Below are 72089 nucleotides of genomic sequence, written 5' to 3' on the forward strand. Positions count from 1 at the left end.
GTGCGGCAAATACCGTGTTGGCTCAATACTAATTGACTGCATGTGCATAAAGTAACAACTGTCTCAAAAATATAAAGGTGTTTTTGCTCCTATTGATAACAACTTGGTTCCTATGCAGGCTGAGGTTATAAAATCAAATTAATGATACACACAGACATACATACACACATAAAATACTGAAATGGCTGAGTGTGATTATGAGGGGAAATGACTTACTGACAAGCACTGGAGACTGGGGATTACAAAATTATGATTTGATATTAATTATAATTAATAAAATAGGTTTCCTATATATAAACACTCTGGATATGTGGGTCAGAAGAAAAGAAAATTTCCAAAACATTCATAAAACAAATTAGCAGGTATCAGCAATTCTTGCCAGCTGAATGAAGTATGTAAGTGCTAACCTTGGGTTTGAGAGAAATAATTTTACTCAAGCAACGTTTATGTTGTCTGCTTCTCCCAGCCCACACAAAACCCTGCAGTTCAGTTCAAAATCAAGAGATGGCTTTGCTGCTCCAGTTAGAGAAGATGTCCTGGACTGGTACCATGGAGAGAGATGGCACTTTCTAATATCATGCTACCATAGCACGTTGTGGCAGTTCATTGCATTGGTCTGAAATTCTGTTTGCAAAAAACATGGCTATGTAACAGAGAAACAAAAATGCTGTCCAACTTCTTTTCCCTTGGAATTTTCATTAGTGTCTTGTCATTTTCGGTTAACTTGGGACAATTTTAATTGGAACATCAATGGATTTCTCAATGTCATTTTTGTGACCTAAACTTTAAGAACAGGAAAAAATAGTTCTGGGATCCCATGTCATGTCAAATATATGATAGTGGTGACCACTTCCTCCCCTCCCCCCAAAAAATGAATTATAGACAATATATGAGCATCTCCAGCACTTGTACTTCTTTTTGCTGTTCTCCTACAAAGCAAATATCAACCCACTGGTGTCTGGGCAGCAACAAAGTTTTTAAAGCTATTCCTGTCAGTAACAGGGGCCATGCAGTCTGAACAACAGCAACAACAACCAAAGTTCAAAGATGTGGACAATCATTTAGAAGTTTTGCCAGGGAAACTTGTAATGGTTTGTAATCAATGTTGGAAAGGAGCCATGTAAAAATCATTCCTAGCTCACCCTGTGGCTTTGATGACACCGCATAAATTTGGGCAGATCACATGATCCCAGAGCAAACAAAGACTCATTCTGAATGTTCATCTTATTGCATTGCAGTGGTACTTCTGTGCCTATGATGATGACCAATGCTAGTGAAGAATCATGGTTACATACATTATTGAAGCCTCCAAAACAAGCATAATATCTAAGGAGGGGATGAGTAAATTGAGTATACCTGATTGATTTGTGATGAATAGCAACAATATAGATTACTTTCAAGGTTCTGTAACTGGAATGAGTCCAAAGTTACATAGAAATATTATGAACTTGAGTTTAATAGAAGGTCACTGGCAGTTGTCATACGGCACCACAGAAATACCAGGAAAGGACCATCACTATTTCTGTAAAATGTTCTAGAGCAAACAAAATGCACCAGGAAAATATATGCTCTACTTTTCCATAAATTCTCAACTTGTAGCTAATGCACTTCTTATATGAAAAAACAACTATAAACCCTATGCAAAAAATTTTTTTACTTTTTAAAAACAACCTAAGTGTACAGAAATAATTATAGAAAATAATTATTGAAAATTAATTATTTTGAAAATAATTAATTGAAAATAATTTACAATGACTTAAATTCTTGTTCCAGTTTAAAGGTATCTTTTGTTGGCAGGGGGGGAAGCCATGAACTGAATATCCTTTGCCCACTGAAATTTCATTTTCAGAATATTCCTGTGGGCATCTCAGATTAATTTGCACAATAAAAAGCTGACAGTAAATTGTAAAATAATATTTGACCTCTGAGGAAAAGTGGATTTGGTGTTCTGATTATAGTATGCTATTGTCTCACTAAAAGGTTATCATAGTTACTGGAATAGCTAAAGGGAAAGCTGAAATTACAGAATGGTAGTAAATTGTTATTGGGAGAGCTTGTATGGATATCTGAAACCCCCTAGACAGCATCTGTAGTCAAAAGTTAATTTTATCATTACTGTATAGGTGTTTAGAAATTGGAATATGTGCAAATTAGATGTTTTCTACAATAGCTAGCTAGATAGATAGATAGACACACAATCAGACCGGTTTCTGAGAAACCAGTGCAGTTTTGGCACATAATGCTGGGAAAAGGTAGAATATTCACTTTCACAGTATTCCCCCCCCCCCAAAAAAAAAAACCATGCTACAAATGAATAAAGGCAAGGGCCCAGACTATATTCAGTCTTCAATGCTTTTGTCACTGAATGTTTTGGCAGAATTGTCTCCACAGCAGTTCCTGTTCTCCCATAGGATATATGGAATTTACCTAATTAACCAGGTGCCAAGTCAGTAGAATTCAATTTGGAGTTCAGCTCTCTAGCCTGGTTCCACCATTCTCCAATCAAAATAAAACCTTTTACTACTTGTCAATCACCACAGCTCAAATAAGTATTCCAATTCAATATCTTTGGAAATGAAACCATCATTTTTGTGACTTGTATAAATTAATAACTCTAACATTTTCCTTATTCCTTGGGTAGCGAGGACAAAGTTCAGCCACTTTATGCACATGCATAATGACCACAAGAGCACCAAATTCATACAAAGAAGCAGGCACTTATAAGTAAAGTCATTGTGTTATTGTTTACAAAGAATTTTTTAACTATAGTTCAAAGGATAAATAAAATAAATGCTAAATGTGGGCAGACTGCAAAATAAAATAGCACCACAGCTAGCCATGCTGAGTGTCCCCTGCAGCACAACAAGCCAGTTATGCAGGGTTACTCAGCTAGCTTATCCAAACTAACAAAGGCTACTGGCTCACCCATTTGCCTCCTCTTGCACACTGGTGCTAGTGTGGGAAGAGGCAATTTGTGAACTGACTCTGGCATAATTTCTGTTGAAAGGTTGGAACACCTTTTGGGAAGGTTCATCAGAGGAAAGAAAAGATGTCACTTTAAACTAAATCCTATGGGGAGCAAGACAAGAACGTAAAGCCTAGTGTGATGACAATAACTGGAGTTGAGAAAAATAAATATTTGTCAGGAGTGCCTTGTATGCAAGGAAACATAAACTTGTGTTTAAGTTCAGAAACGAAAACCTTGGGGCACATAAATAATGGATTCTGATGTCTGTACACTAATGAGCAGAGTATGGGAAACAAGCAGGAAGAACCTGAAGCCCTAATACAGGAAGGGGATTTTGACCTAATTGGCAATACTGAAATTTGGTGGGATATCACTCATGGTTGGAATATTAACATTGAGGGGTACAACTTGTTTAGAACAGATAGACAGATAAGAAGGGGGGACGAGAAACATTGAATGCCAAAGATGTATACACTTGTGCAGAAGTACATGAATCTGAGCATGGTACTTCAGTCGAGAGTCTATGGGTAAAAATAAAAGGAGTAAGAAATAATCATGATATTATGGTGGGGGTCTGCTATCGACCACCAAACCGGGCAGACGACTTGGATGAGACACTCCTAGATCAGAGACTCCTAGACCAGATTACAAAGTTCTCAAAGAGATGGGATACGGTGGTCATGGGAGATTTTAATTACCCAGATATATGTTGGAAGTCCAACTACTGAAAAAGCAAGATCCAATAAATTCCTGACTTGTCTTGCTGACAACTTCATATTCCAGAAAGTGGACAGGGAAACAAGGGGACCTGCTATCTTAGATTTGATTCTCACCAACAGGGAAGAACTGGTTGATGAGGTTAAAGTAGTAGGCACTCTGGGTAGTAGTGACCATGTAATCTTGGAATTTACAGTCTTGGGGGAAGGAAAAATTGTACGTAGTCAGATATATAGGTTGGACTTTAGGAGAGCAAATTTTAACAAACCTAAACTTATGCTGGGTAGAAGCTTATGGTCAGAAATACTTAAGGAGAAGGGAGTTCAAGAAGGGTAGGAGTTTCTTAAAAATGAAATAGTGAAGGCGCAATCACAAACCATTCCTAAAAGAAGGAATAATGGGAGGAGCCTAGAGAGGCCAGGGTAGCTCCATAAACAGCTTTTTAAAGATTTGAGAAATAAAAAAGACTCTTTGGGAAGTGGAAGGAGGGCCTTATAACCAAAGAGGAATATAAACAAATAACTAGTGCTTGTAGGGAGAGTGTTAGGAAAGCTAAAGCTCAGTATGAATTTAGGCTAGGGAGAGATGCTAAACAAACAAAAACGGGTTCTTTTCCTATGTACAGAGTAAGAATAAGAACAAGGACAAGATAAGCCCATTGCGGGGACCAGAAAGTGGGTCAGAAAAATCTTTCAGCAAAGTTATGTTTGTATAGTATTTAGTTATTAAGCTTATATTTCACATTTCTTCCAACATGGAAATCAAGTGGCAATACATTGGATTCCCAGCAGGTCTTCTATCGAGGCACTGATCAGACCTGTATCTACTTATCTTCAACAGAATCTATTCTTTAAAATTACTTTCTAGTATCCACAGACCTTACAGGGTTTACTTCATTTGTCTATACAACCCCTTTGTAAGGCAAGTAGAAAACTGAAAAAATAAACTTCTACTTGGTACTTTGGAATTGTAATTCACACTCAGTCAAATAGTTTGTGAGTATTAGAAATTGGAACCCCGAAGTTCTACCCCCCCCCCAATTATAAGAATGGTTTATTTTAATGGCTCAAAATGAATGAAGAAGACATAAGTCCTAATTATACGTATTTAACACAAATCTGGGAGGCAAGGTGGCATAGTACAGGCTGATCTCATAAGATCTCAGAAGCTAAGCAGGGTTGGTACTTGGAAGGGGGAACACCAAGGAAGATTCTGCAGAGAAGGCAATGGCAAACCACCTCTGCTTCTCACTTGGGTTGAAAGCCCTTGATGGTTGCCATAAGTTGGTTGTGACAACAGCACTTCAATGCACACAATATAAGCATAGATCCATAAGTTATTCCTTACTATACATACTACTGGGATCCACTGCTCATGCATGTTTCAGAGGATTTATATTTAAAAGAATGAGCTTTTCTGGTTTTAGAAATCCAGAATAATTTATTATGGATTCATTCTGTGACAACAACAATCTCATGCTATAGAATTCCATTACAGTGATTTATGGAGGAGGTGATAATGACACCTAGTAAAAAAGGCTAATGGGAGTCCTTACGGCAAACTGACTGATCAAATTTGAGGGACAATTTCATATGGTTATCAAGAAAAACAAAAAATCACCTACAAATATGAGAGTTTTCTTTTATAAAAATCAAGCCATCCAAGGAATATTCATTCGAAACATATTACACTATTGTTTCTCTCTTGTATGCATAATTTACCACTAAGCAGAAGTTGAGTAAAATTGTATGTATGTTTACATTTCTAAGCACACACTTGTTAAAGTTCCATTAAATTCCCTGTGACTTACTTCCAAGTAATTGGATGTGTTGATCAGTGGATTGCATATGATCTCAATATGTTGCTAAAAAGAAAATGGTACAAATTATACCTAACTCTTTACTTACGTATTATGTTTATAGCCAGTTTTGATATTCTGAAAATGTTCAAGAGGGTTCAGAACTTTGGGTAGTGAACAACAATTACTTCTGTTAGGGTACAATAGTCAGATGGGCAGCCCATTCCTGAGTGGGGCGGGGGGAGATCCACGGTGGCCAGGAGCGGTGTAACCACACATCCTCCTCAGAGGCTTTCTGGCTGCCGCAGAGAAAAAAGGAAAGCTTTTTTAGAAATAATAAGAAGAATAAAAGGGGAAAATGCCCCATTGCAAACAGTGAGGCTGCGCCACCGTAAAAGGCCATCCTTTTGCCTCTCCCAGCAGGACCGCTGGGAGTGGTGTTGCACATTAGGCCACATTGGAGTCAGCTGATGTTTAAAGGATTTAGCCTTTATGCAGTATCAAGGCATTACAGCTGTTAAAACAAATAAACAAATTGTGGCTGTTCCATTCCAAGAAGTTTGTTTAAGTGTGTTGAGTTGATGTTGAATCATAGTATAGCTTCTTCTTCCCAGACCAGCTCTGGGTCAGCAAATAGATAGTTTGGTCTACTTCATTAACCTTGGCTCACAAAGCAATCCTTTGTGAACAGAAGCCATGCATAATCTTGCAGGAAAATATGTTGATGTAAATTAACCAAATGAAGAAGAAACCCCCTCAAACAGCAATGATGACAGTGCTCTAGGAGGTATGAAACACCAAGAACAGCTGAAAGTCACTTTAAGGGACAAAGGGGGGGGGAGAGGAATTTTTCCTACTCAGTGTTCTTAAAGCTAATAGAATGTTATATTTTATTTTAAAGGAATCATAAAAGTAAACATTTCATGGTTATTGCTAAAACCTTTAAAAAGCTACCGTATATACTCGGGTATAAGCCGACCCGAGTATAAGCCGACCCCCCAAATTTGAGGCCAGAAAAGGGAATTTCTTATTGACCCGCGTATAAGCGGAGGGTCAATAAGAAATTCCCTTTACCGGCAATGCTGCGCTCTAAAATGGCGGCCGCCATTTTAGAGCGCAGGGCCCCTGCCCCAGGTTGCCCTCCCGCCGGCCTCCCAGGCCCTCCCGCCCCACCCCACCCCACCCCCACCCCCAGTGCCATCCAAGGGGGGGAGGGGGAAGAGCCCCTGAACCCCCTACTTACCGGGAGATGCGGCAAATCGGCGGCGTGGCCTTCCTGGGCCGGCAGGAGGCCTTTCCAGGCCCCTGCCGGCCGGAGGAAGGCGCTTGGGCGCATGGGTGGCGGCGGCGCAGCCGGCAGGGGCCTCCTGCCGGCCCAGGAAGGTCCCTGCCGGCAGAAGAAAGGCGCCCAGGCGCCTGGGCGGCGGCAGAGCAGCCGGCAGGAACCTCCTGCCGGCCCCTCCAGGCCCCTGCCGGCAGGAGAAAGGCTCCCAGGCGAGGCTGCGAGTTCGGCTTTTTCAGCCCTTTTTTTGGGCTGAAAAACTCGGCTTATACACGAGTATATACGGTAATAGAATTCTTGTAGTGGAGGCTAGGGGGAATGAGGATTTCCAGATTGTTTCCCTTTTCTCTATTTTGTCAAATGCTCCCAACTTTTAAGTATTAGTATAAATAGATAGGTACACTGTAAGGAGGAAGGTATTTGTACACATATTTTAAATAAATATTTCTATGTGCATGAATAATCATGATCAGCTATTTTGAAAAATATCAAACTTCACTAAGATCATCATATCCATGAGTAGCCCCTAGTTTGCTCAACTAATATCTGCATTTTGATTTTTTCTCTGTGCACAATATCTTATCTACTCTTTTTGGTTCTATTTATTTCACATATATTTTCAGCCATAGTGTTCTATTACAGAGCGATATGGAATTGACTGCAAATGAAGGCAAGAGATCAGAAAGGAATACATAGTTCAGAAAATATTGCAATTTTTTAGCTTTATGCAAGGGAGCGATCAAATTGTATTTGTTCTCATCAGTATCACTAGGTGTTCAATGAAATGTAAAAATTTATTCATGAAAAATTACATTTTAACACATTTGGGTTAGCTGAAGAAAAACACACAATCAGGTAATGTCCTCATTCTTATTAATTTTATTGTTGATATGCTGGAGGAGGAAGGAAATGCACTACAATAATATCAATACTCTTTTTATTTGCATGATAGTTGACAAATGGTGATACTCAGCATATTTTTATTTACAGAAAATTGGAATACACTTTTTAATGCAGCAGAAACGTTGAATGTCAATATTTTTGGAAAAATAGGTTTACTATGTTATATGAAATACTGAAATAGCAGAGTGTCTTTGCCTTGTACATTAATTGCACTGGATTTTATATTGGGCTTCCCCCCCCCCCCCCGAATGAACCCACACATGTAGTAATCTTAGTGCTGGGGAATGTAGAGCATACAGCACAAATCCTTTGGCTAGAGCAAGGATGGTTCTAGGTTTCTGTAGGTCCTGGGCGAGAGAGTATAGCAGGGCCCCCTTTCCCACTTTCAATTTCAATTGGGAAGAAAGACAAGGTACAAATGAAGTTTTAAAAAAATCTCAAAACAGCCCTGAGAGGTAGATTAGAAAAAGCTACAGTGACTCTTTCAAGATTACACAGTGAGCCTAGATTAAGGATGAGTGATGCATTTTTAAAACCAAGCCTCAAAAGGTCACTAATCACTTTTTTTTAACTGATCTTTTAGGGATACAGGAAAGTGGGGCGGGGGGTAAAGCACGGGGAACAGGGAAATGATACATGTGGTATAGTCCCTCAACCCACATCCGATTATGTGCCTGATAGTACTCCATGTAAATCTACACTATTCATTACTAAGTTTTTGTTCTAAAATATTGTCTATCTGTAAAGCATCAGAGTGAATGCTTAGTCTATCTTATAGTAAATATTGTGTATTCTTTCAAGTCCAATATAGCACATGCTGTAGGTAAACCAATGCAAAGGCTGGTAATTACTGGAAAGTGTTTTGTTACAACATGGGAAAGAATGTGATTCCATGGTGTTTTGTTCACATTTTAAATGTAAAAAAATAGATGTCATGGGCCATGCTAGTTCACTAAAAACAGAAGCAATAGAAAAATGTCCAATTGATTAGGACTAAAAGTAGGGTTGCCAGCTCCAGGTTGGGAAATACCTGGAGATTTTTGGGCAGAGCCTGAGGAGGGTGGGGTCTGGGGAAGGGAGGAACTTCAATGCCACAGAGTCCAATTGCCAAAGCGGCCATTTTCTCCAGCGGAACTGACCTCTATTGGCTGGAGATCAGTTGTAATAGATGGAGATCTCCAGCTAATACCTGGAGGTTACAATACAAAATAGGCACCTCCGTGCCAATACCAATGGTTAGAAAATCTGCAACAGAGTCTCCAGTACAAAAGTAGCAAAAACTTCTTATTGGTGCTTACACATGTGACATCAACAATACAAGAGTGAAAGATACATATAAGAACAATCAAAGTGTGCTTTTGGGATAGTACCTACTATTGGACTTTTTGAAGAAAATACAACATTTACTTGAAAGAACATGATGGCAATTGGTGCATTGAGACTGCACCTTACTTAGATTGTACATACTGTATATAACTTTGATTGTTCTTATATGTATCTTTCACTCTTGTATTGTTGATGTTACATGTGTAAGCACCAATAAGAATTTTTTGCTACTTTTTGTACTGGAGACTCCAGTACCTGGAGGTTGACAGCCCTACACTCTGGTGGCTGTTATATATGTCCCAGAACACTTCTGATACACCCAAGGGCTGTCGTTTCACTCTGGGGGGCTGTCATTCCACTCCCAGAACACTCATTGTACTCCCGGGGCCATAATTCCACTCTGAGGGCTGTCATTCAAGTCCCAGAACCCTTCTGCTACTCCCAAGAGCCGTCACTCCATTCTGGGAGCTGTCATTCCAGGCCTAGAATACTCATGCTGTAATATAGACAATCTGTTTGTCTATACACTAACTATAATAATATTGCTTTCTGTGAAGTTAAGAGCAAGATCATAGTATATTTTATACTATTTTTTTAATTTATGGGATACAAAAAGGAAAAAAACGGGAAAGGGGAAAAGGAATCCTTCCTCAATAGACTTAAGTAATATACATAAACACAGAGATAAAAAAAGAAATCTTATCAATCTAGTAAGTTCATAAAATACTTTAAAAATCCTTCTATTTTATACTATTTTTTATTAACTGTAGACCAGTACTAACTTATGAATACTGAACACAAGCTATTTGAATCAATTTTGCCTTTTATTTTGATTCGTTTCCTATAGCATAGTTGATGTTTTAAAATCTTGTCAGAGCTTTCATCATAGTGTCATTAACAAAATGTTGACGTTATCAGCAGCTCTGCCTAACAGGTCTTTTATTACTGTGTTAATAGAGTATATGATGTTAGAATTATAGAGATGGAAGAGAGCCAAAGGTCATTTACCTCAAATGCCTAAACTGGCAAGCTATCCGATGCACAAACTCCTCCCAATAAATGTCTCATCCGAGTCTCTTCAAAAGGTAATTATATGACGTTGGCAATTTTTTTCATTGCTCAGCCATTCATACAGCCATTCATACAGCCAACCTCCCCGCGCTCCCCAACATCCACACACTAGATAACCAGGCTACTGGTTTTTATTCAGACTGAATCCATTGACTCTCATCAGTAATACCTTAGAAAATATTAAATAGTAATTATATTTTTAATATAATGGTTTTGTTGTCAGTATTCCTGAGCCCTTTTATTTTATGTGGAGTAAGCCTAATTATTTAATCTGCAATTATTAGTGTAAACATTCATTGCATCAATCCATTTAAAGATTAACCTTTAAGTATTTTAGGTCAATATAATTATCACACTGAGTACATCTCCCATTGTTGGTACTAATCATTCAAATTGGCCTCTCTAGTCATCTTTCCTTGTTATAAATTATTTTACATATTACGGCTATGTTTTAAGGCAATGCAGCAAGGTTTTATTTTAAGCACTTGTGGTAGCTCCTAACTTCTAAACTTGCGAATTTTTGTTGCATACGTTGCCCTTCAATAAAGAGAGTGGAGAGCTTCCGGTTTCTGGTGTGATATTGCAGGACTCGCGACACTGTACTCCATATTTGGAGCTTTTATCTTTCTTTGTTTTAGCTTTTATTTAGGGCTTATTTTATTTGGGTTTTTTTAATCTCCCGCTGTCTTTTTAAAGTCTACTCAAGCTCCTATCTTGTTTTCTAGTTTTATTTGCACTGTCTTTCTTTTCTTTCTCACTTTCCGCTCCACCTCCCTTGTTTAATTGTAAGGGTTTTAGGTTGGTGTGCTGGCAGTGCAAGCAGAGTTTTTATTTTATCTATTCATATTTTATCTGGTTTATATATTTTATTTTACCTATTTTAGATAATATTATTTCTTGTTTTTTATTTTAAGCATTTTATCATGGAGGTTGATATGTAGTGGTGGTAAGGAAAGGGGACTTTTGGAAGTGGGAGAAGCAAGGCGGAGAGCTGTGGAAGGGTTTTTGTCTGTTAATTGAACTCTGTTACATTCCAAAGCATTTGTTTTTAATATTCGAAGGATATTCCTGCCTCTCCTTTTCTCCCTCTAATTCTGCTTTGAGGAACAAGTTTGCTTACCCTCGTGCTTTCTCATTAAGTTTTTATGTATATTGCATATAGATTTTAGGTATTTCGAATTTTTACAGGTATTTATAGGTATTTTAGAATTATATACATTTCTGTTTTATATATCTTTTAATTCAATGGGCCAGAAAACAGCATGCCCTTTCAGGGATATATCAAGTTCACAATGTAAGCAAAGTAGGATGGATGATTTTTTAACTTCCCACCTGGCAACTGAAAACAGCTTTCAGTGTTTAGACCCTTCAGTAAAGGGAAAGGCAGGAAATGTAGTCAACATCAATTTTTATTTCTTAAAAATAAGAAATAAGACCAGACAATTAAAAATAAGAAATAACACCAGACAAGTACTACAACACCTTCAGAACAAAACCACTTCAGTGCTGGAGTCTGCTTCTTCCCTTCCCTCCCTTTTCCCTTTTCTTGCTTATGTCTTAAAAAGGCGGCAACATATAAACAAGCAAACGGCAAAGTTAAAGCAAGTATTACTATCTTTCCCACATATACCATTAAGGCTTTAAATATGCAAAGATGTTTGGCTTTCATAAAGAAGAAGGATGCCTATTTACCAATTAGGAAGATAGCAGTTGGCATTCAGAGAGAACCATTTGAATTTCTTATTATTTTATTTAAACAAACAAACAAACCTCTCCATTAGACACAGGCTCAGGAGGCAGAAAACAGAAAGGTGGTAGCTGTCTCAAATATGAGCAGATTTCATGGGGAATGAATTTTGATGTGGTAATAGTGACAGTCTGTTGTAGCAAAAGATGGACGATTCAATTAATGATTTGAATGTTCTTTCTGGTGTGGGTTTTCTCTCCCAGGATCCGGACATTTTTTGTGTGTGTGTGTGGTATTCACTGGTTCTGAGTACTAGCACCTTTGGGGGCTGGGGGAAAGGACTGTCCCAAGCCCTGATGGGGAAAATTGGTGGAAATCAGGCAAACATAATATGGGCATCAGCACTTCAAACAAGTATACAAACAAACAAAAACACCAAAAGAGCACTGTCCAGGATCATCCAAAGGCTGCCTGCTCACATTTGACTCAGGGATGGTTCTCCTTCCTCTATTTTGTTCTGTACTGAGCAGAGACTTGTTTTTATGCAAGAAGAGAATGCCATTTCTTTTAGCTAATGAGAAAAAGTTCAAGCACCAACAGGTTTTTTTTTTATCTGCCTTGTATATTTTATAGAAAATTAAAGCAGGAAGAAGAAGAAGAAGAAGAAGAAGAGTTGGTTTTTATATGCTGACTTTCTCTATTACTTAAGACAGAATCAAACTGGCTTACAATCGTCTTCCCTTCCCTCTCCACAACAGACACCCTGTGAGGTGGGTGAGGCTGAGAGAGAATGACTTGTCCAAGGTCACCCAGCTGGCTTCGTGTGTAGGAGTGGGGAAACAAATCTAGTTCACCAGATTAGCCTCTGCCGCTCATGTGGAGGAGTGGGGAATCAAACCCCGTTCTCCAGATCAGACTCCACCGCTCCAAACCACCACTCTTAACCACTATACCACGCTGGTGCCAATGCAGGACTACAGCTGAACATCAAGAAGACAAAAGTAATGACAATTGGGGAATGACTCAAATTGCAGAAAAGTATATGAAACTGGGTAATAAGAAACTTTTTGTCACTTTCATTGATTTAAAGAGTGCCTTTGACTCAATCATCAGAGATAAACTCTGGTCTAAGCTGATTAGATTAGGAATTGATCTTAGTCTTTTATTCCTTTTTAAAAAATTACATTCATCCACAACAAGCCAAGTAAAGTACTCCTCAAATGGCGGACTTACTGAGAAAATCCCATCTAATAAAGGAGTGAAGCAAGGATGCATCCTTGCTCCCCTTCTTTTTAATTTATTCCTTTCAGACTTGGCTTGTGCTTTAGAACCTATCAATGGTCATCCTCCAAAACTAGGAGGCAAAGCAGTACCTATACTTTTATATGCCGATGACACCGCTATTTTATCCTTTTCTAAAATTGGACTCAAACGTTATCTAGGGGCCTTTGAGAAATATTGTCATCTAAATCTTCTTAAAATTAACTACTCCAAGACTAATGTCTTAATTTTCTCAAAGAATTGGTCGCCCTCTAGTTGGCACATTGGAAAGGCCAAAATTCAACAGGTAAAGAGCTACAAATACCTGGGTATTACCTTTAATTATAACCTTAAATGGGCAGTACACAGAAATAGGACTGCCAAACTAGGGAGAATCTCTTCAAGCCAACTGAAGTCATTCTTCTTCTATAAGGGCAATCAGTTTGTTCCTGCAGCAGTCAAGGTATTCAACTCCAAAATTTTACCCCAGATTTTGTATGGTATTCCTATTTGGGTCAATGCTTTTAATCGTGATTTAGATTCTGTTCAAGCAAATTTTTTTAGACAAATCCTGGGTCTCCCTAAATGTGTTTCTTATCATGCAATTTGCTCTGAACTAGGCCAAAATTTGTGTGAAACCAAGGTTTGGTTATTAACTATTCGATATTGGCTCAAACTATATTTTAGAACTGAGCGTGGTTCCCTTTTATCACTGTTGTTAAAAGAACTTCACAATACCTCCTGGGATTGTATAATTTTGACCAAAATAAGATCTATCGGAGTTTCTTTGGAAGATTTGGCTCCAACTACTGAAGCCCACATTTTTAAAACTATTAAACAACGTCTCTTAGATATGGAGCTTCAAAAGATGCACCCAATCCAACCTTATGTTTGCTCTTCAGCAATGTTGGGTCTTATGAATAAAATTGACAGTATCCCCCACTACTTTTACAATCTGGATATCCCTATCCTCCGTAGAGCATTCTCTCTTGCTAGGGTCAATGCCTTTCCATCAAGGATGCTGTACGGAAGGTACCACCAAATCCCAATACAGGAACGGATCTGTCCCTGTGGTTCCAACTCCCTGGATACAATTGAACACATACTGTTTGACTGTTCTGTATACAAAACATCCCGTGGGAAATGGTTAAAAACTTGGTTTTATTCAAAACATCACCTGTCTAATAAAGTAAAATGTCAATTTTTATTGAATGATTCAGTACCTGAGATCACTGAGGGTGTTGCCAATTTTCTAGTGGATGTGATGAAAGTGCAAAAACTTACAAGCTCTGATATTTGATTATATTGTTCTTTGTTTTATTTCACTGATTTTATGTTTTATGATCCCTTTTTGTAACAATTGTAATAATTTTTATGCCAATAAAGGTCAATGAATGAATGAATGAATGAATGAATGAATGAATGAATGAATGAATGAATGACTCAATTTTAAGGTTGACAATGAGGAAATTGAAACTTTTCAAGATTTTCTATTCCTTGGCTCCATCACCAACAAAAAGAGAGATGGCAACCAAAAAATTAGAGGGAGACTGATACTGGTAAGGGCAGTCATGAAGGAGCTAGAAAAGATTCTTAAGTTTAAGGATGTGTCACTGGCAACTAAGATCAAGTTAATTTATGCCATAGTCTTCCCTATTATTTTGTATGGGTGTGAAAGTTGGACAATGAAGAAAGCTGAGAGAAAGTGAGTTGATTCATTTGAAAAGTGGTGTTAGAAGAGTTTTATGGATACTATGGACCACCAAAATGACAAATAAGCAGGTTCTAGATCAGATAAAGCATGAATTCTCCATAGAAGCTAAAATGACCAAACTAAGGCTGTTGTTCTTCAGTAACATTATGAGAAGACAACTCACTCGAAAAGACAATAAGGCTAGTAAAATTTGAAGGCAGTAGAAAAAGAGGAAGACCCAACATAAAATAGGTTGATTCAATCAAGGAATCCACAGCCCTCAGTTTTCAAAACCTGAGCAAGGCCCTTAACTATAGGACATTTTAAAGATTGTTAATTTCATAAGGTCGCCATAAATTGGAAGCGATTTTATGCACTTAACACAGAGGGACAAACTCTAGAACCAAAAAGAGCTTTAACTATCACCTCAGGGTAAGCTGGCTTGACTGTTCCTTAAATTGCCTGTAATTTTCTGTCCCCAACCCACCCCACCATCCCCATGTGTCAATATGCTTTTCAATCTGCTAGGTAGGGGTAGAACATACTGGAGTGTACTACAGTCATAGAGTTCTAGAGCTGGAAAAGTTCTTATAAGCCATCTAGAATAATCCTTGATCAGTGCAAGAAAGCCACTGCTGCAGCACTCCTGAGATGTGGCTGTCTGCATCTTCTGCTTGTAGACCTGCCACAAGGGAGACACCACCATGCCACTACGTACTTGGTTCCATTGCTGGAATGTTTTTTTCCTGTTAATTCAAGCCCATTAGATCTAGTTTTGTTTTCTGGAACAGCAGAAAACATGTCTTACCCCACTTTTATGTGACAGCCCTTAAGGCAGTTGCAGAGCTTGTCTAAGCATACCTTTAAATCTATTTACTGTGCACACAGCTTATGGAGTTTATGGGTCTGTAGGGAAAATCCTCTTCCTGTAAAAGGATTCTGACATTTATAGTGACACAAAACTATTTATCTTGGTCTTGTACCCAATCATGCTGACTCACTACATACACCACCATTCTGTTGCCTCTTTTCCCAGTCCCTAACAATCTGATCAATTCCCTTAAATTAAAACAGCTATTCTCCCATTGCTATAATTGTTCCTTCAGTTTATTACATCACAGAAGTCTGTTATTAATCTGCTGCATAGCCTGAAGTCATAAAAAAATCAGTTTGTACTATCACATCACTGAATCATACTGCAGTTCCCAACTGGACAGGAATATTTTCAGCAATATTAACATGCTGTGAAACATCCATAACTTCTCAGATTTTATGTTTCTGAGAGCTAGTTCTAAGTATACAGTCAATTGTGCAGGTGACCCAAAGTATAGGTCCCCTCAAATTTATTTTCAGCACTGGCTAGGAAGATTTCAAAGGACGACAAAAAGAAGTGGCAACTCTCACATGATACTTCCAGCTAACCACTTAACCGCCCTCCCTGATACACACACTCTGCAGGTGGTTAAAGGCTCCATATTCACTCAGACTCATTCTCCACAACAGCAAGCGGAAGAACAACTAAGTCAGTCCTCCTGCTGGCTCTCCTTAGGCAACTACAGAGGTAGATGAGTTCATTTATGTGCAGGGAAGTTGAGTGCAGACAGATTTCCCCCCCCCCCCAAATGATCTCCCTGGCAGTTTGATCTGGCAGTGACCTTTTCTGCTGTCTTCCTATCCAGGATGAAGAAGGACCTGGGAGGATCAAGTAAAGAAAGTTAGTCCTTAATTCAAGGAAAGAAGTATATCAGAGGGGTTCAACAGTCTGTTTCTGTGAATAAGAAGTGCCTGTTTTTTTTAAAAAATGAAGTAACAATTTCAGAGTTTTTTAGCAAACGAAATGGCTGAAAGGAAAGTAAAACCCCTGCAAATCAAAAAGTATCGACCTCCACCATAAACATATCTTGGTTGGGGGGGGGGGGGAAATCAATGGGAGAATTATCTTTAATATTGCATCTAAACTAATCTACCCATCATAGATAATGATGGAGATTACATTATAGAAGGTTATATTGCAGAACACAGTTTCAGACACAGAGTATTTACCAGGTAATGGAGAGGTAAAGGGGAAAAAATGGAGTGCTTTACAGCCCAATCCTCAGGCCTGCCATGGCAGAAGCAGCTGGCTGCTGACATCATGGCATTACCACTAGTTGATTCCTCAAGGGGATCAGAAAAGAGCCAGAGAGCAGCCAGAAGCAGCTGCACATTTTCTTTATATTTAGACAATATTTACAAAATCTGCAAATTTTCTTTATATTTAGTCAATATTAAAGAACAGTGCCTGAAACCTGGGAGGAGCAAAGGGAACTATCCCTCTCTACCCCAATAAATTACCCCTCTCACAGAATTCAACACTCAAAAATAAATACCTACCTTGGTCCTTCTTCCACTCCTTGGCTGTCTCTAGGTTATGCTCTTTGGTGATATGAGTGAATGTGTTAAGAATCTGAGAGTGGACAATCTCACACCATTTTGGATATCTTAGAAACAAGTTGCACGGCTTTTATGATTAATTTAGAAATGTGTTTATTTTTTAAATGTATGTGCCACCTCTACAGAGACATGCATGTAAGTTCAGAGAGAGAGAAAAAAAAAGTTTTAAAGGGCAGGTCTTATTTTCGTGATTGTGTTTTTTGTTGTTGTTGTTGGCAGACCACAAAAAAAAAAAAAAACAATGATGTCTAGTCAGCCTTGGATTGGAATGATCTTTCTAGAAGAACAATGTCAAATTCATAAGCAGGCAATACCTCAATGCATAATCCAATAGACACTGAACTAATCAAGCATCTTTTTACGAGCTATGCATCAGAACTAAAGAAATGCTCTCCAAACCTAATCTCATTACATAAAGAATAGTGATATGCATGAAAATTTTCTAAAGCACTGAAAAAGAAACACAGAATCAAATACTGTTGGCAGATGATATTTCACAATGTGGAGTATTCCAAGTATGTTATATCATCATTAATATCCCTGGACATTATCGTATCTGGAAGTAACAGCTTAAGAAATGGTTTGTATTTAGCAGTATTTATCCACAAAGGAGTTTAGAGAGTTCAACTGCTGCCTGTGTTTGGAGTTAGGTCTGCATTAATGACTGGTTAAATGTATATATATTCTTGCATGTACAAATGTAATATGTCCAGTCAGCTATCCCTGTTATGAGCTAGCATCCCATAACTCCCAGCATCTCCATAATAGAAGCCGTTGCTATTCATTAATATGATCAATGGATGGTCAGAACATTTTTGGCCTAATGATGCTCTTAGATTTTGGAGGAATTTTTTTTTTTGCCCTAGTGTAGTTTTTCCTTGGTGACACATTACATACTACATATCAAACTCCCCTGGGTTTCAAAAATACATGTGTCATGAGTGTTTTTGTATCAAGACATACAAGACTGGTATGGTAGTAGTTGTCTGAATTGTGTCATGTCGTTTGTGTAACAGTGCATATGTATTTAGGAAATGTGGCCACTTGCATCAGCAATAAATATGATGTCTTAAAATCATCATCATTTTAAAGTCTATATAATACTACCACAGAGCCAAACATAAGCTAAAGGTCTTTGCTGTTCCTGAACTAGAACATAAATATTTACATGTATAATGGCTTTTTAACCAGTGTAGTATTGGACATTGCTTGTTCTTGCTCCCTTCTTTCCACAAAGTTTATTTTATCCTTGAATTTTATTTACAGCTCTGTTCAGCCTGTACAATAAATCTAGGAAAGGATACTGTTCATCTGTAAATAGAATTTTGAATTATGTGGTCTATTACTATTGATGAAGGGATCCTAATCAAATTTCATTTACATTTAATTCCCTGCCATCATTACAACTCCAGTTTAGCACATCCGATAAACTAATGAGAGTTTATTTAATAATTACCTTTCTACATCTGTCTGTGAAATGTAATCAATTGCTGCTGCCATCAGGAAGTCAATGTTGATAGAGGGGCTAAGGCTCTATGGAAGAGCCTCTGCTTTGCATGCAGAAGGTCCGAACTCCCCCACTTCGGATCCGTTCAATTCGGCGGGAATTCAAAGTTCGGAAAAAAATTCGGCCGAATAAAGCCATTAAAAACACAATGGCGCCTTTCTGTGGCTCGGGGGGGGGGGCATTTTTTAAGGTGGAGGTCCCAAACTTTCAGGGTAGCTTGGAGGGACCCTCCTTGCAAGAACCCCCAAGTTTGGTTAAGATTGGACCGGGGGGGGGCATTTTTTAAGGTGGAGGTCCCAAACTTTCAGGGTAGCTTGGAGGGACCCTCCTTGCAAGAACCCCCAAGTTTGGTTAAGATTGGACCAGGGGGCCGGAGTTATGGGGCCCGGAAGGGGTCCCCCCCATCCACCCATAGGAAAGAACAGAAGCCGGCTGCTATTCATGCAATGGGCGAGGGGGACCCTTTCCGAGCCCCATAACTCCGGACCCCCTGACCCAATTCTCACCAAACTTGGGGGTTCTTGCAAGAAGAGTCCCCCCAAGCTACCCTGAACGTTTGGGACCCCCACCTCAAAAAATGCCCCCTCCAGAGCCGTGGGAAAAACCTCCCTATGCCTGCTGGTGCTGAGAGATTTCTCATGAAGCTTGTTTCCTATGCGGTTAACCACAGACGCCCAAAGTGTTAACCCCTCATGGGAAGTAGGTTAATGAGAAATCTCCCAGCATAGGCAGGCATAGGGAGGTTTTTCCCACGGCTCTGGGGGGGCATTTTTTTTAGGTGGGGGTCCCAAACTTTCAGGTTAGCTTGGTGGGACACTCCTTGCAACAACCCCCGTGTTTGGTGAGGATTGGGTTGGGGGGGGCTGGAAGGGGGCTTGCCCCCTTCTCCATAAAAACCAATGCAAAACTTTTGGCTTAGGGCTTAGGGCTATCCATGGCTACTAGTCAAAGTGAATACTAGTCATGATGCATATCTATAATCTCCAGGGTCAGAGAGGTTTTGCCTTGGATTTGCCACTCTCTAGATGCACATTCCCCCCAGCCAAATTCTCAAAACTCAACAATAAGCCCCCATGCAGAGTTTGGAGAATCTGGCTGGGAAAATGTGCATCTGGAGAGTGGCAAATCCAAGGCAAAACCTCCCCTGCTTAAATGACCAAGAGGTTTACCTCCCTCACCCAAGCCTGGGTGCTACCCTACCTAATAACTAGTGCACCCTTAAACAAAGTTAACCACCAACATCACAATTCACAAACAAGGCAGCTACCTTGAAGCAGATGAATCTCCCCTGCAAGCAGGAATCACACAGGTGAGGCGGCGCAACACTCTAGGAACCCAAGCTAACTTCAACCAAAGTACACTGGATCCCCCCCCCCGCGGGCAGAGACTCACACTGACCCACTTAACTCCAGCCAAAGTTGGCAACCACAAAAAACAGCAGGAATAACACTCCCACAAAGGCAAGCCCACCCCAACCAGAACAGGTAATCCCCCCCCAACCAGAAATCACAGCGTACACACACAGAGCAACAACCCAAACATCAAATTTAACATAAAGAGCCCCAAACCAGGCCAAGCTTAACAGAGACTCAGTCAGTAAAAGCCTATGCCAACTCCAGGCCACAGCAGGAATTAGAAAGCCAAACTTGGGAACAGTAGCACAGGCCAGAAATCACAGCCCGCACACACAGAGCAACAAACCAAACACCAAATTTAAAATAAAGAGACCCAGGCAGAAGCCTGGGGCTTGCCCCAAATAAATACAGCAGAATCTGCTCCCCTACCCCAAGTTATAAAGAAAAGCCCCAAATTAAGTAAAATGATAGGGTCAAACTGTGGATGTCTTCTTCTCTTCCACATCCAGGGACCACCACGAAGCAGGCAGGCACAGTCAGGGAATTATAATCCAGTTAGATAGATCCAATTCCAGCAGGCAGGTTCACCTCAGGATCCCAAGAGGAGCACTCACAGCAGCCAGCACCAGCTGGATAGAGGTCTATAAAATTTTGCATGGTGCAGGGAGAGTGGACAGGGAAAAGTTTTTCTCCCTCTCTCATAAAAACTAGGACATGGGGTCATCCGCTGAAGCTGGAGGCTGAGAGATTCAAAATTGATAAAAGGAAGTATTTCTTCACACAGTGCACAGTTAAATTATGGAACTCCCTGCCACAAGATGTGGTGTTGGCTGCCAAATTGGAAGGCTTTAAGAGTGGAGTGAACATGTTCATGGAGGAGAGGAATATTCATGTCTACTAGTCAAAATGGATTCTAGTCATGCTTCCTAGAGGCATGAATATACACTGTGCAAGAACTGAAGGAGATCCTTCCAGATCCATTGCAGTCAATGTAGGATCGATTTTGAAGCTCGCTTAAACCACTCTTTTTTAAAAAACAACAACAACTTTTAAAACTTTTAAAATGACTATTCACTGTCCTGATGCAAAAGGAGAAATTCCCACCCCACCGCACTCGCCTGCTCATTGTTTGCAATGCATGTGTGTGTTAAATGCCGTCAAGTTGCTTCCGACTCATGGCGACCCTATGGCCATTTATTCATGGAAAGTTTTGCATTGGAGTTGTCACTCTCTAGATGCACATTTTCCCCATCTGAATTCTCAAAACTCTGCACGGCGGCTTATTGTTGAGTTTGGAGAATATGGATGGGGAAAAAGTGCATCTAAAGAGTGGCAACTCTGATGCAAAACCTTCCATGAATGAAAGTCCTCCAAAATGTCCCATCTTTGACAGCCCTGCTCAGATCTTGCAAACGGAGGGCCGTGGCTTCTGTGGCCCCCGCAGGCGGCAGGATCGCTCGGGAGATTGGAGGGGGGATTGGAAGGGGGAAGGGCAGGCGATCCTCCTGGCCCCAGCTGACAGGATCACCTGGGAGATTGGAGGGGGGGATTGGAGGGGGGGTAGGGCAGGCGATCCTCCTGCCCCCAGCTGACAGGATCACCCGGGAGATTGGAGGGGGGATTGGAAGGGGGAAGGGCAGGCGAGGCGATCCTCCTGCCCCCAGCTGACAGGATCACTTGGGAGATTGGAGGGGGGGATTGGAGGGGGGAAGGGCAGGTGATCCTCCTGGCCCCAGCTGACAGGATCACCCGGGAGATTGGAGGGGGGGATTGGAGGGGGGAAGGGCAGGCGATCCACTGCAGATCCCTCGCCTGTCTTCCTGGGACTCCCAGGAAGGCGAGCGGGGGGTTGGCAAGCTCCTCTGCTCTGCCTGGACAGGCAAAGCAGAGGGGTTTAAAGACCCCTCGCCTGTCTTCCCGGGACTCCCAGGAAGGCGAGCGGGGGGTTGGCAAGCTCCTCTGCTCTGCCTGGACAGGCAAAGCAGAGGGGTTTAAAGACCCCGCGACTGTCTTCCCGGGACTCCCTTTAAACAGGGACTCCCGGGGCCCTTTAAACAGATCTGCGCCTCCCAGCTGGGAGGCGCAGATCTGTTTAAAGGGGTGTGAGGAACAGATATGTGCTTCCCCGCTGGGAGGCACAGACCTGTTTAAAGCCCCCCCTGCCTTCATGGAAGCCCCATGAAGGCGCCAGGGTGGCGGCGGCGGGGCCGAATCTGCCGAATTTATTCACCGAACCCCCGAATTCGGCGAATTTGGCTCCCCGGTTTCCTGCCTTTTTTGAGTTCGGTTCATCCGAATGGAAAAACAGCCGAATCAGGGGAAATTTGGCTGATTTTCAGTTCGGGCCGAACCGAATTGACAGCCCTAATGCTGGACAACTCTTATTTTAAACATTTCTTTTCCTAATATCCAACCAGTACCTTTCTGTCTGTATTTTAAACCCATTATCACAAATCCTGTTCTCTGCTACCAACAGGAACAGCTCCCTCTCTTCTTCTAAGTCTACAGGTTCTGCTTCTAATATTTTGATGGTTTTAACCCCCCCCCCCCCAATTTTTTGCTTTGTTTCGATTTCAGATTTTTCTGCAAACCTGGGTTTTTCTCAGGTTTGTAGAAAGATCTGTCTTGTCTGTCCATGGCCATAGTCTCCAAATTTAAGTAGCTGAGTATGGAACCACATTGAGAATATATTGGTATGACTGGTGGTGGGCAGATCCATCTTCTGGATTATTTGCCAAGGTCTGATTTTCCATTGGCTGCATGTGGCACAAAACAGAAGCAGCCAAGAGTATTTACTGCCTTGGTAACTGTGTAGGATTAGGTTGATTGCTTTGGGGCTGAGTGGGAACTTTTCCCTTGAAGTGAAAAGATTTTTATCCAGTTTTCAAGATTAGTCAGAAGTAAAGGATTTCTCTCTCTCTCACACACACACACACTAATACTGCCTGCCCCAAAGGACCCTAGTGGGTTCTGTGCATAAATCTCTGTTGTCATAATTGGTATTGCCATGACAGCTATTTCAATAGCTTCCCTAGGGCATTTTGAAAGAGCAGGAGTGGAACAGAACTTGCTCTAAAAAGTCTGCTCAGCTTCCAGTGAACTATCTGAAACTTTGGGGCAAGGGGTATGCCTTGTGGTAAAACAAATGGGACCTCCATTGCTGACTAATCTGAAGGAGGTGACATCCTTTCTCCAGGATTCCCTAATAGGCCAGGAGCTCAGCCTCATATCCTGGTTGTAAAATCCAGAACATGAACAGCTACACGGTACTGTGCACCTTATCCCAAGCCTTAGAAGGAGCTCCCTCAAAGTGCCAAACATATAATCAGTTTTGATATGGGCAACCTGATAAATATGAGTCAGTATTGCTCAGCCTGTTGTTTTAGGTGTGAGGAAGTGATGATAGTACAGAATATGCTGTCAGAAATGTGGCTTTTGAAATTCTCTCTGTATTTGTTGTTATTTAGTTAGAAGGTCTTCCAAAATCTGACTGCATGAATAGTAATTATGGCACTATCTTGAAATCTGATACCAGTTCTTTTTATGGCTTGCTTTTCCATTGAAGTTAAATCCAGCTCTGGGAGGACCAATCAATACTATGAAGATTTATACCATTGCTCTACTGCAAACAACTCAAAGCCTTTGTTATGATTCAAAATATGTACACAGCAAGAGGATAAGGATAAATAAAACTTGACTTCAATAAATGATAAACAGTCACTTTGTAAGATATAGCACAATATAGTACATAGATATGGTTAAGGGGATTAGGAAATTAATCCACGTGAGCCTATTGATCTCTACAACTGACATATTAGCCTTTGAAAGTGTCAGAGAATATCAGAGAAAAAGAAGATGAAAGGTTAGTGAACTAACATTTTTATGCTACTCAGACAGACCATATTCTATACTAGCCTTTTGATCTGAGTATTTTAGCACTGCCCCAAAAGCAGTCAATACACATTTGGGTCTGAGTTAATTGTTTCCTGCAGCTGGAACAACTGGGGCTAGGCTGGACCTTCCCCAGTAATAGGGGACACTTTCTTAGGAGTATGCACCATTGGATAACATGGGATTTATTTCTGAGTAGACGTGCTTATGATTGCTTCATTGAAGGACCAACCTGAGCCTGAGAAAACATTGGAACTGACTTGCAAGTAATTATGCTTTTGATTCCAGTCTTATAAGCATCATACCAAAAATGCAATGTAAAGGACAAATGTGAATGTAGGGTTGCTGACTTCCAGGTAGTAGCTGGAGATCTTCTGCTATTACAACTGATCTCCAGCTGATTAGAATTCAGTTCACCTGGATAAAATGGCCTCTTGGGCAATTGGACTCTGTGACATTGAAGTCCCTCCCCTCCCTCCTCAGGCTCTGCCCCAAAAACCTCCCGCCAGTGGCAAAGAGGGACCTGGCAATCCTATGTGAATGGAAAATTAAAACATTTTATTTATATGATTGAAAACTGCTTTCCCATTGAAATACTGCCTATTATACAGGTTCATGCTCCCAGGATTATAATGCTACTATAATTTGATGTCTTATCATATTTCTTTACATATTTCCTATAAATCTTGCTTTCAATATATATAGATCAAGAGCAGAAAACTAGCCAGGAAAGTTGTGAGGCCATTGGATGACAAAGGAATGAATTGACAATTTAAGGAAGCTGAGGAGATTGCAAAGAATTTGAATTAATTATTTATATCTGTTTTCACCATGGGAAATAGGGGGAGGATAGCCATACTGGAGTCACTGTTTTCAAGAAGGGTGTTCTAAAAAATTGAGTGAAATCAAAATGACGAGACATGCAGGTTTAGTACTAATGGACAAATTCAAAACAAATCTCCAGGAGTAGATGGAATACAACTCTGGGTTCTTAAGTAACTCAAATGTGAAACCGTTAATCTTATAGCCAATATATATAACTTGCCATTAAAATCAGTGTCCGTACCAGAGGACTCTAAAGTAGTAAATTTTGCATGTATTTTTAAAACAGAGAGTGGAATAGATTCAAGACACTGCAGAGCAGTTAGCCTAACATCTGTCCCTGTTGGATTGGTAGAAACGGAAAGACACACTTATTAAGGAACAAGGCCAGTGGATGGAAAATCAGAATGGCTTCTACAAAGGGCAGTCTTACCTCACTAGCCTTTTAGAATTCTTAAAGAAGGTTAACAAACATGTGAATAAGGGTGATCCGGTGGACATTTTATACTTGGATTTCCAAAGGCTTTTGAAAAGGTATCTAACCAAAGATTCTTAATTTAAATTTATCTGTCATGGAGTAAAAGGACAGGTCCTCTTGTGGATTAAAAATTGATTAAATGACCAGAAGACTAGATTTAGAATAGTAGGACAGTTCTCTCAATTGAAGGGGATTAAGCAGTGGGATCCTACAAGGATCAGAATTGGCACCTGTGGTATTTAATTAGTTCATAAATAATCTGGAATTGGCAGTGAGCAGTGTAGTGGCCAGGTTAGTGGATGATAACAGATAATTCAAGATGGTGAAAAGGAGATAAGAAAGATGCATGAAGCACAGGCCCATCAATGGTTCCAGTCAATGATGGGTAGAAGTATCCTCCACATCCAGATGCAGTAAACCTCTGACTGTGAGATGAAAACATTAGTGAGAGGCTTTGGACCTCCTTTGTAGCTGGACAGCCACTGTGAGACAGGATGATATAATTGATAGATCACTGCTCTAATCCAGCTGGACACCTCTTATGTTCTTAATATAGTGTCACTCAGAATACAGTCCAAGAGCACAGCATATTTGATTGAATCATACATTACCTTCTCCTGCTTTCTTTCTCTGTCCCCTTCTTGTGAACTAAACGCTCTTGAAGGTCATATAGAAATATTGTTAATTCATTAGATAAATTCTAGACCTGCCCTGATCATGCAAGTTTCTGCAGCTGAATGTGTCACTTACGTGTGGACGGAAGGGGGGGGGGAGACAAGAAGGTAATGGCACTGAACATTCATTCTGACCACCATTTCATTGTAGGGAAATTAAGTCAATTATCTTTGTAGGGAAATTAAGTCAATTATCCTTACAATTTCTGCCTGAGCCATGATTGATATTACGGGATACAATAGGAAAAGATTCTTCTGAAAGTAATTTCCATATATCTTACTTCAATGCAGTCATTTGTACAAGATATTGTCCTTTAAAACTAATTAATTTTGAAGAAAGTCAAGAGTTTCATAAGACTAGAGAAATTTCAAGGTCATGATTGCCAAGAAACCACTTGTTGACTAGCTTACCCTACTATTCCAGTGCTTCACTTTACAAGGCATTTGGGGGCTACAGTTTAGGGCTGCCACTGGACACACAGAATGATTTGTTAATTAAAATGGGCAACATGGTTCTTACTGTTTCATCAGTTTTGGGATCCAAAACACAATTTACTTAAATAGGTATGTATAAGTTAGCATTGGTCTTCCTCAACTCTCCAATCTTACACCAGCCTATAGAGGCCCCTGAAATTCTTCTCCTAGGGGAGCAACATAGGAGGGGGAAATTACTCCCAGCAGAAATTACCAACTCTCCTGTGTCATCAAAGGTGTCATTCAAGCAGCATAACTTCTGTTATGCTAGTGGAATAGTAACCTTGGATCCAACCCATTGTCTATGGGGCTGCTAATGTATTTGAAATTGTCAACAGATCATTAAAACATTATAATGAATTTCTAGCTATTAGCAATCAATGCAAGCTCCATCTGCCACACAGAAAGATTAAGAAAATCCATCTTCAATATAAAATGCATTTTTCCTAATTAAAGAAAATAGGCAGATAACAATTAAACATAAAGAAAGAAAGAAAACTAGGTCAGCAAGATGTGAGTTTTCCTAATGTCAAGATACATGTGGCCCACTTTTCCCATATTGCATAGTTCCTCAGTTGTAAAGACTGAGAACAATGTCATCTGTTAAGCAGAAACTGGAATTGTTTTAACATAGACCACAAATTATTGTTCTGTTCTAATGACAACTTTTTTAGCATCTTTGAAAAAACCTTGATGATTTCATATAGTGAAAATACCAGTCCAAGTATCAATCAATAGCAGAGAGGAAATGAATGCTCTGGCAAGTCAATATGTGTGGGAAAGGGAGAAGACCCCGAGAGGAGCTTTCCCCCTTCCCCAGACCGATTCTGCATGGAGAGCATAAAGGCTAGCTGAAAGCTGCAGGGAAGGGCTTTCAGCCCAGCAGGAATGGTTTGCGACTAGAGGACCGGGCTGCTATAAATAGGGGTGCCTCTTTTTTTGGAAGGAGCTGGCTGCGGGGCTTGATTTGAAGTGGGTCTTAACCTGGCCAAGCCCTCTTTTTAGTGGTCGAAAATACCAGTCTTGTGTAGATGTTATTCTCAATACAAAATGATATGGGACAAATTGCAGCAACGTATTATAGTATCTAAGCAAAACAAGTGTCAGTGAGCCTAGAAAATGAAGATTGTGTTGATCTAGCGGAATATGAGCAGAATGTGTTCCCAAAACAGGTCAAAATAGTAAACATCTAATATGACCAAATATTCTTTGGGAAGGGAAATATCAAATAAACTGAATTAAGGCAGAGTGACTCTTAACTCTTCCACATAGATGATAAAAGCTGGAAGATGGGAGTTCTCAAGGCAAACTGGATCTATTTATAATAGATGAGGTACTGTTGGGTCTCCTTTTCAGCCTCTCATGATGTGATTGAGACTGCTTTCAAACATTTTTGAATAATACGCTTTAGCAATCATGTACAACTGGATTGTCCTCTGTGAAAGAGCATATATAGATATAGATATATAGATCTATATATCAAGGCAAGAGATGTTCAGAGGTGGTTTACTATTGTCTGCCTCCTCGTAGTGACCCTGGTATTTCCTTGGTGGTCTCCTATTCAAATACTAACCAAGGCTGACCCTGCTTAGCTTCCAGGATCTGATGAGCTCAGGCTAGCTTGGTCTGGGTCAGGGCTCATTAGTAGTAAGCTCCACTAGATAAAATGGAACTTACTTCTGATTATGCCAGTTTAAGATTCCTCCCAAATTCAGCTGATATTCTGTTTCATCACAGACTGTTCTAGTGTCTCTGGAAGGATCACCATCTCCACATCACTGCATGAGCAGCACTAGCAATACCAACAACAACTTTAAATGATATTAAATGTAACAATTATTTTGTATCAGGATCTACCACTAAGGTTCAGTGCAGGTAGGAACACTATTAAAAATATAACAGAGCATGCTGCCCTCTTAACTGTCACCAAAATGAAAGGCTTTGCCTTTCTTAACAACCATTCAGGAAAAAAAATCACTTAGAAGTTCTCTTTCAGTCAGACCTAGGATTGAAATGGAATAGACTACAATTTGTATGGGCCAATGTATCTGTTCTCAAAACAATGACCTTGAATAATACTTTGGATAGAAAGCTAAAGCAATCACATTATATATTCTCAGTGACCTGCAGATGTCAGGAAGTGTGTTATTGAAAGTGTGGTCAGTAGAAGTTGGGTTTTTTTTTTTTTGGGGGGGATAAAACTATTATATTAAGAATGGACCAATAAGAAGTAGCTAAATAATAATAATAATAATAATAATATTAATGTTGCGGGTAGCTTCCAATTTTGAACCATTCTACTCCTATTAATTAAGTATTGCCATCTGGGAAACCTGTTGCTCCATGGAACGAACTTGCAACAAATATAGGACTGTCCTTATAACTGTCCAAAACAACAATTTACACTGCAATCCTAATCAGTGTCGCACCTAGAGTTGCCAACCTCTTGGTGGGGTCAGACATTCTCCCAGAATTACAACGGATCTCCTGACTACAGAGATCAGTTCCCCTGGAGAAAATAGTATCTTCAGAGGGCGGACTCTGGCATCACGTCGCTGCTGAGCTCTGTACCCTACTAAAATGGCAATATTTCCAGGCTCCACTCCAAATATCTAGGAATATCATGACCCAGAGGTGGCTTAGTCTACACCAGTCTAAGCCTTTTGAAATCAATGGGTTTAGGAGGATATAAGTATGCTTAGAACTGCACCAAGCATCACCTACTAAATTATTTAATATGGAGGAGCTGAATTTTTTTCTGGCCTTTTTGGAAATTCGTTTTGCTGCTCTAAAATGGCTTTGAATGTTTCACCTAAGCAGGAATCAAATTATTTATCTCAAAACTTTGCTTTGGGGGAAAAGATCTGTGGCAGCTGTATCCTTCTGTTTCTTCCATAGTAGGTATTCACTCATATCTGACAAAGGGAGCTTTGACTCTCAAAAGCCCATATCCTGGAGACCTTCTTGGTCTGTAAGGTGCTACTGGAATCTTGCTATTCTATCAAAGACCAACATTTCTACCCTCTGTAACTAGGAACTCATTAATTAGCTTGTCGAGTGTATTGTTCCTTGTTATACCTTAAACTGCAAGCAGTTTCCAACAGTTGCTTTGATCCTATCAATACTGTTATCTTAACTAGTAACTTGTAGCATACTTATGTTTTAGGAAATCAAGAGTAAGCAGATACATAATACTTATTTTCAGAATCTGTATGTATGACAAATTGTTACCTTAAGAACCCAGGAAATCAGTTATAAGTTTTAGTTTGCACCATATATCAGGTGTCTAGAAAGCATGAAAGTGTGACTAAAAGTCTCACCACTAATGATTTGCTGATTCTGACAACAAGAGATAACATTAATGCACCAACCAGAAGCTAGGGGAATTCTCAGAGGACAAACTTAATGCCAGATGAGAATCCACAGCATCAGCAGGGTTATTAAAAGCATAAAGGCAATATTTCAAATGATAGCAATGAGAAGTGTGACAAATCATAGAAATAAGAAACAGACAACTTGTATAAATGGGGGGGAAAGAACAAAATATGAATAAAACATGATGCCACCTGCTCATGTCGGGTTTTATTTTATTTTCAAACAATTTACCTTGTGTGTGTGTTACTGAGAAAACTAATGAGTGTGCATATAATTAGAAAGAATAAATGAATGTATTCCAAGAATGGAATATGAGTTTTTGAAAGAGGGACTCAGAAAGCTGAATGAAACTTGATCTTACTAAAATTAATGGACATTATGTATGATTTTTATATGCTAAGAACAGAGACAAGTGAACAACATTCCTGTGACAATGAGAAAAGTGTTAATCATTGTTGCTAGACTCGCTAGTTGCTCAAAATAACAAACTTGTGCTTATCTATAACTACTGTTGTTTATGTGGCCTTCTGTTCAAGCATATGGAACTTGAACATGCATAAAACAAGAGCAAGCCTCTAGAGTGTAGGGAATGAGACACTCTTTCCCTTCCATCAATAGTTTAGGTCTGTAATCCAGAAGTGCATTTTGTGAATATGTTTGCCAGGCAAACATGCCATGTTTGATTACATGCAAGAAGAGCTCCTGATCAGTTTGCTTCATGTTCTCTGGTGAAGTTCACCTTCCACACAGCACTGTGACAAACAGCTTTGTTGTAGTGTGCAACTACTTTTACTCACTTCAAGAATGAAGTTATCCCATTTACCGGAAAAGAGGCAGTATCTTTGGGAATGAGAGTTTGGGTCATTAATGTAACTGACTTGTGTAGAGCATAGAAATGCTTGTCCATCACACAGCCTTCAGACCTGTGCGGTCACATACATCCTTTAAATGACCCAACATCAGTTAGATTGCATTGGGTGCTTTTTGTGGCCACACAATGAGCAGCTTCTGTTTGAAAACCAATTACAAGATTAGAGATTTATAGCAATGGGGCAGCCCATTCCTGAAGGGGGGGCATTTAGGCAGCAGCCAGGAGTGGTGCTGCCACACCACTTCTACAGAGGCTTCCCAGCTGGAAAAAGAAAAAGAAATGCCCTGAAAATAACAATGGCTAAAAAATAGACTTTAGTGAGGCTATGCTAGTTATTTTGCTGGCGTAGCCCCGCTGTGGTGTGGAGGGGTGTTTCTGGGACAAAAGAGATTAGGAAGCTTTCTAATGGCAGCTTTGCCCCCAGTAATATCCCATTAGTCTTTCAAGAGAAGCTGATAAATGGCACTGATTCTCAGAATCTGTTTATAATTCCCAACTGAGAAAAGTAATTACGTATATTTCATATAATCACACTTTGGTTGTTGGTCTTTTAGGCAAGTATCGGAAAGAAGTCTCCCTCACAATCTTGTCTTTGAAATACACCAGCTATCTGCCTGCCCTTTTGAGATATAGGCTTGATATTTAATAATTCATGCAAGGCTTTCATCAGCTCCCTCTTCAAAACATGCTTTACATTGGGATATTACCTCTCCATCACTGGTTATCAAAAGGTCACTAGTCTTATCATACTCCAGCTGTTCAAGTGCCCTTTTGAACTGCATCCTTGAATTTCAGGTCAATTATTCATTGTGCTCAATGCATGCATAAAATGTTTTCAAATTTGTTTCCTGCATCGGAGGTCTGCAATATGCCATTGATCTTTATCATCATATTTCAGTACCAGAATTCAATTTCTCAGGCAAAATGTTTAAGTAAATGCTCATTTCCAATGCAAGCTGCATTCTTCTTCTCTGTGCTTCTTTGAGAATTACCTTCATGACATCAGTGGTGGTGAGGACATACCTTTTGGGAAGGACTGATCTGCTACTTCTGAAATTTTGCACAAATACATTTCAGAATGAATTGAATTAAAGGAGGTGATTAGGAATGGAAAGTTTGGTAATTCTAAAAAAGGGCACTTTTTACGCCCCCCCCCCCCCCGCCCCAAAAGGAGCATTTTGCTGAAACGACCAAGGAGGCCACATACACACATACTGACTCTGCATGTTGTTTTATATCAGGGCACAAACATCAAACTGGGTTTCCCCCTCTAGCTGGGAATGAAAGGAAAATGTATTTTGCACAAATACATTTCAGAATGAATTTAATTAAAGGAGGTGATTAAGAATGGAAAGTTTGGTAATTCTAAAAAAGGGCACTTTTTACGCCGCCGCCCCCGCCCCAAAAGGAGCATTTTGCTGAAACGACCAAGGAGGCCACATACACACATACTGACTCTGCATGTTGTTTTATATCAGGGCACAAACATCAAACTGGGTTTCCCCCTCTAGCTGGGAATGAAAGGAAAATAACCCCACACAGGAAAACAGTGAAGGGGAATCAGCTGCCTTAATCTTTGACTGCTGTAAATGTCTCATCCCTCCCACCCCCAAACATATATTTAATATGCACTGGCTCTTCTTCCCTCAACAGTTGCTAGCAGTGTGTCCCAATAGTGCAACTGCATGCTGGCATAACCAAACATGCAAGCAGGGAAACATTTCTTTATGTCTAGCAGGCGCTCCATTTGAAACCATTGCTGCTCCTGGAGAAACAGTCAGAAGTCTTGTTGCCTTGGAGGATCAAAGTCCCACAAAGCAGCCCCATGCAGGAAGAATTCTGAATCTACGAACAGTAGATAAGCATGGGCTATATGTGCTATGCTCTTTCTCTTTTTGTGTTTTCTGTGGTTGGAAGCAGAGCAGGAAGGCATGTCTGCCTTACTGTGATTAGTTTCTTCTATATTGATATGGGGGTGTTGCTCGCACGCTACTCTGTGCTTTATAGGTTTTCCAATAGATTCCAGTGCTGTTGTCTTTCTTTCTTTCTTTCTTTCTTTCTTTCTTTCTTTCTTTCTTTCTTTCTTTCTTTCTTTCTTTCTTTCTTTCTTTCTTTCTTTCTTTCTTTCTTTCTTTCTCTCTCTCTCTCTCTCTCTCTCTCTCTCTCTCTCTCTCTCTCTCTCTCTCTCTCTCTCTCTCTCTCTCTCTCTCTCTCTCTCTCTCTCTCTCTCTCTCTCTCTCTCTTTCTGAAGAGAGCCAGGATACTGACAAGTTACGATGGTTCTGTGCCAACAATCCAGCATCCAGATTCTTGTTGTTCATTCATTGTATACCAACATTGTATACCAACATCAAGAAATCAAGTAGCAAAGGAATCTACATATCTCCACAATAAGGTTTGACATTTCAAAAGTTATCAAAATCATATTCGTAAGTCTATGGACACGTTAACAAAGTGCCTGCTTAAGCTATTAAGGAATATTAGTTTACAGAAGAAAATGCTTTTAGGCTGAATATGCCTGTAACTACCAAATAAATTCCAAGGTGATCATATATTACATTTAACACTTGGTTTGAAGTTCAGCAGGTATTTGGAGTTCAGCAGGTACTTGCCAGGTATTTCTTACAAACATAACAGTCCTCACAAATCCTGTTACCTGTTAGGCCCTAGCCAGTCCTAAGAGCAGGCCTAAAAAAAACCAAAAAAAAAAACCCAAATAAGACAGAATGAAGCTAGTGAGTGAAACAATCTCATTGCAGCCAAACTGGTGAAAATGAAGGAAACATCTTGTTCCATTCATTTGTGACCAGCTATTCCCATACGGCAAGGGTTGCAAATCTCCAGGTAATGGTAGGAACAAGTAATAGTGATGGTAATTACCTCCAGGTAATGGTAGGAACAAAAAGGCTAACTAAGATATAGGGCGAAAACGCATGGTTGCTTTATCTCCCTATAATCCCTGTTTTAGCCAGGATCGAATGCGCGTTCGGTGAAACGCATGCATTCGGTCCCAGCTGAAACAGGGATTAAAGGAGGATAAAGCGACCATGCGTTTTCACCCCATAGAATCATTTGTCTGGTTTGTTCCAGCCAGGTTGTTGTAATATATATTGTATATAGTAGGATAGTTTGTTGTGTTTGTTATATATAGTAAGTGGTTAGCTGTGACTCCATGTTATAAGTTGTAGCAATTTATATAAACATTTGCAGTTTGAAATATTCATTCGCTCCTGCGCTGATTTCCAAACCTCCAGGTAACAGCAGAAGATCTCCTGCTATTACAACTGATCTCCAGCCGATAGAGATCAGTTCACCTGGATAAAATGGCTGCTTTAGCAATTGGACTCTATGGCATTGAAGTCCCTCCCCTTCCCAAACCCTGCCCTCCTCAGGCTGTGTCCCAAAAACCTCCCGCCAATGGCAAAGAGGGACCTGGCAACCCTATAAACTGCTCTTCTCGAGGATGGGGAAATCCAAGGCAAAGGCCTGCCCATGAGGGGTGGAAACACCTTAAGAGAGTCAGCGTTGTGTAGTGGTTAAGAGCGGTGGTTTGGAGCAGTGGAGTCTGATCTGGAGAACTGGGTTTGAGTCCCCACTCCTCCACATGAGCGGTGGAGGCTAATCTGGTGAATGTTGGATTATGAGGGCTTCATTATGCCCAAATCCCTGTTAAATTAGCAGAGTGCACAAAGGCTATTGTGCACAGAGAAGCTCATCCAAACCTCTGTGTGTGTCAGGAACAAAATTGCTAGGAGCCTTTTGTCTTTTTATCTAATATATTTCATTTATTGTAGGAAATCCATTTATGGATTGGACAGAGTAGAATATAGTTCCCTATCTATTCTAATTAACTAGGATGGAGGGAGATCCAGGACATGCGTCCTTCCCTCATGGTGGCAAGATGGAGAAGAGTGCCAGTGTGTGTGAGGAGGTGAGGAGAAGCAGGAAGGAAGGAAATTTCCCTAAGAGTAGCAATCTACACTTCAAAGGGATAGTTCAGAGCAGTAGAGAAAGGATGCCCCAGTGTCTTGCCCCCTCTATCTCTCTGACTCACTAGTCTTGTCCCCCTCTGGAGTCTGAGGTTAAGAGACAGTGCAAAGTCCTTCACTTCCAACAGTGAACTGGATTTGTTTCCCTACTCCAACGCATGAAGCCAGCTGGGTGACCTCTCTCAGCCTCACCTACCTCACAGGGTGTCTGTTGTGTGGAGGGGAAGGGAAGGTGATTGTAAGCTGGTTTGAATCTCCCTGAAGTGGTAGAGAAAGTCAACATATAAAAACAAACTCTTCTTCTTCTTCTTAAATCTTTGGCCACAACACACAATACAACAATAGCCATCTGCCTGCAGTGTGCAATGCAACTCATCTTCATTCTTCAAATGGTGTTGCACACTATCTCCTGTTTCCATTTGGGGCAGGAACTGAACTTCTTACAGTAAAATCTCATCAGAAATGTAACAGTATTGCTGCCCGCCTATATTCCAGTACAATGAATTTCAATCCTCTGCATTCCTTATTCTTCTCCCTGGACTACTCTGAGTCCCATCCACATAATCATAGGAGCAGAGAGAGGCCACTTGGGTGGTTTTCATGAAGCCATGAAAGACAAATGTGTTTCACATGGCTTGTTTGCCCTTGAATGGATGCTTTGGGGAACCCCTCTCCCGCACACACACACTTAACCGCAGCATCATGGTTCTCATTGTGAAGCTAGTTCTTTTCTAAAATTGTTTGCCAATATATTCATCCAGTTTATTAGTAATGATGTTGTGAACGTGATCCTTCCAATTAACATATTCCAAAATGTATCTTACTCTATGTGTGATGCTAATTTCGTCTTGTTGAATACCCATCCCATGTGCTTGTGCTGATGATTTGTAAAATAGTGTGTTTATATATGTGGAACTGGTGGTATTCATCATCACCTGGGAAGCCATGAGGTAGTTTCAGTTGCTCAAAATGTAGATTGCTCTGTTGGGAGCTGCATAGTTTTCAACTTCCTGTTTAGCTCAGGAGGTCAAAAGCGTCAGCAGGAAGTCATACCGAAGAAGGCTAATTTACAGGAAAGCTAGGCAATAGATCAATCTTTTTTTCAAGTGTTCACCTGAGATGCTTATTGAAAATGTGACCAATTTTGGGATGAACACAGTGGATGAACTCATCCCTTTTTATTAATTATATCAGTATATTTGGTTTATTGAACACAACTGGTCTTTCCTTCCTCTTTAAAGAAGAAGAGTTGGTTTTTATATGCCGACTTTCTCTACCACTTAAGGAAGAATTAAAACAGCTTACAATCACCTTCCCTTCCCCTCCACCCAACAGACACCCTTTGAGGTAGCTGAGGCTGAGAGAGCTCTAAGAGAGCTGTGGCTTGCCCAAGGTCACCCAGCTGGCTTCATGTGTAGGAGTGGGGAAACCAACCTGGTTCACCAGATTAGTATCCACCGCTCATGTGGAGGAATGGGGAATCAAACCTGGTTCTCCAGATCAGAGTCCACTGCTTGAAACCACCACTCTTAACCACTACATCATGCTGGGAAATAGATTACTGTGAACGCTACCTTAGCTCCTTAGAGGAAAGGCAGGATGAACACACATGAATCTGTTTTATATAGATGAAGTCCATCAAGGTCAGTATTGTCTACTCAGATGGGCAGCGGCTCTGGTCTCGAGCAGAGGTCTTTCACATCACCTACTGCCTGTCCTTTCAACTGAAGATGCCGGTGTTTGAACCTGGGACCTTCTTCTTGTGAATCAGAGCCTCTTCCACTGAGCTACAGCCCCTCCACATAAAAGGATAAAAGTGTACTAGATAAAGAGACAAAATGAGACTTGCATCTGAGTAAATGTAAAGAACATTACACGGGAAATTTTAGTTAATTTAAGAGCCATACTCATTGCACATGGAATACCAATATTGCTTGTTTCTTTTCAAAAGGCAGATGACTTCAGAATCAGGTGTATAAAAGATGCATGATGAATCGCTGCTAATGAGGTACAGATCAAATACATTTTTCAGACCCATTTTCAGGAAAGAATATGAAAGAAATTGTTAATTGCACCTATAAAAGGTAAGCAAATGATTCATTAGAGATTATTTTACCATTTCAGGCATTAGCATATAGCTATTTACTGTGCCAAACTATCTTCACGGTGTTTATCATGTTGTCTTTTAGTGGTTGTCAAAATATTGTGCCACAATTTTAAGACAAGAACTAGAGGTGTGCATTAGGTAAAGCCAACCCCCTCCCCCCAAAAAAAAGATACCTTACTGGTAATTTTTGGCTTGGGGGGGGGCAGGAAAAAAGGCGTTTTAAACTGCAGCCAGTAATCCCAATCCCCAAAAAACTGAAAAAATCCAGTGTCCCCCCCCCTCCCGAGGATCATTTCAGAATTGCTGGCTACAGCAGAAGAACCCCCTTTTAAAAGGGCGAAACCCACTTTGGTGTATTCATGCTGAGTGTTTTGAAGTTTAAATCCCCTCCTCTGTCAGCAGCTGGACCTCTCCCGCTAATAGGTGCCAGGATGGCAAGGGAATCAAAGATAGCAAAGAGCAGAACACTGCTGAACAGAGATGTCTGGTATCTATCTTGTGTGTCTGAACTGGGCAGGGAGATGATTGGCAGCTGTGCATTTTTCCATGGCCCAAGGTGTGCCTGGCTTGACAATGGAGCTAGCTAATCGCCCATTGCCTCATCCTAAAGTAATTTAATTAGAACTCCTGGCCGACCATTAAATGTCTTAACTACACCCATCCTGAGCAATCAATCAATATTAAGGAGTATTGCACAGATATTCTCCTGCATCCTGACAACTCATCAAGCCTCTCTTGTCTCTTTCTTCGGACCCTGTAGAAGCGATCAATTCTTTGTCTCTGGCAGGTTTTCACTGTCAGTTATACTGCCTGAGGACTTGTTTTGGGGAATAGATATTAGTCCTTTGGCATTCATTGTGTGTGTGTGTGTGTCTTGGATTCAAACATACACCTCCACTTGTGTGTGGGTGCTCCTATTTTTCACTCCTGGAAACACTGGCTTTCCCTCCTTAGTGCTGCTCTCCCTGGACATGCTCTCTTCTGGAATGGTAAATATTGCCCTTCCCTAATGCTGTCCATCCAATTTTCCACCCTTACTTTCTTAGTTCTTGAATGATTTGTGTGTGCTTGCTTACTACCTAGAAGTATACCTTTTATCTTTATTTTTCAATAAAACACCCCTTATTGTACAACTGCCTGCTTATTTGAGAGTTTTCCCCAGGATCAGTCCTGGTAGGCACAGGTTACAGAGCCCAGTTGCCTCTTGCACTATCACTGTAGCTAAATGCCCCAACGAAAGTGGAGACTGCCTAATTTGGGTAATACCTTCCTTCTTCTCCATTATAGTCTATGGGGAATCTTTGCAAGGTGGGGGGCTGTTTTTTTTTTTTTTAAGGTAGATGCACCAAATTTACAGCATAGCTTCTAGTGACTTGTTTCAGAGGGACCAATTTAATGGGCCTCCATTTTTTCTCAGTTGTTTCCAAGTGCCCCCCCCCCTCTTTGGGGGCCCATAAAATTGGACCCCCTGAGACAATTTTACCAAACGTAGGGGTTGTTGTAAGGAGAGTAATCTAGCAAATTCTAGGCTACTGAGATGCATAAATAGCTATATTTGAATTATCAATACATGATTATTTGAACAGGTCCATTGCAGGCTAGAGGGGAGTAATTGACGTAATGCAAAAATAGATATCTTTTGCAAAATCTCCAGTGGCACTCAGGATGACATTTGCATTCCTAATGTGTCATTTCACATCTTCATTTCCTGAGTCAAAGTTTTTATGGAAGCAGCATTGATGCTTCACATTTCAATCATCTTTCGTGGTGAGCACAAGTTATTAAGTTATATTTTATTTCCTTCAGCTCCTACAGCTCAGCCATATGTCATTCTCTTGTTCTGTTTTGTCAGGTTCACAAACTTGGGAATAATTGCTGTAGCTGAGATTCTCACCAAATCAACAAAACCATGAATTGTGCCGTAGATTCTCAAGCCCAGCAGGTGTAAGGTACAGCAGAACTCTTAACATTCACCTAACAATTTGATTTACTGTCACTAACAGAAAGGGGTGAAGATGCATGTCTTGTTAACTGTGAAATATGAGAAAAGAGGAAGAAAGAGTACAATCTATGAGAACTAATAGGCTTCTTTATTTTTTGCACTTCAGGGATTAAGCGTATGTTGTGTACGGTATTTAATTATTACACTTTAATCTCATCTTGCTTTCACCATCAAGCTCAAGATGTGATACAAGGAGCCTCCCACCCAGACAATAACCAGACCCAGACCTGCTCGGCTTCAGCACGGTTGCACCATCATCCATCCTCCCAAGTATACTTATCCTCTCCTTAGCATAAATCTGTTCTGGGATTTCATTGTGTGAAACATGTTTAAACACATCCCTGAACTACATCTACAGTCAGGGGACATTTTTATTTCTTTGGAACATTTCATTTCATTGACAAGCAATTTCAGCGGATAAAATTAAAGTGAACAGAACACAACAGAATAGAAGTTGGACAGAACCTGAAAATTGTCAGATGCAGTATTCTTCAGTGAGGCAAGATTGCACAATTCATAAAGTCATGCCACTATTATAAATGTGTGATCATTTTAAATTATATTAGCACACTTGCAATATGATTGTCACACAGTTATGAGCCTGTTCAGTAAAAATGCCTTTTCCCCCCCTTTTTAAAGAGCTGTTCTGCCACCTATATATGATGCCTTGACTGAATGACTGGAAGCAGAGAGTAGGAATAAATGGACAGTTTTCGCAATGGAGGGAAGTGAGCTGTGGGGTCACACAAGGATCAGTATTGGGACCAGTGCTAATTAATTTATTCATAAATGATTTGGAATTTGTGCTGAGCACTGTAGTAGACAAGTTTGCAAATGATATCAAATTTTTCAGGATGATGAAAACCACAGTGTATTTTGAAGAGCTACAGGGGAATCTCTCTCAGTTGGGTGAGTGGGCAACCATGTGGTTAATGAAGTTGAACATGCATACGTGTAGGTGATGCATGTTGGAACAAAAAAAATCCTAATTTTAAATATATGCTGATGGGGTCTGAACTGGCTGAGACTGAGATTGACAAAGTTGTTGGGGTTGTTATGGAAAGCTCAATTAAAATGTGTAGTTCTGGTCACAGTATCCCAGAAAGGGCATTGCATATCTCCTCCATTTTGACACCATTTTGAATTTAGGTCTCCCCAATGATAGTCTGACACTTAAATCAAACTGCCTGTATATTATTTCTGCTGGTTCTAAGTACAGTAAAAGTTCTGTTAATGAGAAAGTTCAGTTAACTGGCATGCCAGCAAATTATTCAGGCAGGCACTTTTCAAATAACTTAGATGGATGCTGCCCGATTTACTGGTGCACTGCTCAAGTCACTTAGGCAGGAACCACCTGATACAGCTTTGTACCAGCCAGTTGACTCTGGCAGGACCAGTTGACTCAGGCGTGGAAACTGGATGACTTTGGCAGGTTTTTTTTTTTTTTTTAACCAGCATCTAAACTGGCTCCCAATCTTTTTCCAGGCACAATTCAAAGAGCTGTTGTTGATCTTTAAAGCCCTATATGGCTTGGGACCAGCATACATGAATGACAACCTACTCCCTTATATAGCTATATCTGGCCATTATGATCATCCATAATTTTTGCCCCATAGTGAATTGCCTGTCCCCTCTGTTGCCATCTTCCACTAGTAGAGGAAGACTTCTTAGTTAAGTCTGGCATCCCATCAGTGATCCCTCCTTCCTGGCCTGTGTTTTAATTGTTGTTTTTATGTATGTATATTTTAAATTGCTTTTAAGCATTTTAATTATGTTTTAATATGGATTTGATGGTTTTTAAGAAGTGTTTTTATTATGTAAGCTTTTAATGTGCTATTTAGCTTAATGGCTCTGGTGAGGGCAGAAAGGTTTGGCACAAATGTTGTAAACAAACAAAAAAATAAAAAGTGGACACCAGTTAACAAATCTTGTATTGTATTAGAAATTAAGTATTGCTAAGATCAGTGAGCATTCTTAGACAAATTACAGTCTTTCTCCATAACTGAAATCATAGAATTCTGTGAGAACAAAAAGTGATGTCTACATAGATCTTTGGAAGAAAAACAGGATAAAAATGTGTTAAAAAAAATCTCACCAAATGGGATTGTACTGATTCTCTGGATTTTTTTCTTTGAATGGAGGATTTCTTAGCCTCAATATCATGAGACTACTTTGAACTCCTTTCAGTTACTATTTGAGGAAAATCTGCTGTAAAATTGCCTCGGCTAATATATCTGATTTCACAGTTCTCTGGATCATGGCCAAAACGAAAATCACATTTGTCCTACACAGATGCAGCATTGTCAAATAATAGTTTCCTACTAGAACCTGCATTTCTAAGTGCTCAGGTGAGGGCCCATTGAGAAACTCATCGTGTTTCAGTCTGCCATGCATACAGCATGATTAAAAGTTAAGTTCTCTCTATGGTTGGTTGTAGGTTTAGTTAGTAAGATAAGATAATGTTATCCCAGTCATAGTGACATAGGGCCATATATCCAAATATGATAACCTTTTTTAAAAGCTAGAACCATTTACAAATTATTAACATTGTAAAAACATATGTTAAACTTGTTTACCTCAGTTGACATCCACTAGGAATTATCATTATATGGTTGGCTAATCATTCCTAAATATGGTTCTTACTAATACAACAGCATGCCAGGCACATGGGACAAAAACTGGTTAAGTACATTTACTGTTATGAAAGATCAAAGTTAGGCTTCTGTGGTAGTTTTCTTTCATAACTAGAAATGTGATTTATACAGCTCACAAAGGAGTACTGAAAACAATTCCAAAGGAATAGGTTAATAACGTGCACTCTTCTACCACCTGTCATTTTCTGATTCCTCATTTTGTTACCTACCAATTAAGGGAGTCTTTCAGCATATTTTAGGTGTGCATATGGATATTAAAAATAAACAACTCATCAGCCTCATAAATACAACATCTGCCCTTGAGCATGGTAATTCTGTATTGTATTTATTTATACAAGATACTGATATGGTTCACATTTTAGTAGGGACATTCACAGTAATTTGATTTAGTTTGGGGTTCTGTTTCCTTTGAATGTAAAAAAATTAGTTTGGATTTGTTTAAATAGCATTATGTCACAATATCATAGTAGCTATTGCATTCAGGCAACATATTGGTTTCAAACACTTTGCTATCTGTTTTTGTATTCCAGCCAATTTGAATGAAATTCTCAAGGACAGTATCTCTCTTGAAAAGGAGCGGCGGGGTGGGGGGGGTGGGGGAGAGAAAGCCTCCCTGTTTTTCAGGCTATTAAATTCTATTTGCATTAAAATACTACTTGCATAACAGTCACATGGCAGCATAGTAAAAGTTTTTTCCTCTGTCCTTTCCTGCAACCAGGATCTGTATGTGAGCACTAAATCCTATATCCACACTGCATTAGGTTCATTCAGTCCAGCATGTCCTTGCAGTCCATGCCCAAGACTGAGTGTGGTGCCTGTGCCCCCACCTTCATGAGGTCAGCTCTTCAATTGGAAGGGTGACCAGATGGAGGGAATGGCTGCACAAACTGTCCCTCCCCATGATCACTGAGTTCCAAAACCAGTGTCACTGATCAATTAAGGCAATGGAGGGCTTGACTTCTCTTCCCCCCTTCACTTCTATATTTAAAAAAATCAACCCACCAACTAACACATGAATATAATGGTAAAGGTTCTCTGTGCGAGCACCAGGTCATTCCTGACCCATGGGGTGACGTCACATCCCGACATTTACTAGGCAGACTTTGTTTACAGGGTGGTTTGCCAGTGCCTTCCCCAGTCATCTTCCCTTTACCCCCAGCAAGCTGCGTACTCATTTTACCGACCTCGGAAGGATGGAAGGCTGAGTCAACCTTGAGCAGGCTACCTGAAACTGACTCCCGTCAGGATCGAACTCAAGTCGTGAGCAGAGCTTGGACTGCAATACTGCAGCTTACCACTCTGCGCCACGGGGCTCTTCACAACACATGAAAGGGTGGAGTCATAAAAAAATTGGATCCCCTCAGGAATGCTTTTAAACAATAAGAGATCTGATCTGGTCGCTGATCTCTCACCTGACTCTGTGTTAGTTTCTTTTACTTTTATTTGTGGAAGGATGGAATTCTTTCCCTCCATTCTACAAAGTGAGCGGAATGTCTATTATGACAGTGGGGAGAAAAGAACATATCAAGGTTAGCCTCCCCATTCAAGAAGAATAGCACTCTTCTGCCTTCTGACAGAGTGTACAAGTGGGAAAAAAAGCTATCTGCTGCAAGTAGGGACAAGCCCTGCAATAACTCAGAACAATTCAGATTATGCACAATGAGTCCCTTGCCCAAGCCAGTAAACTAGTAGCGTGATTCAGAGAAATGTTATACATATAAATTTGGTGTGAACCATGCCTATCAAACATATAGTTCTTGCATCTCTTCTCACTTCCTATCTCATATTCTTCTATACCCCATGGAAATGGATATTTAAAGTGAAATGAAAATTGAAAATAGAGGAAGCTGTAGACATTGTGGCACAGATAGAAGAAGAAAAACAGCCATATCCGTCCTAGTCAGTTCAAATCTGAAATTCAGTAGTAATTTCATTCAGATTAGTTACTGTATCATATTCCATAGTTTGGGTTGTGTAAGATTTTTCTTCAAACAGCAGAGTTCTAGTCTGGTTGAGTCTTTGGAATGTTCAGTCTGGAAAAGAGGAGGCTGAGAGGGGACATGATTGTTTTCTTTAAGTATTTGAAAGGCTGTCACTTAGAGGAGAGGAGAGAGTTACTCTTGTTGGCAGCAGAGGATAGGACTCGCAATAATAGGTTTAAATTATGGACAGAAAGGTTCCTGCTGGATTGTAGGAAATATTTTTTTTTAACAGTAAGAGTTGTTTACAATAAGAGCAGAATCAGCTGCCTATAGAGGTGGTGAGCTCCCCTTCACTGGCTGTCTTCAAGCAGCAGCTGGAGGAACACTTGTCAGGGATGCTTTAGGCTGATCCTGAATTGAGCATGGGGTTGGACTTCATGGCCTATATGGCCCCTTGCAAGGGTCAGGCTCAAGTCCTGCATAGCAGAGGCATGGACAGAGGTGGACTGGGTCTAAAAATATTGGTTGCCAGGAGACAAAGGGGGCCCACCCACAACTATAAGGCTATCATTTAATTTTTATTAATTTTTAACATATTGTCTGATGTTTAAGGGGGGCCACCAGGGGCCCACAGGGCCCACTTGCCATCGGGCAAGCTAACACAATGGCCAGTCCGCCACTGGGCATGGAGATTATCTCTGAGGCTGGTGGAGAGGTTTCCTTTGTAGGCTCTGGCAAGATGGCCTCTGGTTCTGAGGAGGCTTCATCTTAAGGTGGCTCCATAGTGCCAAGTCCTTCCTGGTCCCTATGGTTCTCCTCAGTCACTGACCTTGGCTCCTCCCCATTGGATTCTGAGTAAGAATCACTGAATAGTATGGAGGGGGTCATGACAATTCAATTCCTCTACAATTATTTTATTGCCTTTATGCTTGATTTGAAAATATTTTGGTTTTTTTTTTCAAAACTATGTAAAATTTACTTTTGAAATTTCCATATTGAAGGTCAATGTTCTTTATTTGACAATTACTCAATATTCTGATTATTTCAATCCCAGGCTTACTTGCAAAATCATACTTCTGGGTATGCTAAAGAAGTTCCCTTGGCTGCTATTCAGTGGAGGAAGCTGCAGTAAAGGTTCCCATGTGGTGACAGATGCTTGGTGCTAGAAATCTGCAAAGTATTCCAGCTATAGAATTCTTTGTCAGGCTAGAAGTATCCTTGTGAGTTTAATACACAGGGAATATTTCCTAATGCACATCTTAAATTTTAGATGGAAACGTTGTAGATAATAGAAACATTGGCTTAGATTCTAACCCTTTCTACAGTCTGTATCCATGTTCACCCACGGTGCAGGCAGTTTTCCATTTCACCACATTTTATTCCAGTACCAGGTGCTTTTTGGCTCATTGGAAGATGCTGGCCTTCCATAAACAGACACTTCCAGCACTGGAGGAATGTGTTCTGCAGTGGAGAACTAACACCATGGCAAAGGGTTTAGCATTAACAGAACCAAGGCCATTTTGTGTAATCAGTAGGACACTGATTACACAAAATGGCCTTGGTTCTGTTAATGCTAAACCCTTTGCCATGGTGTTAGTTCTCCAGCCAAAACTCCTTATTGCAGAATCCACACGCTCCTATTAAATTATAAATTAGTGCTTATGGAATTCTTCTAGATAACTTTCTCCCCAGATGCTTAGGTTTTGAATGATCTGATAACTGTTTTTCAAATACCATTAATATATTAGTGATTTGCCCTTCTGGTTTTTGAATTCTAAGTGTAGTGCCTATGCATGTTTGCCACATTCAGTCCATGTCTCTATTTGTGGGTGTTGTATTTTTACAACTTTTGTGGGGGGTTTTACTAATTTTTACCAGCACATAGATTAAATTGCACCTGCATATAGATTGCTTGTATTCTTTCCAGTCTGGTTTTAGGCAAGGGTATGGGGCTGAAACAGCTTAGGTCACCCTTGTGGATGACCTGTGTGAGGAGATGGATAGAAAGAGTGCAACCCTGTTGATTTCCCTGGTCCTCTCAGCTACTTTTGGTACCATTGATCATTTTATCCTTCTAGACCACCTTTTGGGTTAGGGCAGAAACTGCTGGGGGGTGTAATCTAGAGATCTGGGCTGGTTTGTCACCAATATGCAGGTGGTACTCAGCTCTAACTTGCACTTCCTGAAGATCCCAAGGACACAATGGAAACTGTGAATGAGTTCCTGGAGGCAATTTTGTGATGAAACCTCATCCTAACAAAATGTAGGTGCTACTGGTGGGTTGAAGAATTGACCCAGTAGTTGATTTGTCTCCAGTTCTGGATGGGATTGCACTCCCCCTAAAGGAGCAGTTTTGTAGTTTGGGGATGCTGCTGGATCTGGGCCTCCTGTTAGATAAACAGTTGCTAGCAGTGGTCAGTGTTGGCTGGTGAACTAGCTGAAGCATTTCCTGGGTAAAAAAATCTTGTCATTGCAGCATATACCCCAGTAACATATAGATTAGACTACTGGAATGCACTGTTTGTGAAGCTGCCCTTGAAGAGGATTTAGAAGCTATAGTTGGTATGGAACACTGACTGGAGTAGGTTGTAGGCACCACATCACCCCAAGTCTTGTTTCACCTACACTGGCTCCCTATTAGCTTCTATACCCAATACAAGGTGTTTGTATTGACCTTTACAGTCCTATGATGCTTTCGACCAACTTACTTAAAGGACCACCTGCTGCTATATATGCCTACACAATCACTGTGGTCTGATTCAGGGGACTTCTTTGAATGCCCATGCTCTCTGAGGCTAGATGGGTGGCAATCTGAGAAATGGCCTACTTGGTCATGGCACCACAATTATAGGATTTATTCCCCAGGGCATTCCCCTTTTTTCTACCAGCTGGTTTCTACCTATCTGTTTCATCTGGCATTCCCTCACTGTGTATGTGTTTTAACTGTGTCTGTTTTGTTTAGTTGTTTTATATTGTTGTTATACTATGTATTTCAAAACCTTGCTTTTAATGTTTTTGATTGTTCACAGTCTTGGCTGTTCTGAATTAAATATGTTGCTGTTGACAGAGGCAACAGCCAAGGGCAAAGGCAGCAGATGCTCCAGGTGTGAGAGTCCAGTTGGGAAGACAGTAGCAGCCTGATGGGCCCAGCAGGAGTGAGGGAGAACCATCTGTAGGACAGTCTCCCCCAGCCAGACAGCAGTTGAACCTAGTAGCAGGGGCAGGTGGTTTGCCAGCCCAAAGCATCAGCTGGGGGCACAAAGAACAGCAAAGACCTCTGGCTATCAAACCTAGATTGGATGAAGCAAGGCAAGGAATAAGAGAAGAATGAGGGTCAGAGAAAAGAGGGGAAGTGCTGGTGTAGCCTGCATGGGTAGAGCCCCAGGGATAAAAAAAAAAGAGGAGATGTCAGGAGAGGCAGGGAAGGAGAGGAAGGCAAGCTGGCTGGGAAAGGGTGAGAAGATGCAGAGGAGGAAGAGGAGGTGGGGTCTGGGGTAAGATAAGGCTACTAGACTTGGTGGAACTGTCCCCTGGCAGAAACATAACTCACCCCCCTGAGATTTTGAAGGGGCAAAGCATCATGGAAAAGGGAACTGTGCTTGTGTTGATCCTTGTGGACTTTGTTCATTGCAATAAAGGGAAATGTAAGGAGCACCATTGTCTCTGCTGTGCATGGAAGACATTTATGATGTCTCACTGACCCTAGTGGGGCCACAGTCCACCCCAGGTGGTTCCATTTGGTTGCTACTAGTGCTGTTTACTATTAACATGTGGCTTATAACTGATTTGCTTATGCCTTGCAGTAGCTACAAAAGTAAATAAAATCCATACAGAAAAAGTGCTATTCAGCTTCTCTCCCTTCTCCATTCAGTTGGTTAACATATTGCTTTTTTTTTCTAATACCATGGCAAGATAAAATGTGTTTTAAAGTGGCCACAGATCTGTACCTGTAATTCAACATGCAGAATGCATTATGCACAGAGAGCAAAAGTGTTGAACATCCTAAAAGGTGTGAAAATGGATTAGGAGCCTGATTAAATGCAGTTCATGCTCGCTCTATATATTCTACACCTGTCCTCCTGTAGAAGAAACTGTCACTAACCTGTTTATACATGTTTTGATTCAAAAACTATGATTTTCAGATTAGATATTCCAAATATTTCTGTGCTGCCAATAAAGTTAAAAAATCATGATTCCCCAGTCATGTGCTACATATCCTATTTCTGGTATTTTGTCTCATTGTGAAGTTGTTCCTAAGATATGCCATGCCTGCATATTTGAGATAGGCTGTATAAAGTAGCACACTATCACAAAGAATACCATTTCTTGCTCTGATGTTACTCCAATGTCACAGGAAGATACACAATTGTTACAGTTGTGGGTTCTGCCTCTACAGCTACCAATGCTGAATATAAGGACCAGTGAACAATCGGAATGATAGTGCATTTCTGATTGGTGATGACATTGATTTTGCTTTTCCTTTGTAAGTAGTAAAAATCTAAAAGTTGTTTTGCCTTTTTCTTTTTTCCTTCATGTTGAATTTACCAATACAATATACATATTTCCAGTATTATTTCTGCGTCAGTACTTATGATGGTCCATGCTGTATGTAGACATTGGCTTAGATCCAATTGAGTGTTTCCATAAACAGAAGTATTTATGCCCATAGACCTTGTTGCCTCCTGCTACAACTTAAAATGCCACACACACACCCGCACAACAGTTTTACCCATGCTTCATTCTGTAGAGCATTTTGGGGTTCAGTGGAAGGTGGGTAGCAACACATTTGTTGACTGTAGGTAGAAATCTTTCAAAAAATGCTCTGATAGATGCCAGGCAATGTATAGATACAAAGGAACAGCATTGGGGGATTTTAGAAATAAAAACCACCACTGTACTTTCCCCACATCTGCAGCAGCTGAGCTAGCCTAGGTAATTATATTGTCTCTTGTATATCATTTTGTTCCCTTGTTCAATCTAGGAGTCTGTTTAGGGCTTGCCTCTAACTGCCTGTTATGTGTCTCTGAATAAACTCTGACTTGGATGAGAGACCTTTTCTGTATTAACTTGGGGGATTGGATAAAAAGTCACAAGTGAAATTCCCACTGCCTCTCACTTTCTCAAGATAAGCTGCATGACTAGTTCAACTCCCTTCCTGAGGCTTTTTCCAAAAAGGAAGCCAATTTTTCATATCTGTCAGCATTTTCAGCTGCAGCAGCAGAAGGCAAAAAAAAAAAATCATGGGACAGAGCATCAGTTTCTTTCATCATTAGAAATATTTGGGAGTAGGTGGCTCAGTGGTAGTGCTTCTGTTTTGCATGGAGAAGGTCATAGGTTCAATACCCAGGTAGGTGGAGATGTGAAAGACCTCTGCTTGATACCTGGGGAGCCATTGCCAGTCTGAATAGATTATACTTACCTTGCTGGACCAATGGTCTGATTCAGTATAAGGGAGCTTCATGTGACTACAGAGTCTCTATGTACATTGTGTATACATATAAATGACACAGAAAATTCAGGGAAGAAACAGATCTTTAGTACTTGCAACAAAAATGGGTAGACTAAAACTGTTCACATGACAACATATCAAACATATGAAACAAAAAGAAACATATGGAACAACATATGAAACAAGAAGAAATAAAGGGCCATCTAAGGGAAAAATCACATGTGGCTTGTGTTTGCTTGAACAATGGAACACTTTCAACTCCATTTTGTCACAAGATACTAAAGATGCTGACCCTGTAGAACTCTCAGCCCAGTGAAGTTTGTTGAATGCATATGTTGTATTGACTGTATCTATACAATCTATGCATTTTGTTGCTATACAAAAACATTTGAAAAATACATATATTGTAGAGGGAAAATGTAGTGCAAAGCAGATATTTAATCATTGGCTTGATCCTATACAAACAAACAAAACTATGCTACATAAATGGCAACTTTCCCATGCTCCCACCTGCTTCAGTTTTCTATGTTTCTCAAAATTGCATGTCTGTGGTTCAGTGACGTCCAGGAACAAATGAGGGATGAAGTGAAGTTAACAAGTTACAATGAATCTGTTTACAATGTACACTTTTTTTTCCTTTGCACCTCTATTAATTCTCATGTTAGATTCAATATATGAATAGCTGATATTGGAGTACCCCCATTTTAAACTCCAACGTGACCATTGGATCACTTCTATTTTAACTAAACTACCTGCCACTGTAACAGGTGATATAGTCTCCTTTTTATTGGTGGATAGAGATCCACACTGACAGTGGCCAAGTATCTCTCCACCATGTTTTCCTTAAAGAAATAGGGGGGGGGGAAACTCCCCATTAACTGCTCAAGACATGTGGGTCATGGGAGCTTGAAAGGAAAGGAAGGATATGAGTAACTGTATGTGTAACGTAAACTCCACATTTATCCATGAAGAATGTACATGTATTAGCTGTAACATGTGACTAGAGCTTAGTGAGAGTGGGGAAAACAGCAAAAATTGCTCTCTCCTTTTTCCATGAGCACAAGTGCCTTCTACAAGTAGAAAAGAAACAGGATTGTAGTCATTGGTCCAGTGTTCACATGGGGAAGTGAAATAGAAATGGTGGTTTCCAGATGAAGTGGGGTTGAAACATTCAAAATTAAGCTAAATATATTTATGTCCATTCAGTGTTCTCAATAAGATCTCTTTGCATATATTATGAACTGTCTCCTGGAACAGTAGTTTATTTAATTTATAGCCCTATTACAAAGGGCTAGTTAATTCAGCTTCATATGAGTGGATGTGTGGATGGGCATGTCCCTCACATGGTCTTACATGAGACCCCACAGAAGCATCTTTGTAGAAAAGATACATGGCACATCAAACACCTCTATGCTGCACTTAAATCTAATAAAAACAAGGTATGAGCAATAGAATGACTAAGCAGACCCATTATTTCTGCCCTCACATAATATCTGTAGGCATCAATTCCTTCATCATTAACATTTGACATTTATTTTCTAGAAAAATATAATATAACAGAAATAGCACACAATAGACATGAGTCTGTGTAGAAAAGATTAGATAAGTTAATGATATTGCTTATAAATGACAAGAAATTTATGTGGAAGTGTTTTCTCTGCCTACATTGTTCTATAAGGGAAATATAAACTATGCTCACAAGTATGGAGAACAAGCATAATAATAATTACATCCTCCATATGATCACAGTCTAACAGAGAATCCAGTTTGGGGTATTTTGTACCTAGCATGATGAAAGTGGGATTAATTTGGGAGTAAGGTCTTTCATCCTACACTGGATTAAACAACCACATGTCAAGCGATAAACACGTTGAACAAAAATGATCCCTTGAGCAATATATAATTTATTCATTGGGTTGAATATGATTCAGTGCCAAACTAACATGCTATATTTTTGTATATTATCAGCAGGCAGAAGTTTTTACTGCTTTTGGAGGAATTATTCCTGATGAGTGGACAGGGAGAAGCTTTTCTCCCTCTCTCATGACACCAGAACATGGGGTCATCTGCTGAAGCCGGAGTGTGACAGACTGAAAACAAATAAAAGGAAGTATTTCTTCACACAACACTAAGTTACACTGTGGAACTCCCTGCCCTTGGATGCGGTGATGGCTGCCAACTTGGAAGGCTTTAAGAGAAGAGTGGACATGTTCATGGAGGATAGGGCTATTCATGGCTGCTAATCAAAATGAATACTAGTCATGATGCATACCTGTTCTGTACAGTAGGTGCTGTGAAACACAAGCAGGAAGCTGCTGCAGTTGTTTTGTTGTGGGCTTTCTACAGGCACCATTCACAATCTTCTATCAGTCGATGGCAACGATTACATGATTATGATAGCTAAATATTATGCAACAGTAGTAGGAATACTGACAATTTGCCAGAGATACATCTGAGAGTCAACTTATCATGGTCAAAGGTTTTAGACATATGCTGACCAACCAGTCTGTTTCAGTTGTGCAGAACAGCCACCAAAACCTGCCAATTAGGTTTGCATAGGGTTTTTGCAAATCTGCACATACACAAAGATGCTGCTGATTAAAAATCAGCCCAAACCATTTATGTGACAAGTTGTTATGGCAAAGCTACAGGTACTTTAACTTGTAGTACAGTTTAATCGCCTATTGAAGCTATTCTGTATCAAAAATACAATATTTATATTCAAATAACTTACAGAGAAGTTCTTATGCATTTTAATTGCATATTTATTGTTCGGAGTCATAATTCAGAACTCAAACATCTCACTACGAACATTAATCAATAATTAAATATGTTTCCCCAAATTTCAATGTAATTGCAAAATGTCAGCACTGAACTTTCAATTATTTGATTGACATAGCTAGTATTAATTAAGCTATTTCATTCATCCCAACTGCTTGCAACAGGTAAAACATCAAGGAACAAGACGTTAAAATGAGTTTTCTGTTTCCTTCTGGATCATGATAGGAAGGGTAATATAATAGCTGAACATAATATAATGTAAATGTATAGGCTGATCATTGCTTTAAAAAAATTGCCTAAGTTGGCTTATTTTGATCCTGCTTTTCTCAGATAAATTTGTGTGAGGTTCTTATACAGTCTCCTTTCAAGTGCTGACCAGGCTGAAACTGCTTACTTTTAGTAATGTACTACTGAGATCATGTGTCCTTACTGTTTTCTGGGTCTGTCATCACTCAGTCTTTTAGACCAACAACATTACCACGAACAACCAGTGTTGTACAGCTGTTTCCATATCTTCCTGTATAAAGGTATCTATTTCCACAAATCTTAATATCTGGGAAAAAGGATGATATTTTGCTTACTGTTCATTTAGTATTGTCAAAGGCTTTCACGGTCAGAGTTCATTGGTTCTTGTAGGTTATCCGGGCTGTGTGACTGTGGTCTTGGTATTTTCTTTCCTGACGTTTCGCCAGCAGCTGTGGCAGGCATCTTCAGAGGAGTAACACTGAAGGACAGTGTCTCTCAGTGTCAAGTGTGTAGGAAGAGTAATATATAGTCAGAAAGGGGTTGGGCTTGAGCCGAATCATTGTCCTGCAAAAAGTATCAAAGGTAATGTGCTAATCATTGTCCTGTAAGTATCAAGATAATGTGCTAATGAGGGTGTGGTATGTTAATATGGAACCATTGTATCCTGAAGGGATCTGTTAATGTGTGAAATCCAAAGCTAATCCGCATGGCTATTGTGGACTGTAGTCTTTGTTAGTCTGGAGGTTTTCAGGACAGGAAGCCAAGCCTTATTCATTCTTAAACTCTCTTCTTTTCTGTTAAAGTTGTGCTGATGTTTATGAATTTCAATGGCTTCTCTGTGCAATCTGACAAAATTGCACAGAGAAGCCATTGAAATATATAAGTGCATTAAGTATGTATGTATACACACACACACACACACACATGAAGGTGCCTTAAACCAAATCAAATTATTGGTCTATTAAGCTCAGCTGCACTTACTAGCAGCAAATGTCTAGCACCTCAGCCAGAGAACTAATACTTGCTCATCTGCAGTGCCAGAACAGAACCTGAGAAACCTTTCCTGTGTATGTTACACGTGTTTACATTAACATTTTAGTACATCAACAAGTTAACTAGAATGTCTCTATCTGAACAGATAATTATGAACAGATACTGTAAAGTTCAACATCCATGCTAGCTTAAAAAACAGTGACATTTACAAGATTTAACATAGACAGACAGAGAATATAAGGGGGTTAGCAATTAATAATAAACATCAAATTGATCTGTGCTACTCCACCAAGGCTAGTCCTCTAGGTTATAACAGAAAGGATATATAACACACAGAGCGACAATTAAAGCTGAACACTTTATGATGATTTAAGATTAATTCAACATTTAATAAAATGGTTGCCATTATTGGATGTTTGTTTGTTTGTTCGATTTGTTACCCGTCCTCATGAGCGGAATGCTTGCACTATCACAAATGTTTATTTATGAACATCAACTAACAACTAACTGTTATGAACATCAATAATTTTCATGAAGCTCAATAGAATTATGTATGTGTGTAAAATTATAGCTTTTATAGTAGCTATCATTTGTTACTTTTGGTTATTCATATATTTTTGAGCTCATTATGAATTCCAAATATTTAGGAATTAATGAGTTGGAGGTTGTTGGTTTGATGCAGGGGGTTTACCTGTAAGAGATATAATCTTTTATGAATAAGTTGTCATGACAAACTTACTAAAAGACAGAAATACAACGTGAAGTTCAAATCCTTTCTCACTATGAAAGTCACTGGATAATCTGGGCCAGTCATTTTCTGTTAGCATAACATACCTCATAGAGTTGTTGTGAAGGTAAAATGAAGGGGGTGGGAAAAAAGCATGTGTACCCTCCTGAACTCCCAAAGCTAAAAACAGTAAGGTAGAAACATTGCATGTATCAAATAGCTGAAAATTCCTAGAAATATAACTTTGGTTCAAATTGGTGCGACTGGCTGGAAATGTTTCATAAATAATTTGATTTATTTATAAAGGCAAGTGGATTAAATTCAAAGGAAGATACCAAAAGATGGCAACATTTCTAAACATTGCTGGTAACAAAGTTGTCTCCTTTTATAACAACTTTAATCTGTCAGAGACAGAGCAGAACAATTATTCTTCAAAAGTTCCAAAATTGCTGTCTACTATAGCAAAGTAAAATACAAGTTTAATATGAAATAGAGCATAAAAATCTGTGCAACTTACTTGAGAGAATTAAACAATCTAAGTCTGACTTGCAATTTCAAATATCTAGCAGATGTAATTGACAACAGTTGGGGCGATGTACCAGAAATAACTACATCACTGTCACACAGAGAAAGGCTCTTTGAAGCTGCACAATATGAGATAGACAAATGGTACATACTTTCAAATGGCCACAATGATTTAGCTCAAAGATATTCATTGTAAGCCTCTTTGTACCTCAGAAAAGATTGGAATATAAATAGTTTAAATAAATAATCAAAGGCCTATTATGCATGGGTTGGATCTCCCTGGTTGGACCTGGGTTCATTGCGCATTAATGTAACCCGATTTGGGGGAAACTGTATGCATTGGCTTGAATGAACAGGGACGAAACTGTGTGCTAATCGAACCATGAATACAGAAAAACTGCCTCCCAAGCTCAAATCAAGTCCCACCCCTTTAAATGCTGCTCTGTAATTGGCTTACTTTGCAGTTCTCTGTGAGAGAAGATTTCCTTCCCCCCAAACCCAACTGCAACATAAAAAAACATTTTAAGAACAAAAAACGGAGTAATCTGAAAGAAGGAGGGGGAGAAATGCAAGCCTCATTTTTAAAAAGCCTTTCTTTTACTCAGAAAGAGCTCTGAGGTAGCAGGAAGCACTTGAATCCCCACATTTTTACACACTGCTTCATGACTGGCTGTGAGAGAAGCCAGTCTTCTGTGTTTCCCCCTGTTTAGTCATCTGCACCCTGCTTTGAGCTGGGCTGAGCTCAGGGGAGAGGGAAAAGTCGGATTAACAGAGGAAAGGTAAGACCCAGGTTGGTTTTGCATCGAAACAGCACTGAGCTACCAAGGAATGGGATACCGTGCATACTAAAAAGTTAGATCCTGGCTGAAACAGGGAATAAAGGAGGTTACAGTGACCATGAATAAATGACCAAAGACAAACATAGCAAACAAATGCATAAATAGCACATGATTATGTTGTAGGAATTATGACTAAACATGTTGGTTTTTCTCCACCATTACTTTCCTTACCTATCTTCTGGTTGATTTAAACCTATTCCTAGAAAAGGGTTGAAACAGTAAACTGAAAATGTATGACAAGGAAAATGTATTAAGGTTTATCTTTCCAAACATGAAATGGAGCAATGGTTTCTATGGTTAAAAGTTATTCGGTATTTAAAGTGTTTTTTCTTCTTCAGTCATGTGACTCTAAAAATAAAACCCCATTGGTCACAATGGTCATTCATATTACAAACTTATTTAACAGAGATTTTAAAAAGAATTGTTTTGGTGGGTTTCCCACATAAGTATATGTGTTACTACTATTCTGTCTAGTTAGATTTGAGTCCAACTACAGACCAAGGAGAGTTTCAGACCAAGAAGAGTTTCAGACCAAGGATCAGTGGTAACATTGATCTGTCAGACTGTCATGGTAACTATAGAAAGCTGACATACTTCACTAGTATTAATCCAATTTTGTAGTATCTTAGATGGCAGTGCTAAAGACACTTACCTGAAAATAGGCTCAATTGAAATGTAGAGCTTATTCTCAAGTTAACATACATTGGATGAGCTGTATGTTGTCTCCACCTATCAGCATTACAACTCTTGATGAATTACCTCCACATGATCTTTGTCTTGTTAATAAATGTAATTTGACATTAAAATAATGACTAGAATTGTTGATTTGCATTCAACATATACTTATCTGAATATTATAATGCTGGGGGACCCAGGAAATTACAGGCCAGTTAGCTTAACGTCTGTTCCAGGTAAATTGATGGAAAGCATTATTAAAGATAGAATTGTCAAGCAAGAAGAGCAAGCCCTGCTGAGCAAAACCCAACATGGCTTCTGTAAAGATAGGTCCTGTCTCATTAACCATTTAGAGTTTTTGAAAGTGGCAGTAAGCATGTGGACAGGAATGAGCCTGTGGACATTGTGTATTTGGCTTTCCAAAAGGCTTTTGACAAAGTCCCCCACCAAAGACTGCTAAGCAAACTTCATAGTAATGGGATAGGAGGACAAGCCCTCTTATGGATTGAGAGCAGGCTGCAAAATAGGAAGCAGAGAGTAGGAATCAATGCTCAATTCTCAAATGGAGGGATGTGAGCAGTGGAGTCTCTCAGGGATCTGTGTTGGGACTGGTGCTTTTCAACCTGTTCATCAATGACCTGGAGTTGGGAGTGAACAGCGAGGTGGCCAGGTTTGCAGATAATACCAAATTATTTAGGGTGATTAAAACAAAATCTGACTATGAAGAACTACAAAAGGATCTCTTCAAACTGGAGGAATGGGCATTAAAATGGCAAATGAGACTCAATGTGAGCAAGTGTAAAGTGATGCATATTGGGGCAAAAAATCCCAACTTCACATATACACTGATGGGATCTGTGCTGGCAGCAACAGGCCAAGAAAGGGATCTTGGAATGGTAGTGGACAGAGTGATGAAGATGTCAACCCAGTGTGTGGCTGCTGTGAAAAAGGCAAATTCTGGCCATAATTAGACAAGGAATAGAGAATAAAACTCTGCTATCATACTGCCCTTGTACAAATATATGGTGAGACCACACTTGGAATACTGTGTACAGTTCTGGCCACCAGAAAGGATATTGCAGAGCTTGAGAAGGTACAGAAAAGAGCAACCAAAATGATTAGGGGACTAGAGCAACTGTCCTATGAAGAACGATTAAAACGTATAGAGCTGTTTAGCTTGGAAAGAAGGCAGTTAAGGAGAGACATGGCAGAGGTCTATAAAATTATGCATGGTATGCAGAGAATGGGGAGTAGAGTTACCAGGTCCCTTTTCTTCTTCGGCGGGAGGTTTTTGGAGTGGAGGTGGGGGTTGCGAGCTCCCGGATGTGCTGCATTGCAAAGGGATGGTTTCCACTCAAACTGGAAGTTTGAGTGGTAAAGGTCTGTTGCGATGCGGCACTTCTGGGTGTAAAACGCACCACAAGGGTCCATTTTCCACTCAAATGGCAGCATCGCAACAGGCTTTTACCACTCAAACTGGGAGTTTGAGTGAAAACCGGCCCTTTGCAATGCAGTACTTCCGGGTGTGAACCGAAAGTTACCTATCCCTGCCTGCACAGATTGCCCACCAACCCTCAGCTGGTCAGCGGGTGGCCAGGTGGATTGGCGGGGGTTTGCCCGCCGCCACCTGGCACTTGGCAACCCTAATGGGCAGAGAGAAGCTTTTCTCCCTCTCTCAGAATACTAGAATGCGGGGTCATCTGCTGAAGCTGGAGGGTGAGTGATTCAAAACAGATAAAAGGAAGTATTTCTTCACACATATTTAAATTGTGGAACTCCCTGCCCCAGGATGTGATGATGGCTGCCAACCTGGAAGGCTTTAAGAGGGGAGAGGACATATTCATGGAGGAGAGGGCTATTCATGGCTACTAGTAAAGATGGATACTAGTCATGATGCATAACTATTATCTCCAGGATCAGAGGAGCATGTGTATTGTACTGGGTGCTTTGGAACACAGTCAGGATGGTGCTGCTGCAGTTGTCTTGTTTGTGGCTTCCTAGAGGCACCTGGTTGGCCACTGGTGAACAGACTGCTGGACTTGGTGGACCTTGGTCTGATCCAACATGGCCTTTCCCTTTCTTATGTTCTTATGTTCTGATTACAAGGCATATGTTTGTGCTTAGCATATTTCAATAAGGGTAGCAAAAATAAATTAAGCAGCCAATGCTAAGACATAGAAAATGACATATGAAATATAATTTTCTTCCCAGTAGAACATCATGTATGAGGACTGATCCCATTATCTATCATTCTTTACCCAGCCACTCCTCTGTGCACTTGGTGTATGTAGGGCTTTCCAACTATTTGTTCTCTCCTTCTTGTTGGCATCCCTCCTGCAAGTAGAAACCTCCACCCACAGTAGAGTTGCGATATTTACTTGCTGCTATCTCTTGTATCTTTGGAGAGGATGTTTCTTATTGCAATTGCCCATGCTTTAATAACATCCACACTGGACTACGGTAATGTGCTCCACATTGAACTATGGTAATGTGTGGGGTTGGAAGGCATCCAGAAATTACATTGGATTAAAATGTGGTGGCAAAACGGAACTATAGGGAACATACAATACCTATCAGCTCACCAGTTTGTTTCCAGGCACAATTCAAAGTGATGGTGACAATACTTTAAAACTCCTACAGCCTATTCCTGAGGTTGGGGGCCAAATGGGTTTAGGAGGTGGTGTGACTCCTACGCCAGCGTCCATGTCACTTGTGCCATGCCAACCAGCATGGACGCTGGTGTAGGGGCACTTACGCAGCCCCCCTTGGACTGCAGTGGCAGCATGGCCCTCAGACACTGGCGCAAGTCCTCTCGCTGGCATCCTGGAAGGTGTTCCTGGGGCATTCTGGGGGTGCGTAGATGCTTTTAGGCAGCTTCCTAACCCCTTTCAGCCTGGGAACACCCCTAAAACAATGGCTGTGTCGCACCACCTTTTTGGTGGTGCAGCATTGCTGTTTTCTACAGGGCTTTCCCTCCATTTTGGGTTTTTTACAAATAAAGCCCCCCCTTTTTACCTCGCAGTGGCTGCGAAACTTCATTGGAGGTGCTGTGGTGGCACTGCAGCCACACTGTCCTCAGCCGCTGCAGCTCTCAGGAATGAGCTATGTCTGGCCTAAAACCATATAGGATTTTAAATGATAGAAGCAAGAAGAGTGGACACACACAACAGGGCTTTCTCAGTTATTTCAACCAGATTATGCTGCTGTTGCCATTGAATTTTATATATACATCTATATCTATATTGAAACATTAAATTTTATATATATAAACCATACAATTTCAATGGGCCTGTCTGTGTGAGTCCTTCCTCCAGTGCAGGAGGGAGCCAGCATGGTGTAGTAGTTAAGAACGGTGGACTCTAATCTGGAGAATTAGATTTGATTCCCCATCCTCCACATGAGCAGTGGACTCTAATGTGGAGAACCAGATTGGATTCCCCACTCCTCTACATACCCTTTAGAGCTAAATCCTAGCATCTATTGTTTTTAAATAACTTGGAATTAACAATTCCCAATGCTAAATCTAATATGTTAAATTATAGGAATTAACAGAATTGTATATTTTTTAGTGAACATGAATAAGAAGGTTGGCAGAAAGGCCCCAGCTTCATATATTTACCAGTAGGAGGTAGAGTATTCATGTTTATAACAATTTCCTTCCTAAATAGAATTTTAACCATCTCTTCAATGCTAGACATTCTGGTGCCATGAGCAAAATGCCAAGATTCAGAGCTGTTAATTCATTCATATTCTGTTTAATTTTAGTTACTGTCATATACTCAAGATGTAAACAGGCAGGATAGGGATTGTTGGGGGGGGGGGAAGGAAGATCATCATTCCTTCAGTGCATATGTCAAGAACGGTATTGTTACTTCCCTTCCCTTTGAATTAGTAGCAATGCTAAAAATGTGCAAAAACATGCCCAGCATGAAAAACACATAAAGATGTTTTCCTGAGAATCTAATTCTTCATATTATGATTATGCCAGCAAGGTGTAATATTTAAAGAGTTGGACTAGGATCTGAGAAACCCTTGTTTAAATCCCCCCTCTGCCATGGAAACTTGCTAGTGTCCTTGGGCCAGTCACACACTTTTAGCCTAATCTACCTCACAGGGTTGTTGTGAGCATAAAACAAAGGAGAGGAGGGGGTGTAAGATGGTTTGGGTTCTAATTGGGGAGAAAGGTGGGTATAAATAAAGTAAATAAATTAATTATTCTGAATTTTGAAGTACCTAAAGGGGCAATACAAACCATTCAAGGATAATACGACAATTATACTGAATTCCCACTAGGATATGAAACTGAGGTTGTTATGAGTGGGAACTGATGGAGATGTTACTGTATAGATTGTCCTTATATGGAAAAGATTTTCAGGGACAATTGTGGAGGAGAAATATCACATGGCCTTAGCTCAGAGTACCTAAACTGCATATGGGGAAATTTAATCCTTTGTTGAGTTCCACAGCTTATCCTTCCAGTGGTTTGGCAAAGATATGGCAGTTTTGACCTACATCTTAGCAAAGGATGACCAGTTAGGAACCCTCTCCCCAAATCTGGAAGTGTGTGTGTGTGTGTGTGTGTGTGTGTGTGTGTGTGTGTGTGTGTGTGTGTGTATTGAAGTTTTTTAGTCTATGTGGGACAAGACTGGAGACCTCACTTAATGAAAAAAAAATCACCCAAAGATCTAAAATCCAGTTTTACAGCACCACTGCTGGGCATATCATTTTAGCTTTTTAATTTGAGGTTAATACATTTGATGAAAAATCAACAATATGGGTTGAATCCTATGATCCGCAAATTTAAGGATCAGGGATATTTCCTGCACTCCCCCCTCTACCAGCAGCCCCATATCACCATTTGAAAGTTGATTTCCAGGGTCACAGGACCCACATAGACTAATAGTATGGTTGCCAAACTCCAAGTGGTAGATGGAGATCTCGCGCTATTACAACTGATCTCCAAACAACAGAGATCGGTTCCCCTGAAGAAAATGGCTGCTTTGGCAATTGGACTCCATGACATTGAAGTCCCCCCTCTAAACCCTGCCCTCCTCAAGCTCCAACCACAAAATCTCCAGGTATTTCCCAATCTGGAGTTGGCAACCATAACTAATAGTCATGAAGGGAAGCAGTTGTTAAAGGCATAACATTTCTGTCAGAAAGAAAGTTGGGAATGGCAGATGCCCAGTTCTGCACAGAATACATAGTTAATTTTGAGAAAAGGATAATATTCTGAAGACATGGACCCAGGAAATGATATAAGACAATACTGCCAATTGGATGAATTTGGCCACTTTGTTGTGGACCACTGTGATTGGTGTGTTATTTTTTCATACTTGATACATTGCTGTAGAAATATGTTCTATGTTCTGGTCTCCATTGACAGACATTCCTTAAATTGTAAACACATTGGAAGAACGGCTAAATATTAAAACAAACAATTAAAACAAACTTTTAAAGTATTGGAAATGGGAAACCAGCCAGACAGGTGGTTGAATTGTTAGATAAAAATAGATTACTTGAAGAAGACTGTGAGATTGCAGAGAGGCTAAATGATTTTTTTTTTTAATTGAACATCACTGAGGGGGATATTGGACAAATACTGATGTCTGAACCAGTTTTCTCGGAGAAGGCATCTAAAGAACTAATTGAAATAGAGGGAATAAGAGCTCTAGGGCTAATTGGTAAATTAAAAATTAACAAGTCCCCAGCTCTGGATGGCATACACTCAGCATACAATGAGAGTTCTTAAAGAACCGCTACATGAAATTGTTTATCTTCAGCAGAATTCAACCTCATAAAACCTGGCTTTCTTACTAAAGGATTAAAGAGTAGCCAACACTCATTTGTTAGCCTCAGGTCTGTCCCTTGTTAACTGATGAAAAGCACTATTAAACACAGGACCATTAAACATATAGAAGAATAATACTTAAAAAGTGACAGACATTGATACCGCTGGAAACTGGACGATGAAAGTGAGGAAGAGGGAGTAAGGGTTCATTCCTGTGGTTGGGGGGCAATTGGGCTTAGGAAGGGGTGTGACCCTGCCACCAGTGTAAGTGCCTCTTATTCCATGATAAGAGGTACTTACGCTGGTGGCGAGGGCAGTTCCATCGGTGCCTGAGCACCATAGAGCTGCACACCGCTCCCCCAGCGGAACAGTCTCTCTGGGATGTAAATCCTGGGAAAGACATGCAGTGCTGGTGTGGAGGGGTGTTCCTGGGGCATTTTCGGGGGTGGAGCTGACATCAGTCAACTTCCATAGCCCCTCCAGGCCAGGAACACCCCCTCCTGGAACAGGGTTGCTGCACCAGGTTTTTCCTGGTGCAGCCTCGCTATTCGCAATGGTCGGGGGGAAGCCCTATTTATTTATTTTTTAAATTTAAAAAGGCTTTTTGCAGCCTTTCAGAGGCTGGAGAGCCTCTTTGGAGGTGCCAAAGCCATGCCATCCCAGGCCGCCGAAAGGCTCAGGAAAGGGCTGCCCCACCATCCCAACTGTCTCCACCTCTGATTTCCATATGTGCACTACCCTTTTATCATGATTTATGTTATTGTTACTTCTTGAGTGTGCTAATTATTCTACTCAAAACTACCTCTCCTTTCTCTGTATTCAAGGTCTCATTACTTCTTCCAAGCTTGTGTTCAGAGCTTTATCACTGAGCTACCATTTGTTTGTATCTCTGCCCACACTGGGTTAATTCTTGTAGTCAGATGTAAAGCTTAAGTCATTGGTAGAGTTAATGGAATAAAAATTTTCTTCCTTCCACTCAGGCTGACCTTTTGTGAAATGAAATTGGGCCCTTCAATACAAGTAGGTAGCCAAAGATAGATAGTGAACTAGTGCCTTTTAAAAGTATATTGTAGAAGTTACATTTTCAGATTGGTGCACAAGCTTTGGGACCCACCTGGGCCTCACTTCTATGGCATGTAACAGTTGGTTCAAAAACGGAGATGCTGTGGAACCACTGTTGCAATGGATACGTCACATAGAAACATTTGTTATATGGATATGTCACAAAGAAATGTTCATTATTTGCCTGGGTGAAAACAACCTGGTTAAGATGGATGACTTGAAATGTTCATTATTTGCCTGGGTGAAAACAACCTGGTTAAGATGGATGACTTCTTTTCAGGTATGGGCCCTCAAAGACCTGTAGAAGGTTAGGGAACTTTGCCAGGATAGAGCCCCCTTTTTGACTGAGATACCGCAAAGAAGTGTGTGGAGAAAGGCTCTCAAACCCACAAAAGTTGTGTTGCCAATATACTAAGTCAATAGAAGTTGGGGGGGGGGGAAATGATAGTGGCAGGGGATGCTTATATCTCTCATAGAATCATAGAGTTGGAAGGGACCAGGGTCATCTAGTCCAACCCCCTGCACAATGCAGGAAATTTACAACTACCCTCCCCCCATACCCCCAGTGACCCCCACTACATGCCCAGAAGATGACCAAGATGCATTCTCATACTAACATTGGATGTAACATGCCACATCTGTATGGGAACAATGATGTCCACTTCTACTGAAGCATGTGATATTTAATTGGCTGATCTGCATCAAGGACTGTGTGATATTATAGCTGGAAAGTGAGGCAAGAAGTATTAAAGTAGGCTAACCCACTTGTTAAGGCAAGAGTATGGAGGTTGCTCAACATAGGTAGGTCTTAGGCTTGCCCAGCCCTGCTGGGACTGGGCGATCCCCTACCACAAGGGGGTACTTTCTGCTGTCACTAAGCTAGCCAGCAGGGGAAACATTGTGGAAAACTGGGGGGAATGACAGCAGTGTCCCAGCATGCTGACATCATTCTCCATGTACCCAGAAGTTATGTCGGCATGTTGCTGGGAGATGCCGGCAATGCTCTGGTATTTGGGCAAAACACTGTGGTTAAATGTCACCTGGAAAGGTAAGTCTCCCTAGTTGGTCTAATTGGCAAGCATCTGAGTCATTGAAGGATAAATAGTGGCACCTAAAAGAGGCCACTATTCAGTGTTATGGTAGTGTGTGATGAGAAGGGAACACACTTGCTGCTGAGCGGCATTAATTAAAAATTTAGTTGTCTGAACAACACTTCAGGGGAGAGAAATTAGTCCTGGCACCTATCACTAAGGTTAATGTGCAAGCAAGAATAAAAGGTCAGTTAGGATGCCAGTGAAATGTAGAGCCAGGTTAGATTTGCTCAAATGCGAAGGAGGAGAAGGAGGAGTTGGTTTTTATATGCCAACTTTCTCTGCCACTTAAGGAAGAATCAAACTAGCTTACAATCACCTTCCCCACAACAGATACCCTGTGAAGTAGGTGGGGCTGAGAGAGCTCTTACAGCGCATTCCTAAGCCTCCAGGACGAAAGCCCTTAGGAGGCAAGGAAGGGGCTGCGCTGGCATCCGAGCCTCTCGCGCCGGCGCTGGGGCCACTTACGCTGGCGTTAGTGGACCCAACGGCGACATGGAGGTCCGAACGCCGGTCTTCAGACACTGGCGTGATCGCTCCACCCTGGGACACTAGCGTAGAGGCCCACACCAGCATCCCAGGAGGCGTTCCCAGGACGTTCCGGAGGGCGGAGCTGCCATTAGGCAGCTCCCTGTGCCCTTTCGGCCCCGGACGCCGGCAGCCAGGATGGCGCTGTTTTCAGTGGGGCTTTTAGCCCCAGTGAAAATGAAAAAAGCCTTTTAAAGGATTTTTTCATCCTGGCATGTGGGGAATGGCTTAGGAGGCTACTGTATTAATTTTGTAATGTTATATTATACACATATGAATACACACACACATAAATATAGGACACACTTCTTACATCTGATATAGTGGGCTCGAGTTCACAAAAAATTCATGTCACAATAACTCTTTAGTAAGTAACTAGTAAGAAATCTATTTCAGTTTACCCTTGTACCTTCAGCTAGCACAAAAGCAGGGGGAGATTTATTTTGTAGTGGTGTGGGATGAGAAGTACTGAGATCATTGGGATTGATTTTGCTGACATATTTCCTAAAAAGAATGGGTCATTTGACATATAACATGAATGTCTACATTCATGTCTACAGTAGCAAAGTTAATGTCTACAGTAGCAAAGTAGCATTTACAAAGGGATATTAGATGTCCCACCAATACCCACTGACGGAACAATGTGTGAAATGTAATTAAATCTCATTGGAGGGGGAGAAGGAGTTCTAACTTCCGTTCCACTAAATCAGATTAGCAATCCATTACCATATATGCAAAGGGTGGGAGTGTCCTCTTACTAATTTGATAGCTCATAGGGAAATATTACCCCCCTTCTGTTTATAATATTAACAAGGGTTTGCTGCTATACTACTAACACTTCTAAATTGCCAACTAGGATAGGGATTAAGAGCAGAGATCAAGACTGATAAATAAGGGGTGGAAATGGAAAGAGGGGGAGAAATGAAGGCATATCATGAAAGGAAGAGAGCAAAATGGAGAAAAGTGTGGAAAAGAGGGAGAGAAATTAAGAAAAGAGAAAAGGTTGCTTTATTTTCTACAACACACTGAGAGGAAAATCTGTTCGAGCAGAAAAAAAAATATTGAGCTGTGCAGAACAAAGAAAGTAGGAAACAATGCTGGAAACAACAACCTTGTTAGGAGGCTGCAACCTGTCAATGACAGTAGTGCCTGTCAGCAACTGTATGTGAGAGGACATACAAGGAGTGGGCAGAGCTTAAGAGTTGTGCCTGGTGTGACTGGGGAAAAACCAGAAGGGTGATGAAAGAGAGAGTTTGGAGGGAAAAAAGGTCCCTACTCTAGTCACAGGGGGAGGAATAGTCTCTGAGAAAAGGTATTCCTCAAGTATTGTGAATTACTTTAAGCGCTATGACATAATTTCACAAAGAGAAAAAGGAAGGGAGAAGGGAGAATCTCCATACTTCCTAGTTTTAGGCAGTGGAGTATACACATGAACCTCTGTGTGCAGGTTCTGGAACTAAGCTACCTTAAAGAGTTGAAAATCTGGGTTAAGTAAACTAGCATCTGTGCTGTACTTGAGCAATACATTATGTATATAGAAAATATGTACCTTTCCTTAATACTAGTTTTTTCCTCCAATACCTTTCTCTGTGAAGTATAATAAAATTCTATTTTTTTATTGTTGAACTGAATAAAGCCTTTGGCATCTCAATTATCCAAGGTAAAAAGAAGTAGGCGAGGAGGGAGAGATTTCCTCCCTCATCACACCTGTCCATGACACCATTTAGTATAGTTTAACCCAATGATGGCATCATTTTGGGGGCAGGGGGAGGTGATGTTTTCAGGCATGTAATACCTTTTATTAGAGCCAACCAAATTGGCACAAAATATAGTGAAAGCTATCAAGCTCAGGTGTTACAGAATTTAAAAAGAGCGAAGGGTGAAAAGTAGATTCTTCAGGTCAAGATGTTACAGTATGATCTCATATGCATAATCTGAGGAATTCAAACAGGTGATAAGCTTAACTTTATTGGGAGTGCAGTGCCACCTTACAACACATCTTCTGGGAAACTGAATTCTGTCCTTGTCATCCATCCTTCATTCTTTCAAGGCAATATATTTTAACTGTATGAACTGTTAATGGATACATACACAATCTGTTTTCATGGAAGAGCTTCTGCAAGCTACCTCATATTAAAATAAAAAAGAATGTGAGAAATACTTCCATCCCTGACTCTGTCATACACCTGAAATATTCTTTACAATGGTGACTCACAAAAACAATCCCCTGAGCAAAAACTGTAACCTCAAGAGTGCTACTCAGTACATTATAAAGTAGTCTTCTTCCCAGATTGCTCAGGAGACACGCTTCTTCTTCTAGCATACCAAGGAAAGGATGCTTTCTTAAGTCCATGTAGCCCTGTATCTAGCTCTTCTTTCTTGCAGTTACATTGTGTGTTGCATCTATCCACAAAGGATAAGATGCCAGTTTGTTGAAAGGAAAACGATTACATTCTTATGTAGGAAGAGGATGGGGGGAAGACATGAACCTGTGAAAGAGTCCATGTAGTGAACAACAGCTGCCTTAAACATCCTGCAGATATGAGTTATCCTAGAAAAAACACCTTTGATTTTGTGTGTGTTAATCCCTTTAATGTAACATAATCTGGGCATTTGCACAAACTCCTTCCCCCCATGCAAACATCCCATGTTTGGGTTAAATGCCTGATGTGCATCTCTAATCTTCAGAGAGTTACAGTTAAGAGAGTGTGTGACTGCCATCATCTTGGTCAACTACAGCATGGCTCCAAACTCAGCCAGCATTCTCACTGGCTTCGTTTATCCTACCCTGCTCATTAATTGTGTTGAGACGTACCAAGAACAGACAATTAAGAGTTTGATCAATGTTAGTCAGCACCAAAGGTGTTCCCATCCCACCTTCAACCTTTAATGAAGGACCTTCAACCTTCAATGCCTCAGGGTGTGTACCAATTAGCCATACCTGTGTTGAGCAAACTGCCACATTGCTGCCATTCCTAGTAATGATTTAGTAAAGGTAAAGGTCTCCTGTGCAAGCACTGGGTCATTCCTGACCCATGGGGTGATGTCACATCCCGACGTTTCCTAGGCAGACTTTGTTTATGGGGTGGTTTGCCAGTGCCTTCCCCAGTCATCTTTCCTTTATCCCCAGCAAGCTGGGTACTCGTTTTACCGACCTCGGAAGGATGGAAGGCTGAGTCAACCTTGAGCAGGCTACCTGAAACCAACTTCTGTTGGGATCGAACTCAGGTCGTGAGCAGAGCTTAGACTGCAGTACTGCAGCTTATTACTCTGCACCAGTACAAAAACCATCACTTCCCCATAACAATATAAAGCAGGCCAAAAAAAAAAAAAAAGATCTCCACCAGTCATTCATAAAAGATTTTTAAAATTCTTGCTTGGCCCCAGAAGTGATTAAGTTAACCGCATGTTGCCTCTATGATAGGGTGGGTAACAGTGCAGGGCATATGCCTATGAAAACCAATGGGCCATTTTTTATATATATATTTAACTATTTGAATATTTTTGTTCTGTTCCTCTTTTTTTTGGGAGGAGGACGTGACATCTTTTCTGAGATAAACAATTACTGTGGCATATTCCCCAGTGAAGTAAAATGTTTGTTGTCAGTGAATTATCTCAGCATAAAAGGCATTTAACTCACAGATAATAGTTCAAGCCTGATAACAGAGTAAAAAACCAAATTCAACCTCCCTACCATTCTTTTTTCTTTCTATGTACCAGTAATGGATTGCACATTTTTGGCAAGCTGTTTGAAGACCGGTCAACCTAACTCAACCCAGATCATTTAAGTGAAATAAGAATCCTAAATTTGCTGGTCTGTCAGAAAATAAAGCATCTTAACCTGTGCTATTTTCAGTAATCAATATCTAATCTGAGCTCCCAGCATTTTTATTTTAGTTTGAAAGTGAGAGGACAGAAAGGTGCAGACTATAGCAGGCAACAAAGGTGCCTCATTCTCTTCACTTTCAGTCTGCTCTGTTGCAGTGAGATCCACTTTCTTGCTCCTAACATTGACAAAATAAGCCAATCCTTCTTTTCCATTGAGCTATTTCAAACATTCCAAACCAATCTTACTGTCATGTCCTAGAACATTAATCCCTCCTGCAATTGTGGTGCTTCTCCACTGTTGATAGATCTGGAAAACCAAGTGAATATTACCTAACTGGACATATAGTTGAAACTGTTTTGTTCTAAAAGTTCTAATCAATAAAGAGAAGATCATTAATGTACAGATATTTTTTAAATCCAGAACACAGAGGAGAGCAAGATTTCAGGACGTCTGTAGGCTTTAATCAAATATTATTTCAGGATTCCATGCATCTGCTATTTATACATGAACATAATTGTTTCAGGCTAGATTAATTCAATTATAGAAATTGGGCTTATGTTACAATACTTTTTTAAAAAAGTTAGAAGTAAGTCCCATGGAAACTATTTGGTCTTCTTTACTTAGCCTTACATAGAGGTATAGTATGCTTCAATCTGGATCCAATCCAAACCCTACTAATAATAGTTTGATCCCAAACTTCTGAACCAATGGCAGAACAGACCCCTGTATTGGGCAATGGCACTTCTCCCCCATTAACCACATGATTAAGAAATACTCCCCAAACCCTCTCTTTTGTAGATGGCTTACATTCAAAATCATTCCCGAATCACCCTGAACACTTCAATATAAGACCCACTTCAAGACAAAACACGATTTATCTTGCCCCGTTTTGCTTTTCTCTCCCAAAATAACCATTCATATCCTCTTTTCTGCTCCCATTATTTTAGTATTCCCACTTCCCATTACTAACCAGCTCATCTTACTACAATTGCCTGCACCCAATTACACCTGGTCAGGGACTTTGTTCCCATTATCATAAACCCCATTCCTTTCTACACCACTACATCCTCTAGTCCCATTTTGGACAGCTTATCACCTCTCGCTCCTCTCCAAGTGGGTTTCTTCCAGGTTGGCCTCAGGAAGAACCTCATTTGGATCTTAAAATAATACTTTTAATTGGGAACTTAGCTTAAAATAACCTCCACACTAGTATAGGATACAATTAGTCTTTTCATTTGGTTTCTTCAGTACAACTGTCCTTATTTTTTCTCTCTCACTGTATAACTTGTCTGTACCTTGTTAGGAAAATAGTTACTTGCAGGTTAAATGCTTTGTTTTGTTTTTCCCCCTTCTCTTACTGCTCTGGGAATAACTGTGTCAAAAATTGGGACTCATATATACAACAGAAACAATTCCTATTAACCTCAAATATTGAGTGTGAATTAGATGTGTCAAGTGGGGGGAATGCCATCTTCCCCTTGTACGGGGGGGGGGAGGAATGCCATCTCCTCATCATGGGGGCACCCTCTGGCCGGGCTTCGCTCTCTATGGTGGAAAATCACTACTGCCACAGAGAGTTAGGCCTGGCCATCCCCAGAGTGACCTGAGGTGTTCGCCGTGGTGGCGATGCAGCCCAGGAGCCCCTGTCAGCATCTGCTGCCACTGCCACAGCCTGGCCTGGCAGTCTCCCTGGCTCTCTGCAGTGGTGGTATTGTCTGTGCATGTGCAGACAACCTTTTTTAAAAAATCAGGGGAATTTAAATCCCCCCCAGTATTTTTTAATATCAGTTTTTTTATGGGATGCTTTGTTGTGTCTGGTCCTGCACAGTGACTGATTTGAGTAACAAATGTGCAATAACTACCATCTTTCTTTCGAAGTTAAAAACTTTTTTTATTGCATTTATATCCAGAGTTTCTTCCATCAGAGAACTCAAAGTGGCTCACATTATATTCTCAGGGGGCTTCCCAACCAGTCCCAAAGTTTCACCAAGACTGCAGCATTGGGTGCCCTCCAACCACACCCTGATCTAAGCTTCCAGCTATACGGTTTTGTTGTTGTTGTTGTTGTTTTGCTTAAACTCCTTTTGTATTCATAATTTCTTCATTTTGGAAGGGCCAGGTCTCATGATTGCCAGGTGAGCTGGCAATGCCTGTTGGTAGCTGCTTTGTGCAATATGGTCATTTGGCTGCTTAACCCTCAAACAACCTTAAAAAATTACACCTTAAAAATTACACATACTGCCTTTGGGGCAAATTTCTACCCTAAGACCAAATTCTATTATATTGTGGTAGAAAAGGTTCTATAAAGAGCCCCGTGGCTCAGAGTGGTAAGCTGAAGTCCAAGCTCTGCTCACAACCTGAGTTTGATCCCAATGGAAGCCAGTTTCAGGTAGCCAGATCAAGGTTGACTCAGCCTTCCATCCTTCCGAGGTCAGTAAAATGAGTACCCAGCTTGCTGGGGGTAAAGGGAAGATGACTGGGGAAGGTACTGGCAAACCACCCAGTACACAAAGTCTGCCTAGGAAACATCGGGATGTGACGTCACCCCATGGGTCAGGAATGACCCAGTGCTTGCACGGGGGACCTTTACCTTTTACCTTTAGAAAAGGTTTCACAGAAACAAAAATATTTGTGATAGCAGAAATCATTGTGTTTGACAATACCAGAATGTCCTGATACTGAAAACACTTTGTCCAGGCAGCCCCCAAATAAGATCAAACAAATCAGTGTTATACAAGCTATCAATTTATTTAAAAAAAAAACAAAAAAAAACTAGCCTATAAAGTCTTATGACCTATATCCACAATGGATGACAATCAATAGGACAAGAAAGCAAAGTACATATAATATACAGATAATGAGCGCAATAGTATAAAAACCCAACCCTAACTGGTTTTTGCGCTATTGCATTCATTATCTGCATATTATATGTCATTTGCTTTCTTGTCATATTGATTGTCATCCATTGTGAATATAGCTCATAAGACTTTATAGCCTAGTGTTTTTTGTTTTGATATTCCCCAAATAAGGACATGAGACAACAGTGTGAGTTTAACTAGTTTATTTAAATGGCTGATCTATGACATAATTTATTAAAACATACTAATGTATTTTAAAGGTGGGCTGTGCAAGGCAGCCTGCTAATGACTGCTTTTATTGGGCAGATCCACCGTGCTCCAGATTTTGCTAGTGATTCTGTAAGAGTAAACACCAGCATTGTTTATCCTTGCCAGCACATGCAATATCTAGGGTTGCCAACCTTTAGGTGCCTTCCTCAGGCTCCGCCCCCAAAATCTCCAGGTATTTCCTAACCCGGAGCTGTCAACCCTAGCAATGTCCCATGCTAATCCTCATTCTTCTCCTGCAATGCTCCAAACAAGGGGGCTAGCCTAGCTTTTCACCCCTGCCCCATCTGCTGACTATAGCATCTTGCAGGTCCTGATGCAGATCAGTTAGTCATACCCTTCTGCAAAGAGGTAGGTCTCACCCTCCTATATAGGTGAGTCATATTGCAGTAAATTGTTGGGTAGGGTATACAAACCCATCTTCCAAAGGCACCTTCCTTAATGATCTATCAGTGTTCTGCCTGGCCTGTTTTAATATATAATACAGAGAACAATGAAGAAATCAGGTGACCTCCTCTAAACACCCCTTCCCAAACCCTCCTCTGGAAAAGTCTGGTTCACACTAGGATCACCTGTGGGCACATATCTCTGATCTTCCTCAGGTCACCAAGGCCTTAATTGTGGGGGTAATACCCTTAGTGTGAATGGCATTTTTCTCACCAAAATGCCACACTTGGACTTTGGGATGACTTCCTTCTTTGGTGGAGAGAAGGCAGGAGCTGATTCCATTGTATCACATGCTTTCCACACCACTGGGAGCTAGCAAAGTGGTAAAGGTCCAACTGGGTCCTGCCATCATTCAAACTGGCTTAACCAAATGGTGATAAAATGGCCCAGGATGAGAACTCTGACTGGGTGTAGAGATATGCCCGTATTTGCAAAAAACAAACACCCCCCCAAAAAAAAACCCCACAAGCCCTTTGAATCACCTATCATAACTTTTAAAGGAGCTCGTCACCCTACCTGTCCTCTGGATTGCTTGCTTGGGGAGGCCTAGCCTCACTCCGGTGGATGCCACTGCAGTACAGATTGAATGAGTACCATACATGCTGGCAGCTCTGCATCCACCAGGATTAATGCTCCATACTGGAATTGGACATGCCCAGTACCTTGAAAGGGCAGAGCTGGAGATTCCCAGAGGTCTTTAAGACCACATGATGCCCTCTAAT

This window comes from Euleptes europaea, chromosome 12 (assembly GCF_029931775.1).
Source record: "Euleptes europaea isolate rEulEur1 chromosome 12, rEulEur1.hap1, whole genome shotgun sequence".
Classification (NCBI taxonomy): domain Eukaryota; kingdom Metazoa; phylum Chordata; class Lepidosauria; order Squamata; family Sphaerodactylidae; genus Euleptes; species Euleptes europaea.